The following is a 72089-nucleotide window of genomic DNA, read 5'->3' on the forward strand; positions in this document are numbered from 1 at the left end:
AATGTGAAGATAATTCTTCACTTTGAATTTAGTTTTAAAAAAAATAAGCTGCGTTAAACGGTTTCTAGTCTCTACCATCTTACCGCAGTCCCTAGGATCCATAGAAAACGCCAATAGCTTTTTGTTTTACACTTGAGAGTGAGAGAGAAGCGGCGGCGCGGCGGCTTAAAACGACTCTAGTTCCGATCTCCCCAAAGCTTGAAACGACAATTGTTTGTTTTAACACTCCTAAGTTTCCGCTTCTTCCTCATCTTTTTGAAAACTTTCACTCTCTCAGTTCCCTTCCTTCTTCCACGTGTCCCCGATCTTTTTTCTCCAAGATCACTCCGTACATTTTTCAGGTGATTTTAATTTTCTCTGAAAGTTCTTTTTTTAAAAAATATATATATAAAGAAAAAAAAAACTAAAATTGGTTTGATTTAGTGCTGAATGGGCTATGGCCGAACCATTGCCGACGGCGGATGGGGTGAAGGAGAACAAATTATGGAAATGGGTCTTTGCTGTCAGTGGAATCTTGATTACTCTTGTCATCTATGGGGTTTTACAGGTTCTTCGTTTTTCTTTTTAAAAAAATGGTGTATATTTCTTTATTTGTTGCTTTTGTCTGTTTATAATAGGATCTCTGTTCTTAATTTTTAATTGCATTGTTTGTTTTTACCTAAAAAAGATTGTTATTTTGGGTTCTTTTAAAAGTTAATTAAATGTCTTTTCTGAATGTAAACTGTTTACAAGAAAGAAACATTAGATTTTAATATCTTTGTCTAGAGCTTCTAAAACGATTGATTTTAGTAAATCATGCAAGCCCAGGAGGTTTATTTTTTATGCAAATGGAGGATCTGGGTACTCTTTGATTGTTTGGAAATTTGAATATGAAAATAAAAATTGGGAATTTTAGCAGTGCTGATGATATATCAGAACGACTCTTATATATTTCCTCGCTAAAATGTATGTTACATTTTTTTGGGTGAGTTTCTCTATATTAGAATTGAAGATTTGGCTTTTAATTCCAGATGAAAGCAGTTGGTTTTTTCTAGTTTAAAGGGTACCTAAATAAATACTAAGAATACTAGAGAAGACACTTAAGCCATTAATGTCTTACTCTATTAATTATAAGAAGTATGATTATTTGGTAGTGGTAGCATGATGATCTTTGCTCATGTTATGTGCATGTAGTTATTGTCTACGAAATGGTTTAGTTGTGTTCTCTTGCAATGTGTTGATGGAAGTTTTACTCTCATACAGGAAAAGATCATGAGAGTTCCTTATGGGGTAAACAAAGAATATTTTAAGTACTCGTTATTTCTTGTTTTCTGCAACCGCATCACAACATCTGCGGTCTCTGCTGGTTCTTTAGTGGTATGTAACTGTTACTCGGAAGTTGCTACAACTGTGTGATGAACCATCTCACAGGAAGATGGCAAGATTGGCAGACATATTTTCATTTTTTTTGGGTCTTTTTCTAGGCAAGTAAGAAGGCATTGGATCCTGTTGCTCCAGTCTATAAGTACTGCCTTGTATCAGTAACAAACATCCTAACCACAACATGTCAATATGAGGTAAAGCTATATCCCTTATCCTTTAGATGCAGTTATGGTATAATAATTTTAGTGACAACATTTCTGTTTTCAGGCCCTCAAGTATGTAAGCTTTCCGGTTCAGACTCTTGCTAAGTGTGCAAAAATGATACCTGTTATGGTAAGTTTTGCATGACTAATAATGAAGGCTTATGTATTTGATTTATCCAAGTGATTGCACAAGTTTTTGGACTTAAATTTCATCTATTTCAAGCTCAATACTAGTTCCCCTTATTTCTTATCAGTCTCAAGTGGCAAAGTCATCTTATTTTATTTTGTTTTTCCACACAGATTTGGGGCACTTTCATCATGCAGAAGAAATATAAGGGTTTTGACTATTTGGTGGCTTTTCTGGTGACCCTAGGTTGTTCGATATTTATCCTATTTCCGGTAAAATTCTGGTCTTTGTCAACAACTCTCACTCTGTTCTCTTCACGGTTGTTTAGGCCTTGAATGCCAGTGATAATTCTCAATGGGTCTTCATTTCTTTATATAAGAGCTTGATTGGTGGATGGAGGCTACTATAGGATATATATATTTTAAATTATAAGGCATTGAACCATGGAATTATGAATAGACATTGGTTACCTTCACAGGTGATGCATTGCTATAAGTGATTTTCTTTTAACTGCATATAGCTTCTTCTAGATTGTGCCACAACTTTGTTTCTCTTCGAACTAATTCTGCTTTCATTGTAGGCAGGAACTGATTTTAGTCCATATGGCAAAGGAAGAGAAAATACTGTTTGGGGCATTTCTCTGATGGTTGGTTATCTTGGGTATCGACCTAAACTTAGTTCCTCTCACTATAAAAGATACTTTCTGATCCTTTTTGTAATTGGATCTTTGAAATATAAAGTGATATATGTACCTTTATAAGACCAAAATAACAATTACTGATTTTCTACATTGGTTGCAATTTTATTTGTGAAATCTGCTCTTTCTTACCAAGGATCTTTAGGCTAAAGTATTTCTTTAATGTCAATTGAACTAGCATTGCTGTTCTGAGTGCTTTTTGGAGAAATAGTTTTCATAGATGCTAGTTTCTATTTTTCGCAGGTTTGATGGTTTTACAAGCACATTCCAAGATAAATTATTCAAAGGCTATGATATGGAAATACACAATCAGATATTCTACACAACATTGTGTTCTTGCGTTCTCAGCTTGACAGGTAAAAATTCCTTCTACCTGCACATAGAAACGATCTTCTGTTTTTACCTTTATGTTTGATTTGTTTCCATTGCATTTTACTGATTGATTACTCGTGATCAACTCTTCTCTGTTGGATTTAGGTCTTATATTTCAGGGACATTTACTGCTAGCTGTAGATTTTGTTTATCGCCACAATGATTGTTTTCTTGATATTGTATTACTCTCAACCGTAAGTGATCTTCGCTTAAAACTGTTCTAGTTTTAATAGTCTCTAACTGATTATAGGATGGTCAGCCATACTCTTCTTTGATTGTCCAATACTTATTGGGAAATACCTACTGTGGGGTTCTAAAGTTAGGTGACTATATGTTATAGGTAGCAACAGCCAGTCAATTTTTCATTTCTTACACGATTCGTACATTTGGTGCTCTCACATTTGCTGCCATAATGACCACAAGACAGGTACCGTCAAGTTTATTGTTTCATTTCCTCCTAATGCTATATTTCTGATTGAATCGAGATTCTTCAAACTCTTTTTTGTTGTTTAAGCTGGTGAGCATCATGCTGTCATGCATTTGGTTCGGCCATCCCCTTAGCTGGGAACAGTGGATTGGGGCGGTAAGTTTCGAAACACACACATATTTTACATTCTAGTTGATTTCGAAAGCTTGATTATGTATTTGATGCCTTGATCAGATCATCGTGTTTGGCTCCTTGTACTCCAAAACCTTCTGGAAGAAAGTGTCACCAGCTCCCACTCCTCCACAACAAACAGAAAATGGATCTTCGAGTCCTTTGAAAGGGATCCCTTAACGAGGTCAATTTGGCATCAGTAACCGCAACTGGTTCTGGTCGGGTAAGAGTCTGCCTATGTTAAAGCTGCATTTTGAAGCTTGTCGGGGCAAGGTTTTGTTCGAATGGTTTTTTTATGAAATCCGAATTGAAATTTTGGGTGAAAAAAATGAAAATAGGAACACTCCATTTTCATTGGAGGAGCATTATGAACTACAAACTAACTAAATCCCAGAGACACTCTTTGTTTTTGTGTGTTTTTGTTTACAATAGGAACTTATATGTATAAGCAACTGTTGAGGCCATTTGATTTTGAGGTATTTTCTATTCAGATTATGAAAGAGAAATTGGGGAGATTTTTTAATCAAGCAGGGTGGTTTGTTGATGTTGCTTTTCATTCTTTTAAATAATAAGTAAAGTTAATTTGGAATTTTATTAATAAACATTTTATGTGGACCTAAATGTGAAGAATTTTGCTAAATGATTAGCCATGTTGTCCCAAGTATTATTTTTATTTTTGGGTAAATATAATCTTATTAAAATTTTAATATCTTTATGATCCTTTTAATTTATTGATTGAACTGTGGGAATCGAAAGTTTAACTTCTTATAAGACAAATAGAATACATTAGAAATATCATATGGTTTAAATATAACATATAATAAATATGGGTTGATATACAGAAAATATTTTATTTTAAAATTATTTTTATAAAAAGTGTATTCAAGAATTAATATGGGTGCGGTGGTAACGGGTTGAATCCTTAGATATGTTGATTTTAGTTAATTTTAAAAATTATATAAAAATATGAAAAGGTAAAAGACTATTAAAATAATAACAATAATCATTTAATAAAATGACGTTTGAATTAGTATCTGATTAACTCATAACACCATATTAATAATATAGATATTTTGATGGATTCTCCTAAATAGTAAATGCACTTTCAATAGAAAAATAAAAGCAAAAACAAAATGCATTTTCACTCTTATGAATTATTCTTTTGACTATGAGCATTTGCAATATGAAATTAACATCTCTACCATATATATTAAAAAATCCCCATGGGATAATTGCTTGACACCTGGTAAGTTCAACTTTTAAGCGTTTTAAAAAAAAATTTTAATGCAGTTATAAATTTATAAAATATTTTATATTTATTTTAATATATGTAACTGGTTTTTTTATATAAATTTGAGATTTTTTTTAGCTTTTTGCACTTTACTTTTTACATATACAACATATAATTTGTTTTAAATTATGTATTTAAAATTATTCATCCACTGGAGAATATAAATGTTAAAATATTCCTCTGTTATGAATATCTTATTAAGTAGATGTCTATTATGATTAAAATAAAGTTTTAATGTACTTTAAATTTTAATAGTTATTAGAATTAGATCTCTACTTCTTTTATACTTTTATGCCTATAAATAGAGACGAAGAAACATTGTAATCATCCATTTGACCAATAAAGTACATTCCTTTTGTTTTCATGTTTTCATATTTTATTTGTTCTTTATTCTCTCCATCTCTCTTTATTTTATAACACGTTATTAGCACGATGTTGCTCAAAGTGATAGTTCCTTTTATTGACGATCAACTTTATCCTTCATGATTTTCAATATCTTTGATGGCAATATGAAAATTTTTTACGGAAGTTTCTTTTATTTAATGTTTCATATCGATTATTATTTTTCATTCTTCTTTCATTATACGTTATCATTGTTTTGATTAACTTATTTTAACTTTTGTTTTTAAGGATGATGAAAGATTTGATACCGTTATCTATATGAAATTGAGAAGTAAGTTCACTCTCAAAATTTACTTTTGATATTTGCTTGGGGATGATATCTTTTCTTCATTACAAAGAATGTTTATAATCACAACTTCTCATCCATGGTAACGTAAGTTAATCTAATAAACTTCTTTTGAAATTTGACTTGATTTCTATTAAAAGTTCAATTTATATAATTCACTATTCGTATCTCTATGAATTTATAAAATCCTTCACGTATTTAGTTATTGGGATTTTTATGTGGAGATAAATATTTTTTTCATTTTAATAGAATTGATTGGTTTAATTTTGATTTTTAAAAGATATATGATTATTATGGAATATGAGTAAAAATACTTACTTGTTATGAACTTTGGGATATTCACCACATGCGTGATAATTTCACATCATTGTAAAATTTGAGATGAAATTATGTCATAAGAGGTGGAGGTTAGAAAATGTTTATGTTTAAACTTTTATAGCTATAAAGTTATTTTAATTTGACATTATAATTTTTTTTGTTGTGGTATGATATATAAAATATATATTATCTAACCACAATGATTTATTAGTGACATGAATTTATTATTTGTTACGTTTAATATATGTTTTATTTATATCTATTCATTTTATTTTATATGAATAAATAAGATTTTATTTAAAATAAATTAAGCATTCATTAAGGTTATACAATAAAATAATTATATGGTCCTTAAGAGCTAATATTGCATTAAAATGTAAAAAGCTCTTTAAGAGCTTATATTTTAGCTCCTTGTGATGTAAAATTTTATAAAACATATTATTGTTTTTCAGATTAAGAAGATATATGTTGAATAAAACCTTCATGTGTTTTACATTAAAACTATATATATATAAATAACATGAGATACTCATGTATTTGTATTATATATATTTCGAAGGAATATATTACACTATATGATTGAAATATCTAATGTGCTCTTATAGTAGCAATATTGTGAAAATGACTTTAATAGTATTTTCAAACGATCTCCTACCTTCTAGAGGCTAAGCAAAATAATAAGTTACTAATGAAAAACTATGAAATTCTTCCCACTGGTTTTGTTTCATTCTCTGAAGTGAATGTAACAGTACATAACAATATGAAAAATGAAAATACAGATATCATGATTGTTGTTGTAATTGAGGATGTGATTAAAGACTAATCATGACAACATGAATAGATAGAGTTTGATTTGAAATCCATGCATGTTTCGGGATGGTGATTATGAAATAAAGAATCAATGGAGGCGTGTAGAAATCTATCCTACTAAATTTATTACATTCTCTAAAGTGAATGCAAACATAAAGAAAATAAAAGATATAACTATAGACCACTAAAAGTGGGAACATAGTAATAAATAAGAGAACAATGAGAGTTCTCAAGATAACTCTTCAAAGGGTAAAGATAACTTATGTTATCAATGTGATACTGAAAGATTATTGGCCACATATGTGGCATATGCCTAAGTATTTTGTTTATGTTAATATTCTTTGAGAAAGGATATGAGAATGTAGTAATAAATTCTATATAGATAAAAAGTATTTATCTTATTTGGTATTGCAACAAACAAATATTATTCCAATATTTGATAGTACAAAATTAGTTGAAAGCTCCTAAAGAGCTAATATATCATTATCTAAAGAAGTACAAAATTTGTGATGGCTAATATAAATTTTTTTAGATATTTGAAGATTTTGGCATATTCCTAAAGCGAATATTGCATATAATTGTTTGAAAATTATATTTATTTTGTTGACTTAGTGACATTATAATCTTCACATTGATTTAGACATTTCTAGTAGTAAATGTCACAATAGCACTTATATGTGGATACAAAGTAAAAGGAATGATAGTAAAATATTAATTTGTTACAATTTAGTACAATTGAAACACATGTTAAAAGTAAACTAGAAGTTTATTGATACAAATACACTTACGACTTGGCGTGACCAGTTAGATCATCCTAGGTCATATATGATACGAAAATTAATTAAGATTTCATATGAAAATTCATTAAAAATCAGAAAATTCTTTAATTTAAAAGAATTCTCATATGTTGTTTGTTCTCAATAAAATTGATTATTAGAAACTCACTAGCTAAAGTTGAGATTTAATGTCTTGCATTTTTAAATGAATATGAGCCCATTCATCCACCATGTGGATGATTTTGATATTATATGATTTTGGTAGATGCATTTACCAAATAATCACATGTGTTATCAATTTGCAACCTGTCGTTTACAAGATTTTTTGTTTAAATAATTAATTTCAGATCATGCAATTAAGACAATTCATCTTGCTAATACTGATGAGTTTATATCTCAATCTTTTATTGATTGAGTTTGAAAAACTTTCGTAAAAGTTTGCGCATAATGGTTTAGAGAAATTATTGATTAAACACCTTTGATTAATGTCTAAACCATTACTTATGAGAACTAAGCTTCCTATTTCAACACGAGATTATGTTGATTTACGTGTTATACGCATCAAGCCAATAAGTTATAAATACTCACCATTACAATTGGTTTTTGATCAAGAGCTAAATATTTTCATCTTTGAATTTTTGTATATACGTATATGTTCCAATTGCTCCACCACAGTGCACAAAGATGAGTGAATCCTCAAAGAAAGTTGGGAATATATATTAATTACAAGTTTCTTTGTGTTATTAGATGTTTTGAATGCATTGGAGATTTAATTATGACATTATTTGTGATTACAATTTTGATTCACTAGTTTTCCCGACATTAGGAGGAGAGAATAATAACTTGTAATGAGTTAGGAGGAGAGTAATTTGAACCAGAAGTTCAATAAAGATAACTCATTACAAGTTAACTATTAGATGTATTTACAAACTTAATGAGAATAACCAAGTGCTATATACCATCTAATATTTTAATTTGAATCAAAGTCCTAGTAGGACAATCAGTTAGAATAAATAATAGATTGATCGGTTCCAAAGATGAAAAATTCTTCTAAATGGTCATATAATGGAGGCGGGTGCTCCAGAAGAGACCCAATATATAACTAATAAGTAAAACTCTAGAAGAGATTTAGGTAATGAAAATAATGAAAATAATGAAAATAAGAAATCTCGATAAGTTATGTCAATTTGAGAAAATGTAAAACCAAATAATAAAAGTGGTCGACAATGATTTTTCATGTAATATTATTATTGAAATAATGAAATAAAAGGAGGATCTTGAATAAATCTATTGAGAAATATAAATATAGAATAAATTGATCAAAATAGAAAGACGCAACTCAAGTACAATTAAATTCGTGGAGTTTTTGGACCAGTAGTCCAAATATCTAAAGGTATAAAGCCAGTAAGGGTGCAATTGAAATAGTTTTGCAAAAGCGGAATAAAAATATAAAGTTTTTCATTAAGTCATGGCATTGATTATGAAAAGATATAATATTATTTTGTGGTAGATGCAATAACCTTTAGATATATTATTAAATTGACAATTCATAAAAGATTTAACTTGCGTCTAATGGTTATTGTTACAACCTTTTATGAATCATTATGTAGTAAAGTTTATATTAAAATCCTTGAAGGATTTAGAATGCTAAAAGCATATTAAAATTCTCAAGAAATTGTTCATTTATATGAATTGAAATAATTTGAACATATGTGGTAAATTTGACTTAGTGAATAGTAGTTGAAGGAGGACTATAAAATGATCCAAAATACCTATTTGTGTTTTTATAAAAAAATTATGATTAAAGTTTGTTATGATTATTGTTGAATCTCCTGAAGAGATCAAAATCTATTTCCCCAAAATTTTCCCTCACTCATAATTCTCAAAAGAATGGTGATATAAATGCTTAGCAATACTGTAACACCCCTTACCCGTATCCGATGCCGGAATAGGGTACGAGGTATTGCCAGAACACACACTCTTATAACCATATTAAATCGAGTTGTAAAATTTCATCTAAGCTAAAACTTTTAAATTGTTATTCTTAATTCGCTAATTAGGGTTTACATAGCCCAATATACTCACAATCTTTCATTTCCTCGTCGTATGAATTTAAAAATTTCCATTTACTTATTGAATTCATCACGAATACCTGAATTGATCTGTATCATTACATATTCCCATGTCGTCACATTTTCCTATTTAACTATTGTAATATATCAGTTATTCAATATCTTATAAGCTAAGTGTCACATATACTTTATCCATTCATCTCCCATACAACTATCAATATTAGCTACAAAGATAGAACATATTTTCTCTGTTCGATGTTAAATCAAAACATATTACTTCATTACCAACTACCATTACTAAATATACACCTTAAATTAGTCCAAGTGTTTAACTATTCACCCATGACATAAATATATTTTATCTATTATTGCAGAATATAAATGTGCTACCCAAATCATAATTCACCTCACATAGTAACTAAGTTAATTTTTATCATTTGTCAAATAAATTACAAAACAAATTATATAACAAAATATAGATACATTTTAAACCTCACCAATAAACAAATTCTTATGGCATTAAATAATTATCACGCATCAAAGACAAACGTATTTGATATTTCCATCACATAAACCGGATTAATCAGTGCAACCTCAATGATGTAATCATCCTTTTAACTTACCTAACCAAGCCAAATTATACCATCATCTCACACATAGAATGACCCACCTATCATACTTCTCAATTATGTCACTTAATAGACCAAATATACCTAACCTTTATCATCATGATCAATCCACAACCAAAATACATCCATATATCTAAATTACCACACACATATATATATACCATACACACATACTATAAAACTTTATTTTCCCCATGAGCTTAAACCATGACCAATAATGCACAAATATAAGTATCATTTCTATTTCATCGTTTATCAATTATAATCGAACATATGACCAATTATAGACAAATCATTCATATATTCTCCAATTTTCCTCCTCCTCCTCTCCATTCCACATCCTTAATGTGTATAATACATTTAAGCAACATTTTCCATACTATCACTATTTTCCTGTATGTAAATTCAAGCTGTCTATCTGAGTCAGAGTCACAAATTTATTTATATCTCGAGATACAGAGCTCAAAATTAAGATCCGTAAATTTTTCCTGAAACTAGACTCACATATCTTCTTACCATAAAATTTTCAGAATTTTTGGTGTATCCGATAAGTACAGTTTATTCTTTAAAATTTCCCCTGCTGCACTGCTCAACAGTTCTGACCTCTCTTCACTAAAAATTTATTATCTCATTGTACAGAATTCAAATGGTATTCCCGTTTATTTCTCATGAAAATAGACTCATGTAGGATTCTAAAAATATAAGTTTTAACCCATAATTAATTTTTTTACAATTTTTAATGATTTTCCAAAGTCAGAACAGGGGATTCCGAAATTATTCTGACTCTGTCTCACAAAATTTATTATATCTCATGATTTACAATTCCATTGCTTACACTGTTTCTTCTATGAGAAACTACACTCGATAAGCTTTAATTTCATATATTACTCATATTCTAATTCAATTCCCACGATTTTTGGTGATTTTTCAAAGTTGGCACACTGCTGCTGCCCAAAACTGTTTTAGTGCAACATTTTGATTACCATTTTGACCCTAAACTTTTAACACATGACAATTTCATCCCTAGGCTCAGAAAATGAAATTCTTGCAATTTAATCCTTGATCCAAGCCTAATAATTCTCATACATATTAATAACAGCCCATGGATACCATGAAATTTCAAAATTTTCCCACAGTTTCAATACTTTTCAACTTAATCCCTAAAACATATTTTCATCCAAAATTCTTTAATAAAACACCTTTAAACATTCATTAACATATCAATTTCATCATCAAATAACAAAAATCATATGAAATTATCAATGGTATCTTTCTAAACTTTCAAAAAAATGAGAAACTAGTAGAATACTTGGTTGGACCTAATTGTAAAAGTCTAAAAATATAAAAATTTTAATGAAAAAGTAAGAATTTCACTTACTTGAAGCTAAAATATGGAAGACCAGCTCTAAACCCTCTTCCATGGCTGTTTCCCACCGAAATTTCAAGAAGAAATGGTCTTGAAATCCTTAAAATAAACTTTGGCCACATAAACTTTATTGTAATTCCAATTTTATCCTTAAATACATAAAAATCTTTGATTTTTTTAACGGTATGCCGCCTCTGCCACTTAAGCTGGTCCATTTACTCCCTTAGTCCTTTCTTATTTAATTGCTAAGCTATTTAATCACTTTAGCAAGTTTTGCATATTTTTAATTTAGTCTTTTTTTAATTAATTGACTGCCGAAAAGTTAAAATTTTCTGACGAAACTTTAACACTACCATATTGACACTCTGTAAATATTTATAAAAATATTTTTGGCTCGATTTATAACATCGAGGTCTCGATACCTCTTTTCCTCAATTTCTTAACTTAATAAATTTTTATAAAACACAAATTACTAATTCAAAAATCTCTTAAAAATCATATTTGACCCGTAATTATTAAATAATAAAATTTATGAGCTTATTTTCTGAATTTGGTGGTCTCGTACCATAGTTTTCAATATTTCTAAAAATCGGGCTATTACAAATACATTCAAATAGTCATTTGAAAAACTAGTATTCAAGAGTGAATATGTAGAATATGAGAAAGTATGTGATGTTTTCATGAGGGGGAGTAATTGTACTCTTTTTCCCTTAACCGAGGTTTTGTCTCATTGGGTTTTCCTAGTAAGGTTTTTAATGAGGCAGCATATTATGCGTATTATAGATTGTGTACTTTTTTTTCCTTCATTAGGTTTTTATCCCACATGGTTTTTCTTAATAAGGTTTTAACGAGGCACGTTATCTACCAATGGACATCCAAGGTGGAGTGTTATGAATATCTTATTAAGTGGATGTCCATCATGATCAAGATAAAGTTTTAATGTACTTTAAATTCTAATAGTTATTGTAATTAGATCTCTACTTCTTTTATACTTCTTTTGCCTATAAATAGATACTCTGATGAAGCATTGTAATCATCCCTTTGATCAATAAAGAACATTCTCTTTTGTTTTCATATTTTCTTTGTTCTTTATTCTCTCTATCTCTCTTTATTTTATAACACCTACAACATATTTTAAATATTTTTAAATTAAATTTTTTTTTTCATTTTTAAATACTTTATATATATTGGTGAGGATTCATATCCAATCCATTTGAAAATAATTAAAAGTTAACAAAGTAAATGATGATTTACATGAAAAATATTAAAAAACATTATTGGCGTTGTCAGGCCGAAAGTGTGCCAGAATCCGATGGATGTTGGTTGCGAGGAGGATTTCTTCGTAGTTGGGGTTTCAGATCTTCATCTTTATCTTCTTCATCTTCATCTTCAGCTCGAGCTTCATCTTCATCTTTATCACATTCCTCTGTGCTTGAGTGTTGTGTCGTCCTAGGTTGCCATCGTATATCGTCGTTTGTAGTAACAAATGGTTCCGAAGATAGGCCACCCCAGTAGAACAATGATGCTGAGAGTGTTTGCGACACTATCAACGGATGTATGGTGTCGCATAACCCAATTATGGACAAATTGTTGGAATTGTCGAAGATAGTGAATACATCAGCGTTGTTGTTGACATTGGCACTCCATATGGTGCTAGGATAAATGTAGTGCAAAAAATAAACCTGTAGAAGGTGTTAATACATGGTACAGTGGTGCATAATGTGGTGCTTGTAAAAAAAATAGGGTTAGTGAAAGCACCAGAATAATATGAACCATACTGACCGAAAGGTGGTGTAACACCCCAAACCCAATAATACTCACATACCACAAAAGTAACACAATAATACTAAATCCTGTTCCACATAATATCCATCACAAAGATTAATTAGTGCATAATCTTCCAAAGTCCTACTATCATAGATTAGCGAAAGTCCTAACGTAATACTTAAAAGGAAGTTAAAAGCTTGACCGAGCTCCCGTGGCACCGAACCGTTCAAGACTAAGATCCACTTGAAATCCAATCAATAACAAAATAAGTTGTGAACTTAGTGCGTAAAAGATATTTGCTTAACTAGTGCTCACTTATAAAATAATTCCAGATTCAAAGTTTTACTTTGATACAGACGAAATTTCAATTCAAATTCGGAGCAGATTAGTTACACATATGTATATATGCAAATTCAGTTCTAGATGCAGTACAAATCAGATTCATATGTAATAATCTTACCCCCAACCGCTACATACCGTCTTCGGTCATCCCAACACACCGTTAAGGATATTCAATGCCCATCCGACCCTACACACCTTAGAGTGTCCATTTGACACTTTTAAAGAGACGCGGCTTAACTGCTAAATCAGAAGGCAATGAAGCGCCAAAATCAGATTTATACACATTATGGCTTAACCACTATTTCAGTACAGATTACTTCTTTCTTCGTAATACCCCCAACCCGTGTAAATGCAGAACACAAATATTTGTACCAATTATTCAATCATTTTAATTATTTCCCAAACAAATAAAATAATGACATTTCAGAATAAGCATTATGGTATACATACAACTATGTTATGCACACATCGGTCTCATAATATCAGACAACTTCTATATAATCAAATTCAATCATTCACACAGAGAGAAAGCCAGTATCAGTGTTAAATAACATTCACGGCCTCAAAAATAGATTTCGGGCCCCAGTAACATGTCACACAACCTGGTCACAAGCCCATATGTCTTGCCCGTGTAGTTTTGAAACATAAACAGTGAGTTACACGGCCTAGACACAAGTTCGTGCCCCTGCCTGTGTGATTCACACGGCCTGAGTACACGGCCGTGTCTCTGACTGTGTGGTTTTATTCCACAAACAGTGAGTTACACAGTCAAGACACAAGCCCGTGTGCCTTGCCCGTGTGGTATTGTACCACAAACAGTGAGTTACACGCCTCTGACACACGCCCGTGTCCATTTCCCGTCTGAACCCTACACTAATATGGCCACACACGGCCTAGACACATACCCGTGTCCCTACCCGTGTAGCCCCATATCGATGAACAGTGAGTTACACGACCATGTGGCTCACACAACCTGGACACACGTCCGTGTGCCTAGTCGTATGGCATTGACAACCACCATTTTCGAAGACCAAAACTTACAAAAATTAAGGTTTATGATACGCACCTGGTTTTGTTTGATGGAAAATCAATGTGAAGACTACCCGAAACCTAATTAACTATACAATAATCAATAACACCATCGTTTTCAATATTTTCCTAAAATCACCTACCGTTAAGATTATGTCGAAAGTTTCGACGTAACCCCAACTCAAATCACATACTTACTTTGCACGAAACAAAGGGAATTAGACTAACACGGTAGAGTCACCACTCTTGTAGTATCCTCGCCTAAAAAGTAACCAATCGAGTGTTTAACAGAACTTCAAGCAAATAAGCAAAATCCCGTTTGGACAGAATAGTGTTAACACAATAGAAAACGTAAAAAAATAAATAAATAATGACAAAACTTACACAATATCAACATCACAAGCAACGATGGATTCCCAATTCAAGAAAAAATCAATTGCAGTAAGAAGAACAAAAATAAAAGAAAAGAAAACATGAAGATAATGAACCAAAATTTTGAAAAAGAACGATAGAATTCTTCAGAATGTTTTAAAATAACCACCATCCCACCTTCTAGCAATTGCAAAAATATTTCCTAACGCATACGATGGGACTCGAACTCGGAACTGAACAAATATAGACAGATGCTTAACTAGTGAACCAGCAGGTTCATTCTTGACACCGATTTACCCAGAATTGCACTTAACCACCTAACACATGGATAATGGTTTTTTTTTAAATAACAAAACTTTTAACGATGTTACTCGAACCCGAGACTTTAAACACAAAAGCAGAGGACAGAACCAGAGATACAGAAATTAATTATTGCAGATTCTCACAATTATACTCTTAAATTTTTGGGTCATTACAGGCGGTGCCTTGTGTGAGGTTGGAGCTGATGATGACTCTATTGAGGCATGTACTCCTAACCTAAGATTCATGTGGGGTCATCTTAGCCTCTTACGATGACATTGCCTACTACTTTCCTCCTTTAGAAGTAGATATGACTTACCATGATTTCTAAATCATGTCATATAATCAAAGAGGTTGCCAAATATGGTATTAGAATTAGTTTACGCATAGATATGAAATCATACATATGCTCCCAAATGCAGATATATTTGGCGTGAAATTTCACTCAATCATTGTTGGTTCTCACCCGCAAGTCAACCTTGTGTAGTTCTTCAATGTCCTAGGGTGACGGTGAAATACTTTGCCTAAACCCAAACTTGCGCATTACATGATCAGATTCATGCATCTTTATTGTCACAAAAACTATTAATGGCACATTGACGTGCCAAATATTGTAGTTGACCAAAAATTTGGCCAAGATGCATTGTTGAATTCTCGAATCAGCGTATGACATCCATTCAAACTATTGTACGAAATTATAAATTTTATTAAGCAACTAATATTAATTTCAAATCTTTACGTAAATATTATATAATTTAAAATTTTAAAAATTCAAAAACTAACATCGACTTTCGATCGTTGATCTAACGGTAGTCGTGTGACACCTGATTCCCTTTAAACCCGAAAATTAGGAACCCTCAGGGGATCTAATTGAATAAGACCGTAAGTTGGCAGTCTCCACTGAAAAATCAGGACAAATTAGAAACGAAATTGAGCATGGTTGAAATCTTAGTTTGGTTCAATTGGATTAAAATCAGTTGGTTCGTTAGTGGAAGACATAATGATTGCCAATAGATGGTCTCTAAACAGTTGAAGATTGTGTGCGAGGGGCTATAAAAGGCTGAGAAGTGAATCCTCAAAGAGATTCCTCCAAATTCTGTTTCGCTTTTTCCCCTTATCCATCTTCCATAAAAAAGCAATAATTATGGAAAGCTCTACTTTGAGTGGTGATCATAAAGAATTAGTTGGAAAAGTAGAAAATCCGAGAACTTGGTAAGATCCTAAATCTTTCAGTGTATGTAAGATTAAGGAAATGAAGTTAAGGGTTTTTCAAAACTATTTTAAAGGTTCTGCATGTTTCTAGAAAACTAAGTTTAAACTGGGATTATTGAGTTTAACCCATGAATTTGTTGTCTTGCTTAGCTTCCAAGAGAATGGAAGCTCTGGCGTCCGAAAAAGTTAAGCGAACAAGGAGAAGAAGTATTAGGTGAGTTTCTGCACTCCAACCCTGAATTGCTAAGTATGCTGAAAGTCTGCATGGGTCTATGAGTATCCGTCATTATAGTTTAATAGGCATGATCCATGATGTTTCATTTAAAAAACGCATGTATTGCATATGAAATACGGAAATGGGTCTTCATCGAGATTAGACAAAGTTAGGATAGGAAAACAGGTGATTCTGTTAGATACTACCATACGATATTGCTATGTGCACCCGTGATAAGCAAAGCTTCGACCTTACGGAGAGGACACTGCGGTGTTCAAGCGTCAATGTTAGGAATTGTGAAATGGATGGAAGGCAACGGTGTTCAAGCTGAAAAATGTTACGACATTATGATGAAAATGAGTAAGATCATAGTTGAAAGAAGTTATGGCATCATGTGTTGGTTCGACAATAATCCAGAGTAAGACTTTAGTTGAAAGAAGATTTACTCTGAATTTTTATTTGTATTTATTTGAAATATTTACTCTTAATTTTTTGACATATTTAATAATATTTATATCAACATGATTAAGAAGAAAAAAAGAAGATTTAAAAAATGTTGCAGGGTGAAGGTGTAAAAATAGTTATAAATTGAAATAATAAATTTTATTTTCAAGGAAAGTTAAAGATGATAGAAAATGTTAATTCTGACCATAATTAGTGATTTAAATCCAAGTAATTGTTGAAAATTTACTTTAAAATTCACATTTATCTTCTTCTTTTTTGAATCATAATAACAAGAAAAAAATCTAAACAACAAATACGACTTGAACTCAAGTCACATTTGGAGCAAGAAACACCCTTAATCGTTAGGACATCACATAGAACTCTATCTTTTATCTAATCTTTTAATTTAGTTATTTATCTATTCATAAAGAAAGCATCAATTTGTTTTCATCTAATCCTTTTTCTAAAATATATTCCAATTTGATTGATATCCAAATCCTAATAAGAATATTAAGAAACGAACCTAATAATAATAATAATCAATTTGAACTTTATTTATTAATTATAAATCTGAATTAAATAATACCCTTACCAAACTTATTTATTATCTGAAATCTTGATTTAATTAAGATAATTAAAATTTCTGAAATGTAATAATAATATGATTTTATTTTTAAAAGACTGGACTTTCCATGTTTGTTTCCAATGAGATTTCCTGTTTGTTAACAATGATTTCCTTTTTAATAAGTTTTAAAAAAATTGGACTCTCATGGATCATCAAATATCTTCCATTTCACGCCTATAAAGATCCTTTCAATCACACCTCAATAGATCACCGCTTTCACTACTTTCAATTCTTCATTCCTTCTGTCATTTTGGGTTTTACTCCTTTTTTTGTGAAATCAAGGAAATGGATCTTGATCTTTCTCCAAAGCTGGCAAAGAAAGTGTACGGTGACGATGGTGGAAGCTACTACGCATGGTGCCCCAATGAACTCCCTATGTTGCGTCAAGGCAACATTGGTGCAGCCAAGTTGGCCCTTGAGAAGAATGGCTTTGCCCTCCCTCGTTACTCTGATTCTTCCAAGGTTGCTTACGTCCTTCAAGGTATCATTTTCTTACAAGTTCCTCTCCTTTTTCCATTTTGTGTTTCTGGGTTTTTGTTGAATCTTTATGATATATGATCAGAGTTGGGATATGAAAAAGACCCAATCTTTCTTTAACGGAAATATTAAATAGCAATTGAGTTGAATTGTGTTGATGTAGGGGCTGGTGTTGCTGGGATTATTCTCCCTGAATCAGAGGAGAAAGTGATTGCAATCAAGAAGGGTGATGCAATTGCTCTTCCATTTGGTGTCATCACTTGGTGGTACAACAAGGAGGACACTGAATTGGTGGTCCTTTTCATGGGGGATACCTCAAAAGGCCACAAACCAGGCCAGTTCACTGATTTCTTCTTGACAGGCGCCAACGGCATCTTTACTGGCTTCACAACTGATTTTGTGAAGAGGGCGTGGGATGTGGATGATGACACTGCCACGGCCCTAATTGGTAACCAAAAGGGCAAAGGCATTGTCAAGCTTGATGCCAATTTCAAGATGCCTGAACCCAAGCCCGATCACCGCAAAGGAATGGCCTTGAACTGTGAAGAAGCTCCGTTGGACACCGACATCAAGAATGCCGGCAACGTCGTGCTCTTGAACACTAAAAACCTCCCTTTGGTCGGCCAGGTGGGTATGGGGGCCGATCTCGTCAGGCTGGAAGGTAATGCAATGTGCTCCCCTGGCTTTTCTTGTGATTCAGCCTTGCAGGTTACGTACATAGTCAACGGCAGTGGTCGTCTCCAAGTGGTGGGCGTCGACGGCAAAAGGGTCCTGGAAACCATTGTGAAAGCCGGCAATCTGTTGATTGTGCCAAGGTTCTTTGTTGTTTCAAAGATTGCTGATCCAGATGGTTTGTCATGGTTCTCAATCATCACCACCCCAAAGTAGGCTCCAAGACTTTGAAATCCATTAAAACTCCATTGATAAGCAAATGATTGAAACTTAACATGTTGTGATTTGATTTGCAGCCCTATGTTCACCCACTTGGCTGGAAGCATTGGGGCATGGAAGGCGATATCACCTGAAGTTCTTCAAGCAGCATTCAAGGTTCCTGCTGAGACAGAGAAGCTTTTCCGCTCCAAGAGGACCAATGATGCCATCTTCTTCCCACCACCAAAATGAAGGCCATCCGTTTAGCTATCTTCTGCTAGTTTTTTTTGTTTTTTTTTTCCAAATAAAATGGGTTTTAGTGACTACTGAATTGGAGTATTAGTGATAATAAATGTTTTTCTTCATTTGGTATATGTCAATGGATGATATGAATATCAATGAATTAGGTGTTTGTAAGTATTCATTTGTTTGTTTTTTCCTCTGCAAATTTTCATACTGCATTTGAAGGTTTCATAGATTCAAACCTCTGCAAATCCAGAATTGATGAGAAAATATTAAATCATTATAAAATGACTCATGATTGATGAAAGGGTATAAATTAGCAGCAGCTTTTGCGGAAACACAATCCTTTTGCAGATTTTGCAGATTTTAAAATATCTCTTATAGAGAGATTTCGGCATAAACCTTTATTTATTTATTATAGCCATGGTTGAATGGAATTGTTGTAAAAGGATGATCATTATCTCGTCAACTAGAATTTGTTGGACCATCCTTCTAGTCAAAAATAAATTATCATTCGGAACTAATGTATAGTATTGTGGTTACGTCTTAGAAGCTAGTAACCAAAATACCATTGGGGATGAAAACCCAATACCTACTCCATTTGAGATGAGTTACTCTTTTATTTGAATTTGTATATGCTTGAATATTAGTAATTGTAGTAAAATTTGATCTTGACCCTTTGCTTTTTTTAGTAATACGAACGAGTTTAAGTAATTGTCTAAATGAAGCGAAATTGACTGAAGGGCCGAACATAAATGAAAAAGCCCCTCTTATGCATACCTAAATATCATATAGGGTTAAATGAAGTGGACCGGTACCGAATGGATGTATGGAATTAAAGTCTATATATCTAGTAGATCCATATAGGCGATCATATAAAGGGGATGATTTTAAATCGAAACAATTTGATGAATGCCTTCTAAAAGTTCATATCAAATTAGTACTAGTTGATGAGAGTTATTTCGAAAACAAAAAAAGTAAAGTCGAATTTTTTGTTAGTTATTCTCTCAATTCGAATAAAATACAACTGGATCTAGTATGTATGAGTTAGCGATCAGAATCTATATGGATAGAATTTATAGCGGAATCTCGAAAAAAACAGTTTAGTGTTTTAAATTATTTTTATCATTAAAGTTAGTTTTAAATTTGAGATATTTCAAGTTTATAAATTGGGTTTTTTAAAATTCGATTTTGGGTGGTTTTAGATTTGGGTTTATCTATCCATGTGCTCCTGGAAATGCTTTTCTTTCTTGAAGAGCAATTTTTACATTATATTGTATTTTTCTGTTTTATAGTTATAGTAGTATTTTATTATTTTTTTAAAAAAAGAAGAAAATCAGTAGCGAGTTATGAATACACTAAACTGCAAAAGGGTGTCGACACCATCAACGGTGTACTGGTTGGTGTTGGGAAGGGTCTCAACGACGGTATACCCTTGAGCATTTTCATATTTTCCGGTTCCACCAACAATAGCAATAGGAGACTCAACCGCAGCCGTACGGTGAACCCCAAAGAAACTAATAGCATCATCTTGATCATGATCATCTTCATCATGGAACATAGCAGTGAACGCCATCGTATGACTGCTACCATCCATGGAACTAGCCACATAAAACCCCTGTGCTTTACCCATTATGGAAGACCCATATTCACGTCCTTGAGTCAGTTCATCATCTATCACGGTCACAGCTCCAAACAAGAGCCTTTGTAAGGTAGCTTGTGATGGCAGTGGTATGCCTTTATTAATGATGATCCCATTGCGTTTCTTGGAGAAAGGGATTTCATTGGCTCGGCTAGGTGTGGGCCTTTTGGCAATGGCAATCACCCCAGCAACAACCCTTACCGATGGTGTTGAGCCACCAAATATATCATGCATGTAGAATGACAACGCGGGGGTCGACGAGGGTTCCATGGCGGGACCGATTACCGGTGTGGTATTAGCTATGGGTGTTGGACGAGGTGGGAGTGTGTCATCATGATGAAGAAATCTTGTTCCATTGACATAGTATTTCATGGTGATGGCTAAGAGCAATAGGTGCAATGTACCCTTAAATCGTAGCTCTTTCACCATTTTAGCTTAGTGAAATGACAAGAAAATTGAAGAGCATTTTTTATCTTAAATAAACATGATCAATTTGTATGCTTGTATATATGAAAGAGTTAAGCAATGGTGGAGTAGGGGAAAACGGGAAATGGAGTGGTTCGGATCTTTCTGTGTTTTTCTTCTCATTTGTTCTCAACTTTGGTCAAATGGAGTTGTTTAAGGTTCAAATTACGACTAGATTTAGTCCATATTAATTTTACATATTTTAATTATTTATTTTATAAGGTCATAATTAATTTAAATGATTAATATTGTTATTATTTTATTTAAAATATTGATATATTTTTTTTTTCTTAGTATACCTTTTAGTATTGAAAGTAAAACTGTTCATGAGTTAAGTCAGACTTTAATAAAATTCTAGGTTTGTTTAATAGGCTCGGGTCTAGCCTAGCCCAAAAAATAGGCTTAATTTTTTGCCCAAACCTGGTCCAGATTATAGATGCTAATCCCTACCTAGCCTAGCCTGTATTAAAATTTTATTTTATTTTTATATAAAATTTTTAAAAAGTATAATACATCAAAGGTACTAAAACATTAAAATAAATATTTCCCAACAAATTGAAAATAAATTTAAAAAATTTTATATTTAAATAACACTAAGATTTATGCAACTTAACAAGCTAATGCATCTAAAAATAATAGCAAAATTAATAATAAAACAATAGTTATTAACATTCAAACAATAACAACAAAATAGTAATAAGATAATAGTGAAATGATAGCAAAATAGTGGGAAAACAACTTTTTTTTTTTTTTAAAAATTCAAATCGAGGACCAAAGAACCTTACTTGAAGCCCGACCTATTTTTTAAATAGACTTTATTTCTTTGCCTAAATCTATTTTTCTGATTTATATTTTTGTCCAAACCCTCACACTTTTTGAGTAGAGTTTTAAGTCAAGCCGAGTAACCCGACCCATGGATAGGTCTAGTTGGGAGTAGAATCACACTATAACCCAAACCTAACATTTGATCTTATCAGGGTGCATCTTTTTTTTTTTTTTTCCTTAAAAAGAACTTGGTTTCAAGGGTGGGACTAAGTTTCTATTAAGAATTTCAAGTTGGGTTGGGTTTTCATCGAATCTGCACTATCTCGACCTCGAAATTTTTTAGCAAAATATCCTCTCTTTTTTATATTTTATAACTAAATTAATGATTTAATTAGAATTTCTTTCAACTTTTAGAAGACTTTAAGATTTTTTAGTAAGCTTTAGTTAAATGTTTTTAATTTTTAATAAAAATCATTTAATATTTTTTCTTTTCAGGTTGGATGTAAGGATTAAAATTTTAAAATAAAATGGAATTTAAAACTAGAGATATAAAATGCGGATGGAGTAAAGAAAACCATTATGCCAAACCTTGCTGTCATCTTTACTTTTAAAATAGTTTTAACTATTTAAATTCACTAATAATATTATAAAAATAAATTATGAAATTACAGAACCAAAACCTTGGAATTATGTTTGGTTTAAAAAGTGTGAGCCTGAGTCCACTTAGTTAAAACATACAGGGCATTGACAAAGCCCAATAGGTCCAATTTAGTTTTGATAGGGCTTTTACAACTCAAACCATAGCCCATTTTAGGATTAGAAGGATGAACTTGAAATGACCCATTTGACCCTTGCATAATGAAACTCTTTTCTTCCCATCCCAAACACATTTTATCAACTTTTGTATTGAAGAATTAGTATATCAGTTGGTACTTGAATTTGATATTTTTGTTTCTATTTCTATTTACTTATTATGCAAGTGATATTTCTATTTGGCAAAACTTATACATTTTGGCAACTAAAAGTAACAATATTAAATATTTACTGTTTAATTCAGTTTTAGGATTGATTTGATGAAAGTTAATTGCTAATATAATTATGTTTGAAGTTTCATGATTGTGTTAACAAAATAAAGTTTAATGTTAATTGTGAGTTTGTTGAATTTTGAGTTTAATTTGTTAAATATTGTCCGATGATTGTATGTTGTTGTTTTTAGTTTTAAGGTTGTTTTGATAAAAGTTAATTGCTAGTATTATTAGTAAATTATGAATTTTCATCAAATCAACCTTGAAACCTAGACTAAACACTAAAAAGAAATTAACAATATTTTTTAGATACCAAAACGTATAGCTTTTGTAAAATACAAAATACCACAATGATTAAAAAAACATGGTATAAATACCATCTTGAAACTAGTGCAAAATTTAGGTACCTAACAATATATTAAGCTTAAAAAACATTAGTTACAAATTTTACACTTGTTTAAAAGTCTTTTAAAAATTACATTTTATTTTTAAAATAAAAATTATAATTTAATCATTCACATCTTTAGTGTTTTTTTCTTCAAATTTTACAATTAATATATTTGTGTAATTATACAAAATTTAAAAGTAAATCATTATGAATTCAATAAGTATACTCGATAATAAAATAAATTTTAACAAAAATATTAATGATGTATAGAATTGTACTAAATTTTTTAAATTGAAAAAGCTAAGGAGGTAAGCAAGGTGTTGGCCCTCCCTTGGTTAAGTGGGTTAATATCAACTCCAATCCCTCTTACTCATAAAATATTAAATTTAAGCTTTTGTAAGCAAATTATATCACAATATATTTTCATGTATAAAATGACATAAATCATATTTCATATATATCATTATATATTTGTCTAAAGTTAATATATAGTTTAAAGATTTATCCCATATAAAATTTTATAAAATAAATATAAGAATACCCTTAACTTGGATCTAAATATATGAACAAAAATTAGTATAAAGAGAAAACATAAATTTTCTTTATCATTTTGGCTAAATGCGTTAAAAGGGTTGGAATCAATTCCAGTCATCTAATCCTAAAGGTAAAATTATACTTTGCTCCATCTAAAAATATAAAGATTTGATTTGATTTTTTAAAATTATAAAGATATAAGCTATTAAAATGGTGAAATTGTATTTTTGCTTCGTCAAAATTACAATTTAATTTTGACTTTCCCTAAAAAATGTTCTGATTTCGTCCTTGATTGTAGGATTATATGCACAACCATATCAATGCCCACCCTCATTGCACAGACAAAAACCAAGATACCGGACGAATGAGACCAATCAAACATATCATTAAGAAACTAAACTACCATTAGTGAGTCTAGTTCAACAATTACTTGCAAATGCTGGGATTTAAATTAAAACAGAAATTAACAATTAATTTATTCATGACATTGATGGAAGAAACAAAAAAAATTGTAATAAGTCAAGTCTCGAGATAAGGAAAAAAGTTACAAATATTGAGATTTAAATTCCTACATTTAATATCACTCTTTAATCTATACACGTTGAGTTGAGTGATAAATAATTCGATAAGATTTAAGACTTCAAAGTTTTGATGGTATAATCAACCATTCAATATGTTCACAGCTACAAAAAGAAAGTGAAATTAAACTTCAATATGTTCAATATGTAGTAAATGTGGTAGCTTTAAATCATAAGATTAGATATTTCAAAGATATCGAAATTCTGATTTTGTCCATAATGTATACAAATTAAACTTCAAATTTAGTTGAAGCAGATACAAGAAACAAGACAAGAAGCATGGAATCTTCTTTAAGGTAGATTTAGAAACATGGAAAATCTTGGTTATGGGGTCAAAAGGGGGGGCTATGGTACAATCCCTTTGTTAAAGAACCAATCTCCTTGTGTTTGTGGGATAAGATTAATACAACCAATTTTACTTTACAATTTAATCAAACCAGATGCCATAAGGATTGATGAGTGTTTTTGGTCCATCTGTCCCCTTTTCAGTCTGTCACATTAGGTCTGCTTCTTTCTCCATTCTTCTTTGAGGGTGGGTTGATTAACAAATAACAATGGTTGGGTTAAATTTAGGGATTGATTAACATCTGATTTATCAGTATGATGATGAGATATCTTTAAATTTTAAACATTACTTTAACTCTCAATTAACTACTTGTTTCTCATTACACTAATTGCACTTGCCGCATGTAAAAATATTTATTAAATTAATTAATTATGAAAATTGTAAGTGCGAACCATTGTTATTGCCAAACTTTCAACGGCTCTTTCGCTAGTTTTATATACAAAATAAACTAAAATAATTGGAATAAATTAAAATTTTAAATTTTTATTTAAATATAACATTTTAATTCCAAAAGAAAAGTGGTGCGCCGACCCAATACCCAAATTTACGTTATGGAGATCTTAAAATAATCTCTAGATGCTAACCCTTCCTAACTTTCCTTTTTTTTTTATTTTTCTACTATTTTCTATATCCTGCCGTCCAATTTTAGTAATAAAATGAACAACTACTCTAAAACCTACCAAAATATTTAAGACCCTAAAGAAAAATTGTAAGAACGTAAACAATATCAACCATTCATTTTATGACACGTATGTGATTACACGTTCCTCTCATTTTATTTTTAAAATTATATGATAACGTTTAAATTTTAATTTTTATACCATGTTTAAATTTAAAATTAATTTTAACGTAATTTGATATCTCAATTTTACAATATCATTAATTAATCATAATGTGTTCTACTGATAAAAATGTTGACATGAATTTTTAAAATTATTAATACCGTTAAGATTCTTTGTTACATTGATTTATTACAATGTCTTTATTTATTATTATTATTATTATATGACTACCAAATGAGTATTTTGTAATCAAATTTTAACATGTCGCACTAATGAATTAATAGAAGCATTTTAACGGTATTAACAACGGGAGTTGAATTTTTAAATTTATAACCATAGTGTTTTTATTTTAAAAAATTGAGATTTTGTTTGTAAAAGCAAATAGAATAAGTACAATTGTAGAAGAGAAGAAGGTGACATAAAGTTAGCCCCACTCGATTGGAAAAAATAAATGGTGATGGACTTGCAATCAAAAGTGTGCCAACTCATCATTTTGCTTTATTTGTGGGGAAGCCATGTTCAATGTTTGTCCAACCTTAACATGCTAATTTAGAAAGACTTTAACTTGAAAATCTTAATTAAAACAACTTTTTGAACATTAGACATATACTATTTGGTGTTATATGAAGTATGATACAAAGGTGAAACGTGAAGCTAAGATTGGTTTCCTATTACCAAATACTTACCTAATTCAGGGTTTTCCATCAACCTATATGCCTTTGACTAACAATAAAGAGATGTTGATCTTATCCTAAGTTTGATCCCTAAAATCAATGTTGATATGGCTGTGCCTGGGAAATGATTAAAACTTTTATTTTATAATTTCAATTAACATAAAATTTTAATAAATATATTTTTATTGACTTCTTTTCACGTGTGTTATAATTCAGTAATTGCAATTTTATTATAAATATTTTGTTAGATTTATTTAATGTAATTGATCACAATAGTATCTCTTATATCTTAGTGCAATTTAAATGCTAAATTCTACAATTAGCTTCTATAGTTTGAACTATTCGTAAATATTTGGACATTAATTTAGTTATTTTTAATAATTTTTTAAAAAATTTGAAATTACATACGTAACGCCGCTTAACTTGTTATTTTCATATAACTCACAAAATTTAGTTAACGGCTTTAATAGCTATCATTTAAACCAAGATAAATCAAATTAGATATCATAAACAATTTTATGCATAATAAATGTGAATTAATAAAATTTAACCCAACGACTTTATCTATACTTTTTAAGTTAGAAATGAAATTTGCAAAACTAAAATCGATGAATTATAAAAAGTCAAGAACTAAAAACATAACTTACGCATGATACAAAACCTAACATCAGAATTAAACCTATCGATTCTTGGCTCATCCAGAAGACAGAAGGTAAAGTGCAAAACAATTTTGTCACTGCTTGTCTCCCTAATTTCTTCATACTGCACTTTATCATTGCAGTAGCATGTCACGCGAGGGGCTCAACTCAAAAGCTCATGCTTTGGGGGACCAAAATCATGTTGGTTTTCATCACAGTCTCCCTTTATTATTATGATTAAATCTAACCCTGAATGAAGGTGGTGATGCACACCCTTTTTCTGCAAAACTTTCAGACCCTTGATTATGGAAACCATTTGAACATTGTAATTAAGAACACCTGTGTTGGCACTAAACAATGTATTGTTTACATCAGAATAGACCCACCAACACCAGGGCTACACCACTTCTAAATCCACATAAAGGGTAAAAAGCTGGGTTAGAGGATAAAGAGTTTAATATATTTTAAATAAAATTGAGTGTTAAAGGAGCTCAATAACCAGGATAAAATCATACATTATGTGATGGAGGAGTCAAAATAAAATTAAAAAAATTGGGAGACAAAATTAAAAATTTTATATTAAAATGTCTTAGATTGAATTTTTTATTTATAAGAGAGGTCAAAATAGAAAATTTTATTTAATAAAAATGCTAAAAAAAGATTAAATTGAATTATTAATACTCGGGAAGAATTAATGTTGGAATTATACCATCAATCATGGAGGCTCATCCCCAGCTATGTTATGTAGAGAAATGATTGTATGAAAATTTCTTTTTAATAAATTTGTCATTCTCCTATTAAAAAGTCATAAGGATGATTTGGAATCAAAGTTTCATACCATTCCTTCTCTACCTGTTATCCGGCATACAAAAAAAAGGGGGAATATTTAGTGATGATTCCATTTTACTTGCTCCAAGTAATGATGAAGATGATCAGAAAGCATAAGTACACCACATTTCATCTTTAACAATTGTCTCTTAAAAGAAACGAAAATGTTCAGACAATAATCCCCAAAAAGCTTACATTTGATTTGTTTACATTAAAACTCAAATGTTAATTAGTATCTAAGCACGCAACTAGACAAGGGGAAGGCCACTCTTTTTTTTTTTTTTTTGGAAAGGAAAAAACCCTAGTACTGCTTTTTGTTTTTTATCTGCAATGGAGTTTTGAGCAATGGAGGTGCTGCTGCTACAGTTTCAGCTGGCCAGAACTGTGCATTTTTTACCCTGGAAACGCTTGCTAGCACATTTGAGGGAGTTACATCACCAATTACTGTCACTTTCTTTGTGGCCAAATCTATACTGAAGGATGTCACTCCTGCAATTAACAATTTTGCACAAAAAGAAAAAAAATTACCCCATGGCTTTAAGTTTCGTGCATAAATTATCTAATAAATGTAGCCCATTTTGGCTTAGTTAGTTACCTTCCATTTTTGAAATATGTTTTCTTACTTTTCCTTCACATCCTTTGCAATGGATTGACACCCTCAACACCACTACCTGCTATTTTTTTGAACCACAACTTAATTGCTGTTTCTTATGATCAAAGCAAAGAACAAGGATCAAACACTAACCTGGTCGTGAGACCGAGCCGACGAAGATGATTTTAAAGCCAGAGAATCTTCGGTGCTTACACCACGAGACGGAACCGCCGGTGAGACGTGATCGGAGTCTGATAACCAATCTACAAAGCGTGTATCACTTAGGAGATACCTAGAGGAACCAGGAGGACTGTTGAGATCATGAATATCAGCTGAGCTTTTTCGACGTACATCACTCGGCTTAGCAGAGCTCTTTCTACTCTTGTCATGGTGGGGCAGCCCTGGAACTATAGGTGCATAAGGCTTCGAACGTTGCCGGTCGAGTGGTCTGTGGCCGCGACGGACCATGGAACGATGGTCCAAGCTAGAGCAGATGGCTGTTGAAGCTTGAGAAGCACAGAAAATATCCATTCCTTTCATGTTAGGAGAAAGAACAGATAATAGAGTTAGAGGGCAAATTAATCTTTGTTTTAAAGCAGGTGAGATTAAGGGATAGAGGGGGACTTTGGTCCCACATTGAAAGTTTTTGTTATTTAATCATATACATCGGGAAACGTGATTGAAACTTGGACCTTCAAAGTTGTGATTAACCTTAGACAGTATTTTAATGTTACTCAACTTTGTATGAAATGATTAGTACCACTAATACTATTGGGGGTATATAGATTTTGAAACCAACTAGCTTGCTTCATATATCATTGGCTTATTTGTTGGCTATATAGCTCTTTGAAATCCCCCAATAATGATGTTGAAATCATTACAATGATCTTCAGAGAATGGGTATTAATATTGGAGATAGATAAAACATGATGGAATTTGGATCAATTCATCTACATATTCTTGCATTCGTGTGTTAATCTAGAGCTACTGTTATGAACTGCTCACAATTATGAAGCCACGGTGTAAGATGAAGATTGATTGTAATGATTATGCCACTTTCCCATCATAAGGGTCCCCTTTTACATGGCAAATCCCAAGTTCCATCATCAATCAATTGCACATTGATTACAGCATTTAGTGTCCACCACTTCTGTTATCAACGTACTTTGCTGCCTTTGCAATCTACATATTCTAGGATATGCTTTTTAATTCCCCTATCTCTATATTTCTACCTATGTAATCCCCATTGTCTGTCTTGAAATGTTTGTATGCCTATTATGTGAATTGTCGCTGGACTAATTAAATTAGATCATTTCATGGTTGATCATCTGTCCAGAAGGGCTTATGCCAAGCTCTTCTTTACATCATTAAGAAACTCTCACACTATATCACTTTCTTCACTTTTATCAAACCTGATACATGAAGTATTAATTTTGTCTTGTTTTACTCCAAATTAATCACAATACTAAACAATAAAAACTAGACACGTATTGGCAACCATCCATATTTAGAAAAGTCAAAGATATGTGTATCAATATGTTGGCACTGGGAATAAGAGATTTAAGGCACTGAAAGTGGGATTGAAATTTAGCATGAGATATTTGCAATTTTTGGTCCCTAATTGTATAGTGACTTTGCAAGTTGATCCCTGAATCTCAAATATAAATAGGCCTAATCATTTCTCATTTTTATTATCCCCCCATTTGCCATTCTCTCTTTAAGGCACTGTTCTCTCTCTTTATTTGTAAATTTTCACTTGTATTTTGGAGTGAAATATATTTGTTAGTGCCCGAGGACGTAGGCAAAATTTGCTGAACATTACGATAGAGGGATATTATGGCTAAGAAAGACCTGGTACTTAAGTGATCCACCTCTCTTTCTTGGGAATTGAGCTTAGTGTGATTTTTCAGTACAATAATTTTATTCTTTTACACGCTTCCGCACAACAACACGTGACTGGATGTAGTACACTTTTTAAATAAAATGAGACTAAATTGATAACTTAAGTACCACTTTTGACTAAAAGAAAAATCTTTAGATGTCTAAACAAGAGAAAGGGTATGATTTAGAGGCTAATTTTATAGTTAAGCCTTAAAAAAGATTCCAAGATACTAGTCCATTATTGATAGCTTAGTAAGCTTACTACATTGTTAGCACAACACTCCAAACACTTTTAAACCCTAACCATCGAGTCCTAAGACATGGTGTGAATTACTCTCAACTTTGAAGCTCATATATAATATGGAAAAGATGCTTTTTCTTTTCTTTTGTTCACATGAAAGATAAACCCCCACAATCAAGAAAGTGTTTTTTGGGTGGGGACTCATCTAGACCAAATTACAAAACAATGAGTAATTCCTCACCAACATCAATAACATAACTTGCATCATTACCATATCATTCTGGGGATTTAAAATGATGTTTTTCTTTTTGACAAATAATTAATGAAACTAACAAAAAAAAACCCTTAATTAGTTTGTATATAAATAAAATAAAATAAAATCAAGGATCCTAAACTTTCCATGAAGCACTAAGCATGAAAAAACTGCACAAACAAATACATAAATCACTATAATTGTTATATACGAATACGAATACAAATACAAATACGAATTATTATATGTCTAAATATGTAGGCAAAACAAATATTTAAAGTATGGGATGTACGGTTATCCATGGCAATTCTATGCATCTCCCTAAGTCAAACCTTTACTTTATAAATTAATAAATAATCACGCGTTTAAAGCTGTGGGGGGCTTTAATTAGTGTGCAGATTAAGAGTAGTTAATTTCCCTCCCCCTTTTTTTTCAGATCTATTTTTTTTTCTTTTAATCGTCTATAAAATGCAAAGAATTAGTTATTAAACTCTGCCTTAAAAAGCAGCCAAAAAAAAAATTGAATGGATGCACTCTACTAGATATATTTCTTTTAAAATAATAATTGTCCAATAAACGAGTTTCAAGCAAGCTTTAAATGATTTATTAAATGAATTTTAAACGATTATGAATAAATTTATTCGTGAACATAAATATATCTTATTCGTGTTTGGTTCATTTAATAAACGAGCATAAATATGTATGGTTAATGTTTGCTTATTTAGCTTGATAAATGAATATTAACAAATAGAAATCAAATTTTTATCGAATACTCTGCTCATTTATGGCCTTATTAATTTTATTAGACATTCTCAACCAATAGCTTAAATTTTAAATTAATATCTAAACTTCACAATTTTCTAATTAATTGAGCCTTTAAAGCACTAGTATCATGTCATTTAGGTTCTTCCATTACCCTATTGTTAGCTTAGATGTTAAATACTACATTGGATCTAGCATGGAGCATATCTGTTACACGTGAATCAAATGTCAAATACGTATATACTTATTGCATGAACAACTTAAATCTAAGGTGTCTAGCTCAATGTTGTATGAACCGAACCAAATTGACCTGTCAAAATGAGAATTGATAGGGTAAAGAGAGGTAAAAACTGGTCCCATGAATCAATATGGGCTAATTGAGTTGAGTTTAAAAATTGGTTGATTCGATTTTTATAATTTTTAATATTTAGTAATTTATTTTATTTGAACTGGATGGTTTAGAAATCAGTGATCTGATCGGTTCGATTATCTATTTAATTTCAAAAAACATTGGTTTAATTTTTTTCATCAACAAAATAAGACTGGGCTTTCACAAGCTCAAAATGTTTTTAAGAGCCCAAAATGTTTCAATTATTGGCCCATGAAAAATGAAACAAGGCCTTTCACACGCTTTACCAAATTAGGGTTTATTGGCAAACTGATATTAAAAGCGCGAAAGTCTATCAACTTTCAACTTTGCACTCTCCGGACCTTCATCACCACAAAGGGAGAAAGAGGCAGCCACTCATGGGTAATGATAATGACAATAGTAACAATGAAAAACCCATTTTTAATTTTGTTCTTAGATTTTCGTTTACATCAATTGTTTAATGATAGTTTTGTTAATTTCTTCTTTACATTTTTTTGGGGGTTGTTTATAGCAAGGATTAAGGTACACGAGCTAAGGGACAAATCAAAGACGGAGCTGTTGAGCCAGCTCAAGGAATTAAAAGCTGAACTTTCTCTACTTCGTGTAGCGAAGGTCACTGGTGGTGCTCCCAACAAGCTCTCCAAGATGTAACTCATTTCCCCTCTTTTCTTTGATTTCCATTTGTTTTTTCTTTCTCGATTTTAGTATGGGTTTTTGATTTTTTTGGTGTTGGGTTTTTAGTAAGGTTGTGAGGCTATCGATTGCACAAGTGTTGACAGTGATATCCCAGAAGCAGAAGGCTGCATTGAGGGAAGCATATAAGAAGAAAAAGTTTTTGCCTCTTGATCTCCGTCCCAAGAAGACCAGAGCTATTCGCCGCCGCCTCACCAAACACCAGGTTAGCTATGGGTCACCTTCATTACTTTATTTTCACTTTTGTTATAATACGGCTACTCTTTTTATATTTCAGTTATTGGCATTTCCAGATCCTTTTGTTTTAGTAATCTTCTATGAGAAAATGTATGGAAGTGGAATTATATGGTCCTAAGAAGTGCCCTCTTTTCCGTGGAGATATGTTGAACTTACTTGTAGACCTATCACTTAGGCTGCTTGAGTTTGTTTTGGATTGGTTCAATCTAAGTTGGGTAAATCTGAGTTCTAAAACATTTAGGGTATTACGGGTTCGAGTACTTTTAAGTTTGGATCAATTAAGGGTTCAAGTTATTTTGGGATCAAGTCATTTGGACTTTTTAGTTGAACATTTCGTGATGGATCATAGCGGGTTTAGATAATGTCGCATCATTTCAAGTTACTTGTTTGGACATGTAATTAGGCATCTAGGGTGTTTATTATGTTGCTTTTGACATTGAGCTCTTGGGTTATGTGTTATGGCAGCAATCTCTGAAGACGGAGAGGGAGAAGAAGAGGGAGATGTACTTTCCACAGAGGAAGTATGCCATTAAGGTGTAAGCTTTTCAAATTTATATTACGAGGGATATACCCCTTTTTCTTCATTAGATTTTAAATGACTACACAATGATATGTTGTTGTTTAATTTTCATTTCTTCGTATTTCCTTTTATTACCTTCATCTTTCTCACTACTATGAACTGTTGGAACCTAGAAAGTGTTTTTGTGCAGTTTTTTCTTTTATAATTTCTGGATTGAAGGCTTGCTTCCCTACTCCCATCTTACTCGTGTTTCTCATTTATGGCGAAAAGAAAACCAAATGTGGCTAGAGAACCAGTAAAATTTTGGACGGTGTTATATGAATATGATCTAGCTCGGCCTATTGTCATATTTAGTTTATATACTTTCATAATAAAAAATACAAGTCCCAACAGCTTTCACTGGTACGCTGGTGATCAGCCACCGGGGTAAAGACACCACCATAATGTGTAGGGCACTAGGAACTTGTTAATAGAGGTGGGTTTGGATTAGGACCAACTCAGTTTTAGATTTTTTCGGGTCTGGGTTTTCTTGGACTTGGATTTAATACAAAATCTAATTTAATAAAAATAATAATTTATTAAGATTAAATTTTAATAATATTATATGTATTACTAGTTGTAGACATGTAATATACAAAATTACATATAACTATTAATACTATATCTTTTGTTATAGTCTATCATCTATAATATAATAATAGTAATATATATTAATATTTGCAGCCATGGTTATATAGTATATTATTATATAATGTAATAGGGCTTTCATGTATTACTTAATCAGGCTAGGAATGTGATGGTAATTTACCCTGAATAAATAAAATAAAATAAAATATTTATGTATTTAATTTGTATAATGAACTTTATTCTTAACAAATATTTAGATTAAATACTTAATAATAAAATTTAGTTGATAATTTTTAAATTTTAATTTTAATTGAGAGTAAAATTGTTTCAAAGTTGTCTTGCATATATTTTCTAAATATATAAAATTATGGATATAAAAAACTTGTTTTGGCAGACTGTATCTTAGCTCAGCTGACATCAACATTGTTGCCAAAGTAGGAGGACGTGGGTTTGGACATGTTAAAGTGTGTTTATCCTCTTATTTAAGGTTGGGAAGTTGTTATGGTAGGTAAAGATATTCTATAAAATAACCTTGTTTATCCTCTTATTTAAGGCTGGGAAGTGGTTATGGTAGTTATAGATACTTTAAATTTTAAAAAAACTTGAAATCACATTTTGTTTTAGTTAAAGGCTAACCCATATTAATAGTAAAAAATAGTTGATTCTAGTTATTGATCTAAGCAAAACTATAAATAATTAAATCATAAGAATGTATAACCATAGGCGGTCACAATTTCTACACAGCTTAAATGGAACAATTTTACTCATATTCTACAAAAATTAATAAGTATTTCATATAAATACAAGTGCTAAATTAAATTCGTAGCTAGGGAAAAATTAGAGGAAAAACCAAACTTGCAAAGAATATGTTGAACTAATAGAGAAAATCAAGTAGTAGGAAGGAGGCAAATTATTAATAGACTAGTACCCTAAACCAGTATAAAATATCGTTAATTTTGTCTTAAAACCTTTTTTTTTTTTAACTTTCCAATCTACAAGGGAAGTAACTTTCCCACTTTAACTCGTAAAGAAAAGTTAAATTCAAGTAAAATAAATAAAATTTAACATACCAAAGTGTTAAAATCACTTTCCAAATGATTTTTTTACAATCACTTTTCAAATGATTAAATTTTTATGAAAGGGATCACTTTTATCGTACAAAAGCTACCTTAGGGTTGAGTTAATTATTAATATTATTAGTTAATTATGAATTTTCATTAAATCAATCTTAAAACGTAAATGAAACACTAAAAAGTTAATACCGTTACCTTTCTAAAACTAAAATATATATTTTCTTTGTCAAATTAAAATATCACATTATATTACAATTATATCATACTTGAATATCACACATAAAAGAAACGTTGTTTTAATGACTTTGATTTTGGTTACGTCACTAAAAGCGGCACTTTTAGGTTTGTTTATAAGAGTTGATTAGGTCAACCAACATAAAAAAAAAGGAACCCTAAAAATACATATTTTGTTTCTTCTTAAAATTTTTGAGGCTTAAAATTAAAGTATATATATATATATATTTACTTGTAAAAATATAATTTTATTATTTTAATATTTTATGTTTTATCATTTTAAAGAGTTAGATTAATTTTATAATATTTTAAGGATTACTAATTATATTAGAAATTTTAAGACAGTGCATAAATTATGCCACGATTGAGCCTAATAGTGTATGCATTTATATGATTTGATATAAAATAAATGGAGATGTGGTCAACTGAAAAGAGTAGGTATTTAAGTAATTTTATTTTCCTAATGATTCTGGGAAATATAAATTATAAATTTCAAAGTTTTGGCTAAACCTTGACCCCAAAATATACATTCCAATTTTGAAGTTGTACATTAGTGATTGGTCAAATTCTATAGAAAAACCATATATCATGTATTGTTTTAGATTGAATCCTTTAGTGAATTTTCAATACAAAAGTCGACCTTGAATATTTGGTTGTATCATTGCATTTGAAAGTGATTCGATTGGAATGATCACAAAGCTTGGGAGCAATACCCTTGGACTTTTTCCTGTTTTAGGTGGCTATCTCAATATCTATATATATGGTTTACTTTACTATTTGAATGTTCTTAGATTGTGTCAATATTTGATTACTTAGAACGCTACTGGATTGGTTATTAAGATCAAGAATCGGTCAATATACTAGTTTGAACAAGGAGATGGAACCGATTGAATCAGAAATTACTCGAAGTGGGTAAAAATAAAAAAAAAAAACTGGGACAAAAATCAATAATTGACTAGGTTTAATTTTTTATTTTATTTTATGAATTATATTTATCTATTGTTGGTCTAATAGTTGAATTGATTGAATCAGAAATAAGGGTATGACTAGTTCAAAAATATTAGAACACTGTATATGACACTCTAATATTGTACAATGTCATCACTTGAAATTTTATATAAATGTTATAATTTTCAAGTGATGATGTGGTGCAATTTTAGAGTGTCATGTCATCATCGAACTTTTATATTTTTCTTAGGGCCAAAATGAATTTAATTGTCAAATTTAAGTACCAAAGTTGACAAAAAAAAGTATAGGTACTAAAATGGACCTAGTTGTAAAGTTTGGGGGCAAAAAATTACATTATTTCTTTTAATTTTTTTTTGAGTTTGTGTTACTTTGGATTTGGATTGTTATGAGTGTGTGTTTAAAACCCCAAGTTTCGGATCAGTTCATTATGAGTTTGATCAATTGATTAAGTGGTAGTATACTTGTCCATTATTGTCATTTAAAGGGCAATGATTCAAAACCTACCAAATGTGAATGCTCGCATCTCTTTGGTAGGTAGTCGTGTGCCTAGTCTGATATGATAAGATACTCTTGCTCTATTGAACTCGTTGCCTCAAATATTTTGACTTTTCAAAAAGTTATAAGGCAAAATTCCTCGACTTCAGACAATATCAACTATAACGGAACTTGAAAAACTTGTAAAAGAAATCGGCCTAGCCGCTTATTGTTGAGGGGGAGCATCAACACGGCTAGTAGCTTAGCTGTAAATTGTTGTTGTAACATTGTTGAATATCTTCCAGAATAATGCCCTTCATTGTGGGTGAAGAAATTGAATTTAAAGGGTCAACGTAAATTCTTGTGGGCAAAAACCAATGTTCTTATGAGGTCAAATATCCTGTTATCTGTTGCCAGTATTCTGACTTTTGTTAACTGTTTAAAATCCGAATTCCGACCATCACACAACACTTTAACATAAATTTGTCATGAGCTGTAAGATCATTGGCATTCTCATATATTTTTCCTCTCCGATGTTTGAAATTCTTATTAATTATTAGCTGTCTCTATGTTTTTTTTTCCATTAATGGCTGCAAAACCAGAGGCAGGAAAAAAAAACCCGTTGTAAAAGGCGTCACCATGCATGGAATTGTTGTGGTTTTGTCGTTGAATTTTTCAAATTGATGCATGGTGGAATTCGAGAACATGTGGTCAAGCATTTACCAATGTTCTTCTAGGCTTATTGGAGTGGTTGATTAGTATTTTTTTTTATATAAACATATTGTAAGTATTATTAGGTTAAGCTCAATATGCGTATTTTTAAAACCGTATAGTTGAGAGGACCATAAATGAAAATTTAGAGTAAATTAATGAGAATGGTGATTTCATTTTGTGTGTGTGAAGTTGATGTTTTATGTAATCTAGTAACAAAGCCAACTACTTTCAAACAAAAGTTCTAGATTTAGACAAACAAGAAAACACAAACATGCTTGGTTGGCTACAACAAGAGATAGTGTTATACATAGTAATTAAATGAAATTGGATCCATTAAAACGGTAAAAACTTCTATTATTCTATTATTATTATTATTTTTAAATTAAAATTGCTTTCGATTAAGTCTTAGTTCGATTGATATGGACACTGTTGATCAATGCATGAGGACATGAGTTCGAATGCGTTGAAACGCATTATCCTCTTATTTATGGATTAGAGAGAGGTGATTCTAGACATTGTGCTTAATTAATAATTAAAATATATCTTAAAAAAAAAACCTTACATATTTGGGACGGTATAATCCATCTAAAAAGCCCATTTTACTTTTCAAAAAATAGTAAAAATTATATATTTGTAATTCATATTTTATATATTTTATAATTAAATTTAAATTTAAATTTAAAATTTTTAATTATTTAAATTGAATTCAAGCTAGATCGGATTGGTTCAACTTTAAAATTTTTTGTCTAAACCTGACCCAAATTTGGTCGGCCTATTGGGCAGAGCAAATTACCTGGCTCTTAGATAGATCTAAAAAACACCAAATTAACTCGTTACTGCTTCGTAAAAAAAACTCTTATTACTATTTTTTTTTGTTTATAAGAGGATGTTATTTTTTTTTACTTTAATATACAAATAAAACCCTAAACATTGCGTTACTATTATTATTTGTTAATTTTATTTAATTAATCAAGTTATATCTAAAAATATAAACTTTAGAGTATTATTATAGATATTGCTATTGATCAATAAAATTGTATGTTATTTTTACTCTTTTATCTCTTTATTTCATAACAAATATTAACTAAAAATTTTTTATACGCCTAAAATGTAATTTTATAGACTCATTACAACATAATTTAAGTTCATGTAAATAAACGAGAAATTATTTTATGGGTCATTCCCACCAAATCATCTATGGTTCATTTCTAATTATTTAATGATATTTTAACAATTTTTTCGATATCATTGATACATAATTTTGGTAATTTTTTTTACCTTGAACCCCGAATTCAAACTCGTTTAATGTTCAGGGTTTGAGGTCAAGCTAGAGATTCAAAGTTTAAGATTTAAGGTTTGAAATCTATAAAAAAATATTAAATAAATAAAAAGAGAGTATCCGAGGGTAAGGGTTTATAAAACAATTTGTAACCTCAAAAATCTTTTGAATAATAAGAGCAAGAAAAGATTTAATAAAGAAGCTGGCCAGATGCTATCCAAAACCAAGAAGAGGCTTCGTCTAATTTGAGACCATTGGCTGATTTGACTTTTGAAAACAGAACCGGTCATTATCACCCACCGCGTGGATTCTGTATCCCCTCCCTCTCTATATATACCCAAACATCTCTATTCTTCTTCCACTCCTCACTGCAACAACAAATTTCACTTTATTTCGTTCTTAATTACTGTCTTTTAGCTTTATATCAAACTCAAACTCTATTTGTGAATGCCGAGAAAAGGAATGAGGAGCATTTTCTTCAAATCACCATCTCCAACGAGGATGACACCGCCTTCTTCTCCACTCCACCATACTTTTTCAGAGTCACTAATGGAGGAGAACATTGAAGTAGCCCAATTCATCATCACCAAATGGGACTCCTCGCATGACGACAATCTCGTTTCTCTTTTCTCCGATAAGGATGAAGCCAGACAATATCTGGGTTCCATTAAAGGATTGCAAAAAGCTATGAAGTACTTGGTTTTACACCAATCCAATTCGGAGAAACTCGTCCGAGCTCAACTACTGATGCAAACCGCCATGAAAAGGTTGCAGAAGGAGTTTTACCAGATTTTGAAGTCCAACCGGGATTATCTCGACCCAGAATCTGTTTCGGCTTACTCATCTTCCAGGCCTTCGGTTTCCAGGTCTAGTTTTTCGGAATTTGAAGAAGAAGAAGAAGAAGAAGAAGATGAGTCGGAGAACGAGAATGATTCGGTACCTGAAGTGGAGAGAGCGTCGTTAGCTGCTATGGCGGATTTGAGAGCTATTGCGGAAGCCATGATATCGGCGGGGTACGCTAAGGAGTGTATCAAAGTTTATAAGATTATTCGGAAATCGATCGTCGATGAAGCTCTTTACCATCTCGGAGTTGAAAGGGAGTTGACATTTCAGAAGATTCAGAAGATGGAATGGGAGGTTCTGGAGTTTAAAATCAAGAACTGGTTAAGCGCTGTTAAAATGGCGGTTAAAACGCTGTTTTATGGCGAGAGGCTCCTCTGCGATCAAGTGTTTTCCGTTTCGGCTGCCATAAGGGAATCTTGTTTCACGGAAATTTCGAAAGAAGGAGCTTTGGCTCTGTTTGGTTTCCCGGAAAATGTAGCCAAGTGCAAGAAAACTCCAGAGAAATTGTTCCGTATCTTGGACTTATACGAAGCAGTTTCCGGTCTTTGGCCGGAAGTCGAATCAATCTTCAGCTTCGAATCAACGTCGGCCGTACGAGCAACCGCCGTTAACTCCTTGATCAAGCTCGGCGACACCGTTAGGACGATGTTAATGGACTTTGAAACGGCGATTCAAAAGGATTCATCCAAAACGACGGTTCCAGGCGGTGGGATCCACCCTCTAACACGCTACGTAATGAATTACATCTCTTTCCTCGCCGATTACTGCGGGATTCTCTTGGACATATTCGCGGATTGGCCGTTCACGGTTCCTTCCGCTTTACCGGAGTCTTACTTCGGCAGCCCCGACAGCGAGGGGAGCATTTCATCGCCGATTTCCGTCCGGTTAGCCTGGCTCATCCTCGTCATGCTGTGTAAACTTGACGGCAAAGCCGCGATGTACAAAGACGTGCCGCTTTCTTACTTGTTCTTAGCGAATAATCTCCAATACGTCACCGAAAAAGTCCGTCAATCGAACCTGAAATTCCTCCTCGGCGACGATTGGCTGATAAATCACGAACTGAAAGTAAAACAGTACGCTGAGAATTACGAGAAGATTGGATGGAGCAAAGTGCTTGCGTCACTGCCAGAGAATCAGACTGCTGAGAATCCGGCCGATCGGGTGAACGACCATTTCAAGAAATTCAATTCGGCTTTCGAAGAAGCTTACATGAAACAAATTTCTTGGGTCGTACCCGACCCGAAACTCCGAGATCATATCAAGATTTCAATGGCGAGACGGATCATACCGATCTATAAAGAGTTTTACGAGGCATACGGCGGAGTGCAAATGAAAAAAGAAATGTGGGGTGAGCCATTTATCAGATTTACCCCTGATGATTTAGGAAACTACTTGTCGGATATGTTCTATGGAAGCAAAAGCTCAGGGAGTGTGTCATCAAGTTCAAGAGGAGGTGGCCGGAGTCATTGAGGCCATCCTTTTTTGGGGCGTTGAAAAAATGGCCGGCCGGGTTGGAATTTAGCCTGGTGGCTTTTTGTGGCATGTGTTGCCACGTGTATAGAAGACTGGTTAATAATTTAATTAATTAATTACTTTAAAATTGTAATAAGAAAATTCTTTGATTTTTTTAATTATACAATTCCAGTTTGGTGAACAAAAAGGGTTAATTAATCCATAATGGGAAAGAGGTAAAGCCAAAGAAATGATTTTACCAATCATTGGGAGCTGTTAAACATAGCCAAAATTGTGATGTCTGTGAAGTGAAACGTTGAATAAATTATTTGGTTTATCTGATGATGATAGTTTCTTGAACAGAGGAGGAAATCGCGGTACGTGTCTCTCTTTCAAACACTGATGGTGTAGATTTGGATCAATGTGGAGAACCTGATGATCAACAGGTTGGTGTTTAGGGGTCTGTTCAATCTAATGTAGGAGGTTCCATTGTTGGTGAGAATCAAATAGAGGATGGTAATGATGGTGAAACAGTTGTTGGGGAATGAGATTTAGAAGCTTTAGTTTTTACCAATCACATGCGAAGGTGAAAGGGTTTAGCATGGTGAGTAATAAAAATTCATATGTGGCTAATTATGCTTGGTAAGCTTGTGATAAAGATGGCAAAGCTAATGAGAGGAAGAAAAGTAAGAAAATTTCTTATCTTACGAGCGTGAGCTGATGGTAGTTAGAAATCATTCTCATGAACTCATTCCTAAAATGGCAAGACCAGTCTATTTGGTTAAAGAGATCACTGGAAGCAAATAATATGGCTGTCTTTCCAATTTACAACAACATTAAATTGCTACAAGTTCAGTCAAGTGGACTAAATCAAATTGAGTGTTTACCACACGATTGTAGAAATTATATCCAGGAGGCTAATCATTGAAGAGGGGATGCTGAGTATTTGAGGAAGCTATTTTGCAAAATGCAAATTAAAGATGGTGAATTCTTCCACTAGTTTGACTTTGATGGATATGGAAGGTTGAAGAATCCTTTTTGGATCCATCTTCAAAGTAAAGATGCTTTTGTTGACTTTCATGATGATGTTAGTTTTGATATTACGTATCTTGTGAACATGCACGGATGAGATAAAATTCATTTAAAGTCAATTTAATCAAGCTGCGAAATTTCAAGTTTAGAAGACCAATCGACATGCAATGAATTTTTATATGAGATTCAGACATTTCTAGGCTAAGATGTCTGAATAGTGTTTGAAAAGCTATTTCTTAACTTCGAAACGCACTTTGAATCACTCGATTTCAAGTCTGAGAGATCAAGTTATAACTATTTACTGAAGGCTATGCAAGCTGAATTTTTAGACGAAACTATTACAGAAATTACGAATTTCGGACTTTAATTCGAACGTAAATAATATTGGTTTCAAGTTTATGACCTAACTTTAATTATATATGAACCCAATATTATATTTATTAAGTTTTATTATTTTATTATTTATTTATTTCTGACCTTCAATCACATACTTATTACATATTAATATCTTAACTTCACAATATATGACACATATCATTTTGTTTAGAGTTCCTTGCATTATAACACTTAATCATTCGATAAACTACACAAAATCTAGTCATTCAAAATAGAATTGTCTACTTGAATAATAATTACTAAATTATTTATTTTTAATCCACAAAATTTGAAATTAAGATGAATTTATGTTTTAGAAACTAGGCTCTTCAAACCTTTCAACCACAAATTTTCAAAATTAGGATTGCTTCCAAATAGCTCTACCTCTCTTCACTTAAAAACATTTTAATGGCAAAATATAATTAAGATTGAATTCATCCTTTACTTATTTAGAAGCTAGACTTAATAATATTTTTATATATACATGTAAGACTCATCCTCTAATTCATTTTATACAATCTTTAAGAATTTTTCAATGTCGTAGTTCGACTTTTCCTTGCTTAAATTAATAGATTTATCTCCTATTGTATAATTTAGATGCAAGTTCAGTTTATTTCAATAAAATTAGACTCGTAAATTTTCAAACCATATATGAGTACTTAACTTCTAATTCAATATCTACAATTTCCAAAATCACACTACTACTATTGTCTAAAATTGTTTCAGTGCAAATGTCGACAATCAAATTATTGAAGTGACATATTAAACACATTTCATATTTATTATACTTCTAATTCAATATCTACAATTTCCAAAATCACACTTCTAATTCAAGTTTTCGCTCTCTGGCTTTTATTTTCTCTCTTAGCAAAAATAATGTGTTTAGGGAAAAGTTTCATGCTCACAAGCTGGTATTAGCTGCTAGTTCTCTTGTATTTGAAGCTGAGTTCCCTGATCGGATGGAAGAAGATGATAACAATATAGTTGTTACTGATATGGAACCTAAGGTTTTTAAGGTAACATTTCTACCTCATTTCACTTACCTTGGATTTGGCTGTAATTCTATTGAAATCCATGTTAGCTCTTTATATGCCACTAGAATCTATTGTCAGTGTGGTTGTCTTATTTTCTAACATTCTCTACTATGTGCAATTGGCAGGCTTTGCTGCACTTCATAGACAGAGACAATCTTATTGATGATGAGGAGTTCGTTGGGACTAGTTCATCTTCTATGCCATCTGCATCAGATGCATTGGCTGCAAAGTTGTAGGCAGCAGCAGACAAAAATGACTTGCCTAGTCTTAGACTAATGTGCGAATCTGTACTCTGCAAGGATATATCTGTGAACTCAGTTGCAAATAGTTTAGCGTTGGCAGATTGTCATCATGCTATGGATCTAAAATCTGATTGCTTAAATATGCTGCTGAAAATCATGTTGGTAAGTTTTCAGTTCTTTTATTGCTTTTCCAAATTTTACGTTAGATAGAAGCGCTAGATGCCACCATGTGCTGGGTAAAATCTGATGACCCTTTTATGATAAACTACATGTATTAATGATAAAATGTCTCGAGGTGATTCTTAGCCTTCACAATTACGATAAGCATGCACATTTGAAGTTTGATCTCTACCAGTCAAAGAAGATGAGGAAAGGAGAGGAGACGGAATGGAAAGAGAAAAGAACGAAAAAGAATAAGGAAAGGAAAAAAAAAAAAGATTAATAGTGGATCTTTTGGTTATTTTAATTAGTCGCGACCAAATTAATAAAAAAAATTTGGAATGAACAAAATAGGAACAACCTATTATTAGAATGACTAATGTGGTAGTTTACATTAATAATAACAATAACAACAACTTGATATTTTATAAAATTATATGAACTTGCTAAAAAATACCTTTAGATTGAATATGGACAAACATGTGTCCCAATTCAAATATATCTCGACAACTATTTATCCGAGTTCATTCTTGATATGAAAAAAATATATTTTTATTAATTTTATATGTTTTAAAGATTTTTTAAAATTTTAAATTTATGTTTGGCGCATGGTTTATTGAGAGGTTGCCATGTGACACCATTAGATTAACTATCAGTGTCACGTTAGCACAAACTAATGATATTAGTACGGATGTATTAACCTGGTTTAACAAAATACAAGTTCAATTATCAACTATGTCCAAAATAAAAAGGTACCAACTAGGTACAAATGGACAAATTCAATAGTAAAATATATATTAACTTTAAAATCAATGATTATCGACAATAATTTTGGAAATAGAGTATAATAAATTATTATAAATTTAAATTAATTAACCTATAATATATATAACTAAGTCCAAAAGGAAAATCAATATAGACAAGTTCAAAAGTAAAATATATATTAGTTTTATCATACAATAAATAACAAAATGTATAGTTTAAAATTAATAATAATAACAACACATATAAAATATTATGCAATTAAAAAGAAAAAATAGTTTACATTGTGCATAGAAAGAAATTAAATAGGTAAATACACCAATTTAATAGTAATAAATGCACTCCAATTATTTATCATGATATCGTCATTTTCTATAACACATCAAAAGTTATCATGCGGTGATGCTTAAATTCAATATTAAAATATAATCATAAAAATTAAATATTGAATTTACTCGTGACACAAACTCAATTAATAACATTATTTATATACACAATGTGGGAGAGAGAAAAACATTTTATGTAAAAAATTAACCAATAATCATTATTGGTATAGTGGTATAATAATGGTAAGCATATGATAGTAAGGGTAAATTATTTTTTGCCAACTGAGTTAATTGTAACACCCAAATTTTGCCCGGCCCGAGCCCAAATATTAAAACCCAAATAAATAAATAAATAAAATCAAGTTCATAGTCCATTTACATTGGCCCAGAATATTAAACCCAATGGCCCAAATCTCAACCCAGTACCTAAGCTTAGACTCGATTCTGAGCCCAACACCCAAAGAGATTGCGAAAACCCTAGTAGAAAACCCCCAGCGCCGCAACCAAGCTCTGCCCTCGCACGAACCACGCCTTCAAGCCACCCCCCCCCCGCACGCGCCTCTGCTCTCACGTGCCCCTCCGTACCTGCCAAATCCACACAAGCCTCCACGTCCACCTTTCCATACGCCTGCAACATGCAGAAACGAACAGAACAGCACAACAAAATGGAGCGAAAAATTGTAATAAAGAAAAAAGCAAAAAAAGGGATTTTTGTATTTTCCTTTTTGGCTATATAAAGCCATTGCAAAAAATCTGTAAAAGTGGACACAAAAAAAAAACCCTCACACGCATTCAATATACAATCGATAATACAAAAATCAGAAAAGAGAGAAAGGTGATTTTTCTGGGTTTTATTCCTTTCCATTTCGCTTGTTATTTGATTCTTTCTTTACTTTCTTTTTCTAGTTTTTGTGTCTATCAATTGTTGTTAAAAAAAGAAAAAAAAAAGAAGAGAGAAAAGTGAGGAGCGTACCTGGTGAAGAGATCCCGACCTCCTCTCCGTAGTCATCGGAATTTGGGTTGGGATCGGAAGCCGTTCGTATGCCGCAAATACAAAGCGGCGCAAAGCTTATCTGATGCTAGTTAGGTTTTGAGAAAATGAAATGGATTTTAGGGTTTTGCCTTTAAGTACGGAGATGAAACGCGGTCGTTTGGAGTCAATGCGATGGCTCTGAAATGGCGTCGTTTTGAAGGCCCGATCCGAGCGGTGACCCGACCTGGGAAGGATCCGGGCATTATGGACCGTTTGGTTTATTTATTCAATAGGTCCCTCCGTGTTTAAGGGGATTGCGATTTGATTTCCTTTATCGATTTGTAATTTGTATCTCATATTTACTTCCGTATTCATTTAGATCCCAGTTTAAACTGTGATTGATTTGGATTATCTCAATGTTTGTGTATATTCGCCGATTTGGTCCTTCATTTTTAAAATAAATTTTAATTTGATACTAATTTAGTTTACTTTCTCAAAATCCAATATCATTTTAATTCTATTTTTTATTATAGTATTTAATATTCTTTACAATATTTATTTTGATAGTGTTTAAGTACTATTATTATAATCTAAATTATAGTGAATTATTTTAGTTTGCCTTTATATATATATATATATATTTTCAAAACCATTATATACTAATATTTTGAAGCTATTGTATATCATTTAATTTTGTTATTATTATTCTATTTTCATTTGAAACGTTGGTTTTAAAATTTAGAGATTATGATTTTCAATTTCAAAACGTTTTCTTCATATTTATTTGGCTTTCAAGAGTTTTTAATAAACTTGTTATTATGTCCACATTATTTATGATTTCTAAGGTATGATATACTATTCTTTTAAAATTTTTATTAACATGTTTTAAATTTATAAACCTCTTTTAAAAATCTTTATATATACATCATTATTTATTTTACCACACTTAATATATTTTAAGAGTTTGATATGTTACTTTATATTTCTCAATAATGTATTTTAGAATATAGTTCCAAATTTTATTTTCACCATCATGTCTTATAATTACCGTATTTATATGTATAATTTATAAGGAATTGTTTTAGTAAATATAAATAAATGTAAAGTATAATAGGTTTCAACTTATAAAATTTTATACGCTTTTATATATAAGTATATTATCTCAAAGAAAGTTATTTATTTGACTTGTTTTAGTCTAATTATTTATATCCTTTTTCAAAGTTATTTATTGATTATTGTTGATGTGTTATGTGTTTGGTTGCTGCATATTGTAAACTTGGTTGGCTATTCGTCATTTGCTTTATATATTGCTATTCAAATTATTTTGTTTGTAAAAATTGTATTTCATTAAAGCATGATCGTCGTTTTATTTCAAATTCTTAAAAAGGGCTTGGTGTTTATGAGTTCTCGAGAGAATTGTGCCCTAACTTACTGGGCTTCAATTCTTCTCGATGAATTTATATCATCAAGTATCCGTTTTATTAAAACCATACAATTGTTAAAATAAAGCTCTTAAGATTACAAAATGTTGAATCCTAACTTACTGGATGTGGCATTTTGTTGTCTCAATTTCAAAAGATAAAGGCAATGTCGGTTGTTTAAGAATTTCGAGAGATCAAATCCTAACTTACTGGGTTCGAATTTTTCGATTGACTTAAATAATCAAGTCTCCTTTTAAACCACATGATTTTCTAAAAAAGAAATAAATCTAATTTCAAAGATTGAATTGTTACACCCTAACTCACTGAGTGTAGCAATTTATCTCTGCAAAACCAGTACATCTTAATACACAACTTGATTTATTCAATTTTAAAATTTAAAAGGATTGTATTTTTAAAATCTTTTCAAAGTTTCGACATTAAGACATCAAACAATCAATTCGGTACCAATTTTGGGCGTTACGAGGGTGCTAACCCTTCCTCGTGCGTAATCGACTCCCGAACCTATTTTTTCAAAATTCGTAGACCTAAAATCGTTTTCAAGGTGATCCGACCACACCTCCTCTTTAAAAGGTTGGTGGCGACTCCCAATTTTCATTTTTTTAAAGTCGACTACTAAACTTTTTTGTTTTTTTCAAAAAAGGTGATTTCAACTGCCGGTGAAAGTAAAATTCAATATTAAAAATATAATCATAAAAAATTAAATATTAAATTTACTCGTGACACAAACTCATTTAAAGACATTATTTATATACACAATGTGGGTGAGAGAAAACATTTTATGTAAAAATTAACCAATAATCATTATTGGTATAGTGGTATAATAATGGTAAGCATATGATAGAAAGGGTAAATTATTTTTGCCAACTGAGTTAATATCGAGTTTACCTATCAAATTTATATTCAAATTGACTCGACTCAAAATCAACCTCATCAGTCTAATTGAGAAACATAACACGATAAAATGTAAAACATGATATTTTAAATTTAATCACTATAGAGTGATACATAAATATATATAATATTTTTGTTACTGAAAATAGATTAAATTATTAAAAGTAAAAGTATAGAAATTAAATTATAAATGATTAGAATTAAATATTTGTTAATTGGATAATCCCATATTTGTGAAAACGCGTGCACTAACAACAGCGCGTAAGACTCTCCAGTGAAGATCGAATTGAACTAATTTAGGAAACCTTTTTGTATTTTAATAATGAATGGTGCGGCCGCAGGTCCAGGATTCCTTCCAAAATTAAACCTGAGGTCAACCGCGTGAATCCCACGCGAATAGATTTGGTCATCTCCAATCATTCACGTAAAAGTCAATCTGAAACAATTGAGACTAACAAATGGCGATTTATTACAAGAGAATAAAACGACAAGAGAGGTGTGTGGTGCTCTGTTCATCCCGTTTGGTTTTATAAGCTAACACATCTCCGCTTTGTTTTTTGAACGAAGATAGCTTTTTCTCTCAAACTGAGGTAAATAGTAACATCGGCTTTTATGTGTTTTGTACAAAAATTTCCATATTTTACTTGTTTTAGGTTTCTGGGTTTGTTTATTTTTATGGTTTAGATTGGGTGCTAGGGTTGTAGTTTTCTTATAAAGGTGGATTTTGATAAAACATAAACAAATTAAAGAAAATGGAGGTGGCAGCAACCGAGAAGCCGCCGAGCTTTCCTCCTGCTCGGAAAAGGATGACGACACAGATAACAATAAAACGCGACGAAACGCCTCTGCATTACGCCGTACGATGTAAAGACCTTGCGGTGGTGAAAGAAATCCTTACGACTACAGAGGAAAATGAACTGAAAGAACTATTGTCTAAACAAAACCAATCTGGTGAAACTGCTCTTTATATTGCAACCGAAAACGGTTATGTCGATTTGGTTAAGGAGATGATAAACTATTACGATCTCTCCGATGCCGGGATCAAAGCTCGAAATGGCTTCGATGCATTCCATATTGCTGCTAAACAAGGAGATTTAGGTACGCTTCTCATGCATCAATTTTATGTTTAATGTTATTTGTGAGGTGAATTAGTCCAGTTTTCGAGTTGGGATCAACATTAAGATGGTGACTTCATAATGTGGGCATATTGCAGAAATATTGAAAGTGCTACTAGCAGTCCATCCTGAACTAGCAATGACAGTGGATTTATCAAACACCACGGCTCTACACACAGCTGCAACACAAGGGCACATTGAGATTGTGAATTTCTTATTAGAAGTAGGCAGTGGTTTGGCTACAATAGCAAGGAGTAATGGCAAAACAGCTTTACATTCAGCAGCAAGAAATGGGCATGTGGAGGTTGTGAAGGCACTTTTGGGCAATGAACCAGGGATCGCTCCAAGGACTGATAAGAAAGGCCAAACTGCACTTCACATGGCAGTGAAGGGGCAGAACCTTAAGGTGGTAGAGGAATTGATTAGTGTTGATCCTTCATTGATGACAAACATGGTTGATACAAAGGGAAATACGCCTTTGCATATAGCTGCCCGGAAGGGCAGAATTCAGGTAAATCGTACTAATTAATTGAGTTCGCGCGCCTTTACGCTCATGTTAGCTCTTGTGCATCAACAAGGCAAGATGCTAATCTAATCGCCTGTTTGTGCAGATCGTTAAGTTGTTACTTGGACACAAAGAAACCAACACGAAAGCCGTGAACAAAAGCCGCGAGACAGCGTTGGATACTGCTGAAAAAACGGGGAACCCCGAGGTTACCACCATTCTGCAACAGCATGGAGTTCAAAGTGCTCGAAACATCAAGCCTGTAGCACTGAACCCTGCCCGTGAGTTAAAACAAACAGTGAGTGACATCAAGCATGAAGTGCACAATCAACTAGAACATACTCGTCAAACTAGAAAAAATGTGCACGACATCGTCAAAAGACTCCACAAAATGCATTCCGAAGGTCTAAACAACACGATGAACTCCACCAACGTAGTCGCCGTCTTAATTGCCAGCGTCGCCTTTGCTGCCATCTTCACTCTCCCGGGCCAATTCATTGACAACCCGAACCAAGTCCCGAAGGGTCACTCCCTGGGGGAATCAAACATTGCTATATACCCAGCCTTTGTAATATTCTTCATCTTTGATTCCCTAGCACTCTTCATATCTCTTGCTATAGTGGTGGTTCAAACCTCGGTTGTTGTGATCGAGAGCAAGGCAAAGAAGAAGATGGCAGCGGTGATCAACAAGCTACTGTGGTTGGCTTGTGTGCTTGTTACGGTGGCGTTTTTAGCATTGTCGTACATTATAGTTGGGCAAAGGTGGTATTGGCTTGCATCCGGGATAAGCATTGTGGGAGCAATTTTAATGGTGGCAACTCTAGCGGGCATGTGTTATTGGGTGATACGATATCGCCTTAAGGCTACCAACATGAAAAATACACGAAGATCACCCACCGCCAGCAGGTCGCGTTCAGCGATTATGTCCGATTCTGAGATTATAAACAATAAGTTTCAAATGTATGCCCTTTAAATATGGTCTCCTACACAAATCTGATTTTTTTCCAGCCATTGGTTATTATTGATGGTTTGTCCTTTGATAAGTTAATTGTTAAATTATTTTTTCAGTTCAACTTTTAATAAAAATCACTTCAATTCTTGGAACTAAATTTCAAATATATCAAATGTATATTAAACTTTCTTCACTCAAGATTTTAGTAAAATTAATGCTAAACAGGTAAGAACATTTTTTATTCTAGGGGTAGACCAACCATTCTTCTACATTAATTGTTTTTGGCAATGAAGACACCACTGTGATCTTTCTTCTATATTTAGTAAACCCTGGAAATCCATGAAGCATGATAGGATATGTTAAGTGACAATTGTTTACTAGGTACATGCTACATATGAAAAAGAAGAGGACAGCTCTTATAGTTAGGTACCGAATTCTGATTTGATGTCTACTTTTACAATATCCAATAATTAATACTAATTATTCTAGTTAAAATGCTGAGGTGGGCTTGCCTTAAAACTCTCCTAATACCCCCAAAAATCATATTAACATGACGAGTAGAAAGGCAGTATTTTTAAGGGAAAATTATGTGTAATCATTTTAGGAGATTAATCCTAAATTTGAGCATTATAGAGGGACTAAAACTATAATTTGATCAAATCTTTACAACTTTTAGTAATTGTTTTCCCCATTTACATACAAATATTAAACCATAGTAGGACGACAAAATCTAAACCCATTTTGAATTGATATGCTGCAGTATGAGACTGGGTGGATATTTTTTTTCTTTTCATAATGGGTATGGTAATTGCTTACCTCACACCCAATCGCTCTATTATATAAAATAAAAATTTTATCTTTTTATATATAAATTACTAAAAGTATAAAAATGTAATAATATAATATAGAAAAGAAATTATATATTTTATGTTAATTTTTTTTTGAAAAATTATATTTAAATATTTACTTGACTTTAAAGAAGATTGAAAATATTAAAGATAAGTAGCAAATTTTAAATTGAAGCAAAGTGAGAAGGGACAGAGATGGATATTATACATCCATAGTAAAGCAAGTGGATAGTGGAATAGACCATGCTAACACCAGATTTGGTTGGGGTGAATGGAATAGGGTTGTAATAGAAAAGAGCTGTAATCATTAATCCAATTATTTGGTTCAATGAAATCGAATAGAGTTGTAATAGTATTATTGTGTTCAGTTGAATGGAATAGATGTTGTAATAGCATAAAGAAAAAAAAAGCTTAAATGACCAAAGTACCCTTAACAGAAATTTTTTTAGATAGATGATTATTGTTATTGTTATTAAATTTTAATAAGATTATTATTATTAAATATAATTTAATAAAAATAATTTAATCATATTTTAACTTAACTATTATTAAATACAACTTAATAAAATAATATATAATTTAATAACATTCTTAATATAATAATTATTAAAATATGAATTAATAAAATAATGATATATACTATTAGAAAATAATATATAACATACTTTATTATTTTTAAATTGCAATGCATATTTAATGTGCTAAAATATTATTAGCGAAACAAATAATTTAATTATCTTCTAAACTAAAAAGCAAAGATTAGAAGTAATATATAGTTTGAGAATTATATTTTACATTCAAACATAATGTTCATACATTAACAAAAAATTACATGATGTTATTAGCGTATATGTCATAATCTATATGTTAAATTTTACAACATCAAAGAGTTACAATAGTCAGTAGCATTCTATCATGTCATTATGTCATCAAAATATTACATATACAAAAAGTTACTAAAAAATCACCAACACAACCATGATTTTTAATGGTCATAAATAAGTCTTCTCACCCATTCCAATCACACAGAAGAAGGTAGACTAAAGAAAAGTAGCATTTGCATTGGATGATCTGAAATTTTGCTCAACGACCGATAGTGCTCATCCTTAGTTAATCCTTCTACTTCACATAAGATCAGATGTAATTTTTGAACACTTTCTTGAATTACCGTTTCTGCCTTCCCTTGAATTAGCATTTCGAAGGCAATGATCCTACTTAATTTAAGGCCAACAGTCTGTATGTTTTCTCCCAATAATATGGTAGCATCGGTAAGTGAGGTAGAATTTTTTTCACTTCCATCAGAAATATTTTTTTTCCTTATTTGAAAATGTGGAACCATCTTTGTTTGGCTTCGACGATTGTGATTGTAGTCGAGAAACCCATCTCATCCAAGGAAACATCATCTTCGCATCCATGTGGAACAACAAAAATGTGCAAGTGTACACAATCGCAACAAGTAATGAAGTGACAAGTAAATGTCGAGTTATCGTACCCATAGGGACTGTAAAAGAATTATTTATGAAAGTAAGTTTAAACACTTTGGTGAAAGAAAAATATTTGGATTTGGAAAATGATTAAACTAGAAAACAAAGTAAAATAAAATAAAATAAAATAAAGTTCTAATGCATGATTTCAAAAGCTGATTTTAATCAAGATGATATAATTGTGTTGGATTAATTACAATTTCAATACGATTTAATAATTAATTCATTAGTTATCTAACAATTAATATTGCAAGAATAACTTACGCATGATTTTACTTAATCAAGCATCTTACCGAGGCTTATAACAGCACAAACACAATTTCAATAATTCAAGCAGGCAAAATATAATCAACCCAACACGGATTAAATTCAAGCTAGATTGATTAAAATAACCATTTCAATAGCATAAATATTCATAAACATGTTTTTCAAAACAACAACGAAATTTAAAGAGATAGGGAACAAGAAGCAAATCCGGTGTTTCTCTGTAGCTTGACTGATTTCTCCGTTCTTCATTCTCCGTTGTCCTCGGCTATCAAGATGGCTTATGAACACTTTAATTGCTGCTCAACAATGGCTGATGAGGACCTCTTTCCCAAGAGAAGAAATCGACACTTGAACAAAAGGAAAAATGGGAAGGAAAAGTTGAGAGAAAGTGAGAGAGGAGAAGAGAGAATGAGAGTGTGAGGGATGAGTTGAATGATCAGCAAGGGGTGGCTTTTATGGCTGATTGTGGCTGCTAAAAATAGCAAATTTCATCAGCCAAAGAGACCCCCCTTTGTTGGCCATACACATGACAAAGTTGAGAGATTCAACTTTGCTAAAAATAGCCTGGGGCAAATCCATAAAGCCACATTTTTTGGAGGGGTTTGAATGCAAGGTTGAAAGTTCTTCAAGGGCTTCTTTGCAAGCTTATTTAGTCAGTTAAAATGATGATTTGGGTCAGCATATTGACGATTCTGGGCAACCCAATTGGTGGTTGGTTCAGTTCACTAGTTTTGGTTTAACCAATGCGGTTCAACTGGATCCTTTTTTTCCATAATTAATTAATAATAATTTATTTAGCCCAAATTAAATTGGGAATAAATTAAAATTAATTATATTATGTATTAACACACATTTTTTTACCATCTTAGGCTGGAAATCAATTTGCCTCGATGCTTCAAATTGCTTCTCAGTTTTATTCTTCGAGTATTGTCTGTCAAGCCAATTTTCGTCCTTTGTGCGAATCTGTCGAAAATAGTCAAAATTAATCAAAATTAACTATAAAATTAATTAAAATTCATCATGTTCATATTTTTAACATAATTTAATTATTTTATAATATTTAATTATTTTTTGACAAGAATTTAACCGAAATAGCATGATTTTAAGTTAAAAAGGGCATGTAAAAACACATAAATTTTCGTGTTTCCACCATGGTACCTGTTTCATTCTTCAAGATTCTTTGCAGTAGCTATATCCTCAGCATCTATTTATTCAACAATACCTACAATTATTTGAGCATCTTTCCCAATCGCTTGATCTTTTGCATATATGGAAGTAAATCAGTCATAATAAAGGAAATTACGATGTCTTAATTGATCGGTTGCTTTATGACTCTATAAGAAAAGAAGGAATCCACATTAGATATAAGTTTGGTCAAAACAATATAATAAATACATGAAATAATTCTTACACTTATATATAAGTTCCACACAGCATCTTCAGCAACAACCATTTGCCTATGCTCGTCCCAACCAAAGCTACTATTGTCTTTTCCACTAAGCATGTCGTAAACGATTGCCCAATCCCTTTTCAATGTCCTAACCATTGATTCAAGATTAGGTTTAGCCTTCAACATAGCATGATGTAAAACTTTTTCTAACATTCTTTCCAACTCATTTAAATATTTGTCCTTGAATCTCGTATCTACATTAAATGTTCCAACATTGTGCAAGTCGACCATACAGGCAACCAACGCATCATCTTCTTTTGGAACCCATTTCCTTTTGATTCCTCGAGAATTTTGGGAAGAAGTACTTGATTGTGAAAAACCTAACTAACTATCTTAAGAAAAAATGTAAATTAAAATTAGGTTTGATATTATGAATCAGAAGGTCGGCACTTTATAAAATTATAACACATGACGAATCAAAAGAAAAAAATTAAAGTTGTAAGTCCCCAACCGCGCGGGACATTTAAACCCGATCACTATCTCCATCAATTTGTTCTCGGAGATTCGAATACAGCACGACCGATTCATTTCCCCAACTGTCTGCAAACCCGAATCCAACCCAACGCGCTTTTTTTATTTGAAATCGAGTTAACTTTAATGGATGGATTTATCAATCCCGATATTTAGGAAAAATAGTGAATACCAGTTAGAAGGATTTTTAGTACGAATACGTATCTCACAATTCCTAACCGGAAAGAATACCGACCTAAAGCTAAGTTAGAATTTAGTGAAGCATGAAATTAATCATGCTTTGGTTGGTTATGGACTAGATTTGAATGAAAAATGGTGAAAAATGGAAATGAAAGGGATTTGCAAAGAATTTTTTTATAGAAAAAGACCCGAGGGTCAACCTCAATTTATTGCATCTCTTAAAATAATATCATGGATTTCCAACGGATAATCCATATTAAAATCCTTGGTAAAATTATTAACAATGGCCCAATTATAAAGATAGTTTGCCGCTTTATTACAATAGCACAAGGCCCAAACAAAGCTAACACTAGAAAACGGGTACAACAATTTAAGAATTTCCCGAATTCAGTAGCCCATGGTTGAAAAGTCAGCTTTCGTCCTATTTAGCCGATTCACCAAGTTGACGCAGTTAGATTCAAACTGCAGCTTTAGCCAATTTTTTGTCCTTGCAAAACTAATACTTTCTTCCAGCTCATGCACCTCAGCCCATTCGGCTTGCACATTTTTATCCATAACACCCGCCCGACCTCCAAGAACAAAGCCGTCATGATCCCTCGCCACAAGTCCAAAGCTTATATTCTTACCATTCGCAATGGCATCGAAATTTATTGTAACCACCCCTGTCCTGGCTTCTTCCAAACTTTCTCCACAACTGGTTTTGGGAACATCGATTTCTCTAAAAGGTTGAAAATACGAAAATCTTGGCTTAACGCAGTAGCTCTTTCCCAAGTCACTTTGTCTTCTTCCTCTACATCACGAAAGACTCTATTATTCCGGCTGTTCCAGATATTCCAAAGCACCGTGATAAAATCAGAAAAAGCCTTCTTGTCCAGCGTACGAGCCACGTCTTCAATCCAATCCACACACCGACCGTAGCTTCCCTCGATCAAATTATTATTAAGGCCACCATAAACCAACACCGCCTGAGCCTTTGGGCAGTTTTTCATCGTATGAAGGAGGGTCTCCTTTTTAATCCCACATCTCGGACAAGTGCTGTTGATCTCTCTCCAAATGCCATAAATTTTCTCGTACGTAGGAAGGATGTCGTGCCCCAGGCCCCAGCAGAAAATTCTAATTTTCGGCAGAGTTTGCAATTTCCACGTAAGCCTCTAGAAAAATCGATGGGGCCAAACCCCACATGCTTCAGGGTCAGCCAAGAGTAAGCGGACTTGGTGGAATATGAGCCAAGGGGATTATGGAACCAAATACGATAGTCATTAGGGACATTATGAAGAATGGAGATTTTGTATATTTGGTCCCCCAAATGTTCACCATAGATCTCCATTGTCCTTCTCTCGTTCCAACCATCTTTCTTATTATTCAAGAGATCACTCACTCTATTCTCTTTGGCCTCCCTTTTATTGAGACCAACCGAAACACACGAAAGCCCTTCAAAACCCCAATTGTTGTGCCAAATATCGATTTTGCTTCCTCTCCCTACATTCCAACAGAAACCCTCGTACAATATGCTAGCAGCTTTAGCAATACTCTTCCAAGTGAATGAGGGATTATAAATTTTCTTAGGATGGAGAACATCACCTGTCGAAAAATATTTAGCGCTCAGAACTTTATAGCATAACATGTCTTTACAGCTAATTAGCCGCCATACTTTCCTTCCTAACAAAGCCATGTTAAAGCGTCTTCAATCCCTGAAGCCAAGGCCCCTCATACTTTTAGGGAAATACATTCGGTTCTAAGATAACCTATGCCATCCTCTGTTCTTATCTTTCCCCCCCACTACACCAGACAGATCATGGACTGAAGCTCTTCTAGGACGCCATTAGGGACAAAGAAAACCTAGAAAGCATACATAGGAATTGACTGAAGAATCGACTTTATGAAAATTTATTTCCCACCGTTAGATAATATTCTCTTTGACCAGCTATTGATCCTATTTGCAGTACGATCTAATATACTTTGGAAGGCAGCCGACTTCTTTTTTCCAATCGGGATGGGGAGACCAAGATATCCATCAAGCTTAGTCACTACCTTCATCTTGAGTAAGCTGCTTAAAGTCGTGCGTTGTGACATGGGAGTGTTTGGGCTGAAGTAAACCATTGACTTATCCAAGTTGATGCTTTGGCCAGACATCCTCTCAAAGGTTTCCAAGATCTTTGTAAACGCCTTCACTTCACTTTGTTCGTTCTTGACAAACAAAAGAGCATCGTCAGCAAAAAAAGAGATGGTTAATTCTAGGACCATCCTTACTATCCCAAATGCCTTTACTTTTGTTAGTCTCTTGGGCATAAATCAGCATACGGGACAGAGCATCTATGTAAAAGAGAAACATATAAGGGGATAGAGGGTCCCCTTGTCGGAGACCTCTTTTCGAGATAATGATGTCAGATAGAGTCATGTTACATTTAACTCTATACCGGACAGTGCAAACACAGTCCATAATTTTATTAACCTACTCATTTGAAAAACTCATTTTTATCAGTACTTTCTCAAGGAAGCTCCACTCCACCCGGTCGTAAGCTTTGCTCATATTGAGCTTGACCACACAACCCTTATTTGGACCATTTTTGGAGCTACAGAGGTAGTGCATGAGCTCATAGGCAACTAAAACATTATTGTGGATCATCCAGTTAGGAACGAATGCACTTTGATTTTGGCTAATGCATAGGGGGAGAACATCTTTGGGCCAATTAGCAAGAGTCTTGGAAACAATCTTGTAGATCAGCCTACAAAGACTAATTGGACGGAAGTTAGCCATTTCACACGGATTCTTAATTTTAGGGATCAAAACAATTAACGTTTCATTAATACAATCGGCACTCTTATTGACCTTAAGGATATCATGACACAAGCTTAGCATATCTTTACCCACTGTAAGTCAGTTATCATTGAAAAAGCTCTCCGAAAGCCCATCAATCCCCGGGGCCTTACGAGGATCCATTTGTTTAAAAGCCGTTAAAATTTTCTCATCATTAAACTCTCTGTTCAAACTTCTATTCATGTCCTCAGTAATGCATTCGGGAACATTGTGTAAATCACTCGCATCTTCCAAATTTATAGTGGTCTTCAAGAGATCATTGAAGTAGTTCCATGCAATGTTGCAAATCTCTTTTTTATCTTCATGCCAGTCTCCATACGCATCTTTAAGTTTCTCAATGCTATTCTTTTTTCTACGACCCGAAGCCCGCACATGGAAATAGCGGCTATTCCTATCCCCTTCCTTCAACCACTGGGACCGCGCTTTAAGCGCTCAATATTTTTCCTCCACGTTATATAAGTGGCCCAGTTTACCCCGAGCATTCTTGAGTTGACTCGTTGATCTCTCACTCGTGGGACCATCCGTGAGCTTGCTAATCTCCTTCTCCATCCCCTTAATTTTATTCTTCAACCTTCTATAATGCTGGTATTGCCAGGGAAGAAAATGTTTAATTTAATTGCTTAAGCAAATTCAAGTCTGCTTTCAAGCTACTACAAGTGGCCTATTTATATACAAGTGATTTAATAAATTTGGCCTAACTACCCACTATACAAAATTAGAATTAAATAAAAAAATAAAATCAGATTTTATTTTATTTTTAGCTTTTACAATGTCAAAAGAAATCTGATAAGTCCTTGACTATTTTTAAGTTTCTGATTCGGCCCCACTTTATTGACTATGCTGTAAATTAGTCATTTTCTACTCGTTTTTTACTCATAGCATCCCAATTGCATTCCTGACAGGATTAAAACATAAAATCACTAATTTAGTAGGGATCAATTCAAGAATTAACCGATTTAAACATAAAAAATCATGCAAATTCAACATGTTATCAATTATTAAATATGATTTATTTGATTTCATTTCATTAAGGATAATTTTGAAACATAAAATAAAATATTAAAATTTAAGAGATTAAATTAATTGATTTCAATATTATAGTAACAAATTGGTTGATATTATTGAGGATAAATTTTTTAACATTTTATTTAATTGATTTTGACATTTCAAATTTAAAATGTAATTAATAAATTTCAACTATTGGCTAAACAAGCAGAATTTAACAAATTTTAATACATTTTTTAGTTTTAATGCCTTTTACTTTCTTTCTTCTTTTTTACCGATAATCAAAATAAAAACAAGCTAAAAATTAAGTGAGTAAAATGAAAGTATAAACATGATATAAATACGATGTACAATCAATCGTAATCAAAGATTCAAATACTAAAATAAAAGTATGAATAGTTTAAAAAATAACAGCGGAGTTTGAAGAAACAAAAAATGGTGTGGTTTCGATGATGAAGTAATTGAAGACGGATAATATTTTTCGCTTTTCCCTTAGGCAAATTTAGGCCCAATACAAATACTTTGGGCCTCCTTTAAAGCCATATTATATCAATTTCAGACTCTTCCACCAAAATACATATGAGCATGGCATGTGGGTTTATTGTTTATCAATCGAGTATTAGTTCAATTGTTATTGTTACTGTTATAACAATTTAAAAGATTGTGTCCTCGAATATGCCTAATCATATAATATCTTCTAATTTAAAAGATTAGGTATTATGGATAGTTTAAGAATTGTATAATAAAAATGGATTTAATTTCAGGGTTAAATTATGCTATTAATCTATGTATTATACGTAAATTCTAGATTTAGTCTTTACACTCTAATTTAGTCAATTTTAGTCAATGTACTTTTGAAATTTTGAAACCTCAATCTTGACCCAAATAATAGCAATTGAATTTGGTCAAAATTAGACATATGTTATGTGTAAGTTGTGGATTTAATTATTTTCTCCAATCCGATGGTTTTAAAATTTAAAATTTTAATCTTCATTCAAATATGATCCTTAAATCCATTAACTAGAATGACGCAACTTTTTGTGAGTAATATATAAAAATAGCAAGTTAATATGATATTGCACGTGTGATCATATATTGATTACATAAGATTTTGAAAATGAAAAACTTAACAAATTTAATAACTATTGTTTAGGTCGTGACTATAAATTTAAAATTTATAAAGTAAAGGAAGTACAAGAATTAAATCTACTACAAGGATTAGTAGCAAAATTTGACCTTCATTTTAATAAGCTTTTAAGTTATATTTTTCGGATTGATTTGTTGATTTGATTTAATTCAATTATTTTATATCATGTAATATTTTGTTTCCATTACAAGTTCACTCAAAATGTTCTAATTTACGAAATTATGTAGCATTTTCTCCAAAGGCTAAGTAATTTTTTTTGGAAGTCGAAATTAAATTGTATATTTTTACAAGTAGTATATCTTTATAATTTTAAAGGATTAAATTAATTTTTATCATTTTAGGGGCCAAAGTGAAATTTTACCATTATTAATTTAAAATTTTATAAATTATAAAATAACCTAAATGAAAAATTTTCTATTTTAGAGGATCTAAGCCCATAGGCTTCGCCACTAATTTTCTCCAATTAGTTTCTTGAGATATTTATAGGAGCATACTTAATGACCAATAATTTATATACTATAAGCCCATTAAAAAAATAACCATTGACAACAAATTTTAAAGTTACTCCTAAGTAGGATGAGAATCAAATTCCCGAGTAACCACACTTTCAAATCATGTATATAGTAATGGTAACCACTATTTGTATGTTTGTTAGTAAATTAGGTAGGTATGAACATGCAATCTCCCTAACGCACGCAAGCAAGATGATGGTTTTGTTTTGTTTTTACTATTTTTTAAATAATATATCTCTACTATTTATTAAGACCCATTTAATCAGGACACTAATTTGGTCAAAAATTATGAAAATGTCCTTTCGTAATTTTAAAAAATATACTATTTGAGGTATTTTAATATTTTCATTTTCACAAAACCAATTAGAATATGCATATGATGAGATTTGAACTAGTATCAAATTTACTACTCAATTAAAGCTTTATTTTAATGTATATCTATATTATTTATTAAGTCCCTAATCGAGTTAGGGTCACCCTTAACCGGTCACCAACTTAATCAATAAATTACCAAAAAAATGTTCTTTCGTAATTAAAAAAGTTATATTATTCGAGGGTATTTTAATTTTTATTTTTATTTCTACAAAACAATTAAAATATGCATATGGTGGGATTTGAACTCGACCTGCATCAATTAGACTATTAAAACCTTAACTTTATGTATTTTATATGTTTTTGTTTTAATATATTATCTCCAACAGATTATATATATAAGGTTGTTCATTGAGTTGGTGTCACAAATCAACTCAACACTAACTTATAATTGATGACAAAACAATGGTAAATAATTGTGATGACAACTTTTAAATTATGCTAAATTGAATTATTTTCCTAAATTGTAACTTTATATATATATATATATATATATATATATATATGATATGTTCTCTTAACACAAAAGAAATTTTTCTACCGCAATATGAAAAGTCTATAGTTATATAAATAAATTTATTAAAAATATATATTAGAAAAACACTCGCATAATATTATAATTTATTTTATAAAATTAATTATTTTTCAATTAAATCAATGTGCAATTTAAATAATAGTAGATATATATATTGAATAGGGCACATGGTAGGCGACCGGGTAATTAACTATTGAGCATTAGATGTTTTGCTTAAATTGGCCCATCTCTCACTTCTAGTCTTTCAACAATTTACAGCTTTCAAGAAAATGTGAATAATTATTACAATTTAAATTGGCCCTTCACCTTTACATTTTGTTGCTTCATTATCATTATTTTGTGCTAATTTTTTTTCCAATCCATATTATTTTTGTTAAATTGATGTGTTTTTAACCGACTTACTGACTGGACCATAAGTAATTGACATGAAAAAATTAAACCAAAAAAATAATGACATAAAATTTAAAAAGAAATTAAAAATTAATACAACGTAAAAGAAAAGGTTAATCTAATTTTTGACCATGAAACAAAGTAAGTAAATCAGAGCCTAAATTTCATAGTTGGAACCTTAAATCTTTTCCAATGTCGATACTGTCAGCTTTGAATAGTAACACTCAAATATTCATCGTTGCAATTCTTGACCATATTAGCTAAACTCTTTAGATTCTTCACGGATTTCCCATTGAAAGGAAGCCCTCAGTATATTTGTTCATATCTATTACTTATGCTGTTATCAGGGCAAAATACTAAAAAAAGCCAATTTTTTTTAAATTTACCGAAATAGGCCCGGTATTTTATTATTTACCGGAATGGGCCCTTTTTCCCTTAAATCGCATCCAGTAAGTGCGAAGTTAGGGGATATGTCAGCAAATCACGTCCATGTCAGCGCGCTATGCTGACGTGGCAACAAAGCGCGTCCTTGAAAGCGCAATTTGTGTCCACATCATCAAAGCGCGCTGACATGGACGCGATTTGCTGCCACGTCGTGCGCTCTTGGGGACGCGATTTCGCTGTGTTTCCTACGTTAGGATTTTTAGTGTTTTTCAAATTTTTAGGGTTTTGGAGAGAAATTAATTAATTAATTAAAATTAAATTACGTTTTGTAATTAAAATTTATTAAATTTTAGGGTTTAGGGTTTCGTAATTAAATTAATTAAAACTTATTCAAAATTGGATTACGTTTGGTGTTTATGGGTTTTTAAGATAAAATCAAAGCAAGATGATTTATCAGAAGGATTTTTGCGATCGGCCATGCGTAATGCGTGCTTTTGCTCTGATGAGTCCCGAAAAATAATTTTGAGTTGGCGTTTCTGAGCAAATAGTATAAAAAACGCTTCAAGCAGGATGCTATATGCGAAGAATTTGTGAAATCGCGTCCTTCTGGACGCGCTTTTGCTACAGTTGGTCCTGGAAGAAATAATTTCGAGTTGAAGTTTCTGAGCAAATAGTATAAAATAGCTTCTACCATGATGCTTTATGAGAAGAATTTGTGAAATCGCGCCCACGTGGACGCGCTTTTGCTACAGTAGTATGTTTGGGCTGAGGCTATAAATGAGGCAAAAAATGTTCTCAAAATGCATAAGTCACAGCAAAAACAATTTAGAGAGGCTAAGAATGTTAGAGTTTCAACTATGAGTGGACGTATTAGTGCTGTTATTTACTACGATGGTGAGGTTTGCCAAACTGAGAATGGTGTTGTTTTTTTTTCGGAGAATACGGTGCGACTGGTTTTTAACCAGAACATAGATTTGATAAAACTTCGTAAAAGAATTAGGCGTAAAATTTTCGGAACGACGCCAATGAAAGTTCTGTCTATCACATATCGATTTTGTTCTTCTGTTGATCTGGTGACATATGACTCGTTCGACATAAAAGGTGCTCGTAGCTTGGAGGCAATGGTGCAGACTCATCTTGCTAGTGGAGCACCTTCTATTAAGTTATATGTACAATTTACATCGCCAAATGATGTACTTGCGACCGGTGTTCGAGATGTATACACGACCCCAGGCCGACACTCGGTTAGCGGGTTACAAAATATGAAACAACCCATGTTTGGTAGCGGTGTCAAATGCACATCCCCTGCAAGACACTCTGTCGGTGGATGGGACATGTACATCGATGGCTCGATGTTTGATGCTGGAAATACGTACTGGGGAACGGCATCAAGTTCTAGTGGATGGCAATCTACATCCAATTAGGGACATTATGAAATGCCGAAAAGAAGGGATGATGTAATCCCTACGATGTCAACCGGTGAGGGGACCTCGTACGCTGCAGATGATTGTGGGTTAGAAGATGACTCCGATGTGGATCTACCTCGAGAGCCCGGGCTCGATAGTGCAGAAGTTGGCTTATTTTCTAAATCGGAGCCTATTCCAACAGAACCTAAAGATGCCGAAAGGAGTACAGATGAAGAAGAAAATCCACGATTCAGAGCATACTCACCTCCAGCCCACATGCATAATATCGATTTGTCTGCAGATGATACGTTAGAGTTTTCAGATCTACCACACCGATTGCGTGATCGTACAAGTTCGGGGGTAGATTTGGGTGAATTTGAAGTTGGTAATCAGTTTACCAACAAGGATAGTTTTATTGGTGCTTTGAAATAACATAGCATCAAAAACGGCGTTAACTACCACGTCGTTAAATCCAAATCTGATAAGTTTGAGGCGAAGTGTACGGTGCAAGACGACACATGTTCATGGAAAATCTATGCCTCGTTAAGGAAAAGGACAGGGTTGTGAGAGATTAAAAAGTATAAAGGTCCACATACATGTGCTGCAGGTACAGTATTGACGGTTTTTGAATAATACTTTTATTATGTAATGTTGCATTATTTAATGTACTCCGTTTATAGGTGTTTCATAAGATCATCCCAAGATGGATTCAGCTATGTTAGATAGCTTGATACTGCCCACGATAAAAGTAGATCCTAGGACTTCAGTGTCAGTGTTAATTGCCAATATTCATAGCCAAATGGGGTACACGCCCTCTTACCGTAAGGTTTGGATAGCTAAGAAAAAGGCGTTGGAGAAGATGCATAGCGGGTGGGATGCCTCATATAATGAAATATGGCAGTGGTGTCAGGTGCTAGAGAGATACATCCCAGGTGCCATCACAGACCTTGAAACGGAACATACGTACTACAACAGCCGATTGCTACGTGGATGCCAAGTGTTCAAACGCCTATTTTGGACCTTTAAGCAATGTCGAGACGTATTTCCATACTGCAATGTTTGGTAGGTATACTCATCGGCTATTGCTTGCAATGACACAGGATGGCGGTGGGAGAATTCTTCCAATTGTATTTGCAATAACACCGGGAGAGTCGTCTGATGACTGGGATTTCTTTCTCTCTAGGTTAAAGAGGCATATGTGCCCCCAACCTGATATCTGTGTTATTTCAGATCAGGGCACCGGTATACTAGCTGTATTTGATCGACAGGGAAGCTTATGGTAGCGCACACACCATAGATATTGCCTAAGACACGTTGCTTCGAACTACTACAGGTAATATCCATCTAAGAGCGAACGACAACAAGTGACCAACATGGGTATTTAGCCTATATCTGTGTTATTTTGTTTGTCAATTTGAATTAGTTTTATTGGTAGAAGTGGTATGTAATATTCACTATGAACTTATATTGGCAGGGTATGAAATAAATAAAGACTGTTTTCACGAGATGTTGGCAATTATACGTTCAATTAACAGAGAAGGGGTGGACTACCTCTGTAACATACGTTTCAAACAGTGGGCACAAGCATACGACGGCGGCCTACGATATGGCCATATGATGTCGAACCTGGCTGAATACATAAATTCTGTTCTTAAAAGAACGCGCCATCTACCGATAACATCGGTTGTGCGAGAGACATATTTACGTTTGGCGGCGCTATTTCCAAAGCGAGCAGCAAGTTATGCAGGCCAGATACAGGGAGGCCATGTATGGTGCAGTAAGGTAGTTCAAGAAATTAACAAGGCCAAGGCGAGGACAAACACCATGTACACAATGTGTCACGATCGAGACAATTTATGGTTTCGCGTGATAGAGTTTGACAGACCACACCAAGGTGTTGTTGGCGGGCAATATCGTGTACACTTGCGAAATAAGACTTGTGACTGTGGAATGTTTGATGCACTTCATTATCCATGCGCTCATGTTATTGCAGCTTGTCAGAATCTCCGTCTAGATCTGATGAGCTATGTGGACGAAGTGTATAAATTAGAAAACATGTACAGCGTCTGGAGACACGTTTTCCCACCAGTCCCAGATGAACGTAAGTGGCTACCCGTATCTCTTGCTTCTTTTAAGCTGTTACCAGATAGAGAATTATGTCGTAAACCAAAGGGTCGACCTTGCTCGACTAGAATATGTAACAATATGGATATCCGAGAAACAGCCAGTCAACACAAGTTGTGCGGATGGTGTAGGAATCCAGGCCATATAAGTCGATCATGCCCTAATCAGAATAGTTGAATGTAATTGTAAATAAATTATATTTTTTCAATTATTTATTGATAATTGTATTAATTGTTAGTAAAATTATCAAATTATATCAAAATATTAATTGTTACTACCAGTCATAACATTTTTTCAAATCTAACATTATGTGAATGTAAAAATATTAACTGATAATTGTATTAATGGTTAGTAGAATTATCAAATTATATTTAACTTAAGGGTTAGGGTTTTAAAGTTAAGGATTTAGGGTTTAGTGTTTTTAAGTTTATGGTTTATGATTTTTAGGTTAGGGTTTGTGGTTTTTAAGTTTAGGGTATAAGGTTTTAGGTTTAGGGTTTGGTATTTTAAGTTAAAGGTTAGGGTTTTTAGGTTTAGGGTTTAGGGTTTAGGGTTTTTAAGTTTAAGGTTTAAAGTTTTTAGGTTTAGAGTTTTTAAGTTTAGGGTTTAGGGTTTTTAGGTTTAAGGTTTAGGGTTTTTAAGTTAAGAGTTAGGATTAGGGTTAGGATTTTAAAGTTAAGGTTTTAGAGTTTAGGGTTTTTAAGTTTAAGGTTTATGGTTTTTAAGTTAGAGTTTAGGGTTTAAGGTTTAAAGTTAAATGTTTAAGGTTTATGTTTTTTAACTTTAGGGTTTATGATTTTAAGTTTAGGGTTTAGGGTTTTCAGGTTTAAGGTTTGAGGGTTTTAAGTTAAGAGTTAAGGTTTTTAGGTTTAGGGTTTTAAGATTTTAAGTTTAGGGTTCAAGGTTCTTAGGTTTAGTGTTTAGGGTTTTTAAGTTTAGGGTTTATAGTTTATAGTTTTAAGGTTTAGGGTTTTTAAGTTAAGGGTTAGTATTTTTAATTTAAGGGCTAGGGTTTTTAAGTTAAGGGTTAGGGTTAGAGTTGTAAAGTTAAGGTTTTAGAGTTTAGGGTTTTAAGTTAAGGGTTTAGGGTTTAGGGTTTAAAGTTTTATGATTTAAGGTTTTTAGGTTTAGTGTTTGTGGTTTTTAAGTTTAAGGTTTGGGGTTTTTAGGTTTAAGGTTTAGAGTTTTTAAGTTAAGGGTTAGGGTTTTTAGGTTTGGGGTTTGGGGTTTTTAAGTTTAGGGTTTAAGGTTTTTAGATTTAGAGATTGGGGTTTTAAGTTTAGTGTTTGGGGTTTTTAGGTTTAAGGTTTAGGGTTTTTAAGTCTAAGTTTTTAGGTTTAGGGTTTGGGATTTTTAAGTTAAGGGTTAAGATTAGGGTTAGGATTTAAAGTTAAGGTTTTAGGGTTTATGATTTTTAAGTTTAGGGCTTATAGTTTTTAGGTTTAGGGTTTTAAGGTTTAGTGTTTATGGTTTTTAAGTTTAGGGTTTAGGGTTTTTAGGTTTATAGTTTGGGGTTTTAAGTTAATAGTTAGGGTTTTTAGGTTTGGGGTTTGGTGTTTTAAGTTTAGAGTCTAAGGTTTTTAGGTTTAGGGTTTGAGGTTTTAAAGTTTAACGTTAGTGTTTTTAGGTTTAGGGTTAGTGTTTTTAAATTAAGGGTTAGGATTAGGGTTAATGTTTTAAAGTTAATGTTTTAGGGTTTATGGTTTTTAAGTTTAAGGTTTATAGTTTTTATGTTTAAGATTTGGGGTTTTTAAGTTAATAGTTAGGGTTTACGGTTTTTAAGTAATAACTCAAAAAAATTCTATTTTATTACATCAAGTAATATCAAAATATTCAAAATATTTGTACAAATAAGTTTAAATACAAAAATTAATCTTCGTGCCCACTGGATTCAATGCCACGTGGCGGTCGTCGACGGTTACGCGCTAGATTCTTCCTTTGTCCAGGTTCCGGCGGCGGTTGTGGTTCCTCCGGCGGAGATTTTGGTTCTTCCGGTAGGACATCTGGTTGTCGGAGTTGCGTCGATGATCCACCTTGAAAGAATAGTGAATGTGGAGGTGTTTGCATCACCAACGGTGACGGTGTTTGAAACACATACGGTGATAGGGATTGGTAAAAAGAAGAGCTCCCCGATGGCCACTCTTGCGATCCCTCGTGCGCCGTTGGGCTATACATCGGCGATCCACTCAGCATAACAGGAAATGGAGCTGAACCGGGCCATTGGCTCCAACCTGCCATAGTACTCGGAAAAGGATACATATAAGGGTTAGGATACATAAAAGGGCTAGGAAACGCACCTGGCATCATCTGAAAAGGCGGTTGCGTGGGTATCATCGGTTGAACTACTGGGCCTGGTGAATGCCTGGGCCTCGTTGAGGGGCCAACGTCGTCGTCTCCTCATCTTGGATTTAGAGGCCCGCGCCTTTCCCTTTGGACACGTATTTGTCGCTGCCTCTTCTCTGGTGTCAGTAAATACGGCTTGCCATGGATCCTAAACCATGGCATGTATTCCGGCACGCACGCTAACTCCGGAACGATGATTGGTTCCCGAGTAGGTATATATTCATCCGATCTTCCCACATTTCCATGTACTTGGACCAGTATCTCGGCCAATCTGTATTCAATTGCCGAGGGTCGACTTTGTGTTGATCGTCAAACACCTCAGGTTCCACGAGAATCGGTTGTCTACATCCAAACTGCCATAGCACTCTGTCTGACTGGTGCGGCTCCACGGTCGCGTAGTTGATCAACGCGAATTTCACGTACCAAGCGTTTCGATTTTGTAAGAACTCATCCGAAATTACTGCCCGAATTGCCGGATCCTCGTATGGTGTCCATTGAAACTATATGAACATTATAGAAATATTAGTTATATACATAATACTAAATACTAATTACCAATCGACTAGCAAATGATGTAAATATCAATTTTATTTAATACTTACATGTGCTTCCGACTATTGGTCTAATAAAAGCCGTATATCTTCAAGTTCGGAAGGTAATCGAACATGACTTACCGGATGGTTCCACCTAATTAAATAAACTTTTAGCATACTTTTATTTTTAAATATCTACATAATAATTGTAAAATCTAATATAAAATTTACCTCGTTATGAGTGGGAATGTATATGGGTGGTCCACTCGAGGACGTAAAAATGGAAAGTGAAACCGTGCCCAGACTACAGTAGTGACAGACAACCTCCGATTTTTGCTCTCCTCGGTCGCGTCGCCCCGCACATCTCCCGATATAATATGGCCAAGACGGCAGACCCCCAACTCAATTCACCGATTGCTCTAAAATTAACGAGTTTCAGCAGCCATCTTAGATGTACATGACTCCGTGACAAGTCTGGCATCAGATAACCTCCAATTAACTGAAGAATGTATGCCCGAGCATATCGGATTCTTTCTATTTCGGTTGCATCTTCATCCGGATCTGGGAATGTGTCTCGCAATCAGCCCATCTCGATCTTACCTCCGTCCATTTTCTCCGGAATAGCACCCAGAAGCTCGTAGAACACTGCTGACCAATCGCTAGATTGGGCAGACTCCGTGACTGGGTACCCGTCCACCGGCAATCCCAATTGCAGGATGACGTCTTCCAAAGTGACAGTGCACTCTCCACATAGAAGATGGAATGTGTGCGTCTCGGGTCTCCACCTCTCGATCAACGCACTGATTAGTTTTGGGTTCACCTTGCATCCCCGGCCTACCGTCGCCATGTGCCAAAAACCCGCTTCCCGCAGGTAGTTCTCTACCAACGATGATAGAGGAGCATGTATATTCCGGATATTACATTCCAATACCCGATCTACAGACTTTTATAACAAATAATAAATTAATAATTATCTAAAAATGTAAAAATAAAAAATATTAAATAATATTTAAAAATTAAATTTAACACTTACCATCTTCATTTGTTCCACGGATATGTGGTGCTTATCAAGACGAGTCAATCCTTCGTCCATTACTGAAATCGTACAAATTTTTTCGGTTTAAAAATTAGGGATTTAAGAGTAATTTTTTTCGGTTTAAAAAAATCAAAATTTTTTAAAATTATTTAAAAATAGGGATTTAAGAGAAATTTAAAAGGAAATTGAGAGCTACTTGAGATTAAATATGAATTTGAGAGAAATTTGGAAGGAAATTGAGAGAAAATTTGAGAGAGGATTTGTTTGTGAAAAAAAAGGGGTGGGGGTATTTATAGATTTTTTTTTTACCGTTGGGGGGGCAACGGTTAAATTTTTGACCGTTGCACTGTTCACGCGCGGTCTAAATCGCGTCCCTAAGGACGCACCACGTCATCAAACCGCGGCCACGTCATAGCGCCTTGCTGGCACATCCTCTGACATCGCACTGACGTGGACGCGATTTAGGGGAAAGTGGCCCATTCCGGTAAATAATAAAATATCGGGCCCATTTCGGTAAATTTAAAAAAATTTGGCTTTTTTTGGTAAATTGCCCTTGTTAACATAGTCAATCTTTACCTACTTTAGTCTCTTTCAATCCACACTAATTTTCAGTTTGCATACGACTCAAGCAACTTCGTAGTTTAAAAAAAATTCCAACTAATGGTGACACTGTTCTTCTCATTCCTTCTAGGAGATGAAATAGTCCAAGAAACATAGTAGATTATGAATTTAAAACTCCATGCCCTACGTATGTACATATGTTTTGACCCACATTATTTTAGTTCAATTATATTTAAGGGATTCCTTTGAAGTGATAGTGATAATAATAGTTTATTTGTTCTATGCACTTTCTCTTCACCCGTCACTCATTTATATTTGAATTGTAAAAGTATTAGAAGTTATATTGCATGTTGTCCTCTTTACTTAAAATTGGGTAAATTAGTCTTTGTACAATAGATTAAAGAGAAAATCGGTCCTTTTTGTTAAATTATTTTAATCTATTTCTCTTATTAAAAGATGGTGTGGTAGACAAAATAATTAAACAGTTACACGTGGCACGCTTCAATGTTGACATAAATGGGTCAATTTTAAACAATAGAAATGGGTAAAATTTTTAATAGGACTGCTTTGCTCTTTGATTTAACGTGCAAAGACTAATTTGTCCATTTTGTAAATAGAGGAGACAAAATGTAATAATCTAACTCCTAATACAAAAACCTTCATAATTCTAAAATACTTTCTTTTAGCTATAATAATTAACAAACATCTTCTAAGAGTTCTACATTACACACCATATATTGGATATATATCATTTTATTTTTATAAATTTTCTTTATGCCCAAAGATGTTGTGTAAATTTATATATACACACTACATATTATATATTAGTTGTTTTTTTAATTTTAATGTTTATGCGTTAGTAGAAATATTTTAATGTTTATTTTATTTTTAAATGCTGATGTTTGAGGATGAATATTACCTTAGCTTGCATGTTGGTGGCTAGTTTGTCCGTGCCTTATTTCTTAGGTAATATAGTACAAACAAGTCGGCCGTACCATAAGGTACAAATTATTTACTTCTATGTGCCTAATAGTAGGAATTTGGAAGATGGGCTTAGGGTAGTATGGGATGATATTAATTTTATAGTTATGTTGAATTATTGGTATAAGTATTTTGAGATTAATTTATATGTGGATCACGAAATAGATAATCCTAACATATTAAAGGATGAACCCTTATTATCAACTGGGGGCTTGTAGAAAAATTCACTAATGTAAGCTTGGACAACATTGCATCATATGTTGTTGATAGTAATGATATAATGGTTGGTTAATAGGCTAGTTAGGGAAGGGATGCAGGTGAGGGTAAAGGGGATGGTGATGAAGTTTATTT

General features: G+C 32.6%; 7 protein-coding genes across 8 annotated transcripts; 5 read left to right on the forward strand and 2 right to left on the reverse strand.

Moving 5' to 3' along the window:
* The first annotated feature begins 33 nt into the window (after nucleotides 1–33).
* Nucleotides 34–3886, forward strand: LOC105788892 (UDP-galactose/UDP-glucose transporter 5B). Its single transcript, XM_012615961.2, has 12 exons — nucleotides 34–341; nucleotides 424–547; nucleotides 1243–1356; nucleotides 1464–1556; nucleotides 1630–1695; nucleotides 1866–1964; nucleotides 2273–2352; nucleotides 2633–2745; nucleotides 2867–2955; nucleotides 3102–3188; nucleotides 3276–3344; nucleotides 3423–3886. The coding sequence occupies exons 2-12, from the start codon at nucleotides 437–439 to the stop codon at nucleotides 3537–3539; spliced, it is 1038 nt and encodes a 345-aa protein (XP_012471415.1). The 5' UTR covers nucleotides 34–341; nucleotides 424–436; the 3' UTR covers nucleotides 3540–3886.
* Nucleotides 3887–17761: 13875 nt separating this feature from the next.
* Nucleotides 17762–19381, forward strand: LOC105788893 (glutelin type-D 1). The gene is made up of 3 exons (XM_012615962.2): nucleotides 17762–18095; nucleotides 18255–18975; nucleotides 19060–19381. The coding sequence occupies exons 1-3, from the start codon at nucleotides 17900–17902 to the stop codon at nucleotides 19211–19213; spliced, it is 1071 nt and encodes a 356-aa protein (XP_012471416.1). The 5' UTR covers nucleotides 17762–17899; the 3' UTR covers nucleotides 19214–19381.
* A 1035-nt stretch (nucleotides 19382–20416) lies between these two features.
* Nucleotides 20417–21291, reverse strand: LOC105789704 (dirigent protein 24). Its single transcript, XM_012617069.2, has one exon. It carries the CDS (start codon nucleotides 21273–21275, stop codon nucleotides 20541–20543), a length of 735 nt encoding a protein of 244 aa, XP_012472523.1. The 5' UTR covers nucleotides 21276–21291; the 3' UTR covers nucleotides 20417–20540.
* A 6643-nt stretch (nucleotides 21292–27934) lies between these two features.
* LOC105788894 (protein SODIUM POTASSIUM ROOT DEFECTIVE 2) lies at nucleotides 27935–29048 on the reverse strand. 2 transcript variants are annotated; one of them, XM_012615963.2, is made up of 3 exons: nucleotides 28615–29048; nucleotides 28465–28543; nucleotides 27935–28358 (listed from the first exon to the last, which is right to left on the reverse strand). In XM_012615963.2, exons 1-3 carry the CDS (start codon nucleotides 28999–29001, stop codon nucleotides 28171–28173), a joined length of 654 nt encoding a protein of 217 aa, XP_012471417.1. In that variant the 5' UTR covers nucleotides 29002–29048; the 3' UTR covers nucleotides 27935–28170. The 2 variants fall into 2 exon arrangements, with proteins under 2 accessions (XP_012471417.1, XP_012471418.1); XM_012615964.2 differs by having other exon boundaries at nucleotides 28465–28540; nucleotides 28615–29046.
* A 3166-nt stretch (nucleotides 29049–32214) lies between these two features.
* LOC105788896 (60S ribosomal protein L35) lies at nucleotides 32215–33650 on the forward strand. The gene is made up of 4 exons (XM_012615965.2): nucleotides 32215–32349; nucleotides 32480–32615; nucleotides 32710–32866; nucleotides 33364–33650. The coding sequence occupies exons 1-4, from the start codon at nucleotides 32346–32348 to the stop codon at nucleotides 33436–33438; spliced, it is 372 nt and encodes a 123-aa protein (XP_012471419.1). The 5' UTR covers nucleotides 32215–32345; the 3' UTR covers nucleotides 33439–33650.
* A 5482-nt stretch (nucleotides 33651–39132) lies between these two features.
* Nucleotides 39133–41291, forward strand: LOC105788898 (exocyst complex component EXO70H1). Its single transcript, XM_012615966.2, has one exon. The coding sequence runs from the start codon at nucleotides 39236–39238 to the stop codon at nucleotides 41099–41101; it is 1866 nt and encodes a 621-aa protein (XP_012471420.1). The 5' UTR covers nucleotides 39133–39235; the 3' UTR covers nucleotides 41102–41291.
* Nucleotides 41292–48810: 7519 nt separating this feature from the next.
* On the forward strand, nucleotides 48811–50938 carry LOC105789881 (ankyrin repeat-containing protein At5g02620). Its single transcript, XM_012617197.2, has 3 exons — nucleotides 48811–49417; nucleotides 49533–49945; nucleotides 50046–50938. The coding sequence occupies exons 1-3, from the start codon at nucleotides 49072–49074 to the stop codon at nucleotides 50910–50912; spliced, it is 1626 nt and encodes a 541-aa protein (XP_012472651.1). The 5' UTR covers nucleotides 48811–49071; the 3' UTR covers nucleotides 50913–50938.
* The last annotated feature ends 21151 nt before the right edge of the window (nucleotides 50939–72089 follow it).

This window comes from Gossypium raimondii, chromosome 2, assembly GCF_025698545.1.
Source record: "Gossypium raimondii isolate GPD5lz chromosome 2, ASM2569854v1, whole genome shotgun sequence".
Lineage (NCBI taxonomy): Eukaryota > Viridiplantae > Streptophyta > Magnoliopsida > Malvales > Malvaceae > Gossypium > Gossypium raimondii.

Excerpts from the sequence above, each read along its gene's own strand:
- LOC105788892 (XM_012615961.2), top strand. The coding sequence starts at position 437 with ATGGCCGAACCATTGCCGACGGCGGATGGGGTGAAGGAGAACAAATTA. Across the intron at positions 548-1,242 it reads TCATCTATGGGGTTTTACAG|GAAAAGATCATGAGAGTTCC; the intron begins GTTCTTCGTTTT and ends ACTCTCATACAG. Across the intron at positions 2,746-2,866 it reads TTGCGTTCTCAGCTTGACAG|GTCTTATATTTCAGGGACAT; the intron begins GTAAAAATTCCT and ends TGTTGGATTTAG.
- LOC105788893 (XM_012615962.2), top strand. The coding sequence starts at position 17,900 with ATGGATCTTGATCTTTCTCCAAAGCTGGCAAAGAAAGTGTACGGTGAC. Across the intron at positions 18,096-18,254 it reads GGTTGCTTACGTCCTTCAAG|GGGCTGGTGTTGCTGGGATT; the intron begins GTATCATTTTCT and ends GTGTTGATGTAG. Across the intron at positions 18,976-19,059 it reads TCAATCATCACCACCCCAAA|CCCTATGTTCACCCACTTGG; the intron begins GTAGGCTCCAAG and ends TTTGATTTGCAG.
- LOC105789704 (XM_012617069.2), bottom strand. The coding sequence starts at position 21,275 with ATGGTGAAAGAGCTACGATTTAAGGGTACATTGCACCTATTGCTCTTA.
- LOC105788894 (XM_012615963.2), bottom strand. The coding sequence starts at position 29,001 with ATGAAAGGAATGGATATTTTCTGTGCTTCTCAAGCTTCAACAGCCATC. Across the intron at positions 28,544-28,614 it reads CGGCTCGGTCTCACGACCAG|CAGGTAGTGGTGTTGAGGGT; the intron begins GTTAGTGTTTGA and ends TCAAAAAAATAG. Across the intron at positions 28,359-28,464 it reads ACATATTTCAAAAATGGAAG|GAGTGACATCCTTCAGTATA; the intron begins GTAACTAACTAA and ends TGTTAATTGCAG.
- LOC105788896 (XM_012615965.2), top strand. Across the intron at positions 32,616-32,709 it reads CCCAACAAGCTCTCCAAGAT|TAAGGTTGTGAGGCTATCGA; the intron begins GTAACTCATTTC and ends TTGGGTTTTTAG. Across the intron at positions 32,867-33,363 it reads GCCGCCTCACCAAACACCAG|CAATCTCTGAAGACGGAGAG; the intron begins GTTAGCTATGGG and ends GTGTTATGGCAG.
- LOC105788898 (XM_012615966.2), top strand. The coding sequence starts at position 39,236 with ATGCCGAGAAAAGGAATGAGGAGCATTTTCTTCAAATCACCATCTCCA.
- LOC105789881 (XM_012617197.2), top strand. The coding sequence starts at position 49,072 with ATGGAGGTGGCAGCAACCGAGAAGCCGCCGAGCTTTCCTCCTGCTCGG. Across the intron at positions 49,418-49,532 it reads TGCTAAACAAGGAGATTTAG|AAATATTGAAAGTGCTACTA; the intron begins GTACGCTTCTCA and ends GGCATATTGCAG. Across the intron at positions 49,946-50,045 it reads CCCGGAAGGGCAGAATTCAG|ATCGTTAAGTTGTTACTTGG; the intron begins GTAAATCGTACT and ends CTGTTTGTGCAG.